This window comes from Rutidosis leptorrhynchoides, chromosome 1 (genome assembly GCF_046630445.1).
Source record: "Rutidosis leptorrhynchoides isolate AG116_Rl617_1_P2 chromosome 1, CSIRO_AGI_Rlap_v1, whole genome shotgun sequence".
NCBI classification, from domain to species: Eukaryota; Viridiplantae; Streptophyta; class Magnoliopsida; order Asterales; family Asteraceae; genus Rutidosis; species Rutidosis leptorrhynchoides.
Window position 1 is genome coordinate 559729968 of NC_092333.1, and position 72089 is coordinate 559802056.

The 72089-nt window shown below is 31.9% G+C and overlaps 1 protein-coding gene and 1 pseudogene across 1 annotated transcript; both read right to left on the minus strand.

Moving 5' to 3' along the window:
* Positions 1-10896: 10896 nt before the first annotated feature.
* On the minus strand, positions 10897-31672 carry LOC139880886 (protein root UVB sensitive 2, chloroplastic-like; annotated as a pseudogene).
* A 1048-nt stretch (positions 31673-32720) lies between these two features.
* Positions 32721-35567, minus strand: LOC139880902 (uncharacterized). The gene is made up of 6 exons (XM_071865508.1): positions 35483-35567; positions 35287-35381; positions 34173-34273; positions 33853-33922; positions 33294-33337; positions 32721-33184 (listed from the first exon to the last, which is right to left on the minus strand). The coding sequence occupies exons 1-6, from the start codon at positions 35493-35495 to the stop codon at positions 33082-33084; spliced, it is 426 nt and encodes a 141-aa protein (XP_071721609.1). The 5' UTR covers positions 35496-35567; the 3' UTR covers positions 32721-33081.
* Positions 35568-72089: the final 36522 nt, after the last annotated feature.

A 72089-nucleotide genomic window follows, 5' to 3' on the forward strand; every position in this document is an offset into this window, starting at 1 on the left:
TCACCGTTTTACATGACGTCCTACATCAATTATTTTCGTCCTTCATGGCGATTATGTAATCTCTAATGTTTTAGAGATTATATATTCTTGTTCTAACGGTAAATCAAATGAGTCTAATACCATATTGACTCAATAAATCCATAATTACATCTGAAGAAAATATATATATGTATATATATTTTCATAAAGTTTGTGATTAAAAATCCTTTCGTACAAACTGTTAATGATGAAAATATTTTAACGGGTAGGTAATACTCGAGGAATATTTAAGATTTTACATTAATGAGTTACACTGTACATTCTTCGAAGCTGATTCAACAGTCGTTTACTATCCTACTTACATCCACCGATATACAAATCCGTTCACCACAGAATAACCATTTTCATCCAATTTCATATTTGGATTTTGATCTATCAGAATCCAACAAGTGGCATAATGAAGAAAACACTGGACAAAATAAAACTTATTAGAAACAAACAAATTAATTACGAGAAAAATGTTGTTAAGAATCCACACTAACTGTTCCTAGCTAATTGTTCCTAGCTAACTGATTACATTTTATTTATCGCAATTTAATTATCGCAATTTACATTATCGTAATTTTATTTATCGTCATTTAATTTCTGTTATTTACTTTACGCACTTTATTTATCGTCATTTAATTTATGTTATTTATTTTACGCACTTTAAATATCGGGACACGTATACAAGGTTTTGACATATCATATCGACGCATCTATATATATTATTTGGAATAACCATAGACACTCTATATGCAGTAATGATCGAGTTCTCTATACAGGGTTGAGGTTGATTCTATAATAATATATATATATTGAGTTGTGATCGAGTCTGAGACATGTACACGGGTCACGATACGTATTAATTAATTCGAATATTATATATTAAACTATATATGAATGATTGGACTGTTAATTGTGGACTATCGACTGTGGACAAATTATATTGGACAATTAAAATGAATTAAAATATTGATTATAACATATGAAACTAAATAATTCTTCATGTTGCCACTTGATTTCATCTTAAATCTCATTCGTATCTTGATGATTACAATCTGCGATTCAAACCTTTCATGATTCTTGAAAACACCTCAATGGAGAGGATGAACCAACCGTACTTCATCTACGGAAGAAAATATTTTGCATATAGTTATGCTCCTGAAAAACTCTCGGAAACTGAGTAAACGTTTAACCCGTATCTGTACTAGCTCCTTTGGCATTGTTATTATCGAAAATAACTTTGGAATTCCTCTCAAAATAGTCAATTTTGTCACAGCTCTAGCGAGTTAACTTCGACTTCTCAGTAAGACTAATCTTATTATAACCTCGATACATATACGTTGTCCTCTCGCCGTCGTTACCGGAAAGCCTTTTATATTCCACGACATCATCAGCAAATGTACCAGCAGTTCGTCATCTCTTTGGCGGAATCAACAATCGGTATTTTGAAATCTCGCAGCGTTTTATTTCAGCAGTTATATATATATACAACGTCTATCCCTAAGAATTATATACTTCGAATGTGAAGTTTCTGAAAAACACCCTGAACTGCGAACTAGTTCTCAAAATGCTGATGAAGCAGCAAAAACTGTAAACGACTTTAACAGTCAAAAGTTTGATAATAAAGAATGGTATGGGGGTAAAGCTGAGAAAAAGAGAAGGTTTGGAACTGGAAAAGCGGATTATGCGAAACTATGAAGGAAGCTGTGAACAAAACACAAAGAATAAGTTTGACGTCAAAGAATCCAAATAATTCACTGCCTGCTGAAGTCTTTAGCGAATATCTTGCTCCTTACTTTAAACCCTTGCGGACAATAGTCTTCAACATCCTCTGATCTTAGATATTCAAAGATATTATCGTATCTTTCATTATAAATATCCCTGATATTTTTGAAGATATTTTCATAAGTATTCTTATCTAAGATCATTTATTTCTCCGTAATATCTGCGTTACAACGTAAAAGAAACTGTGTTAGTTTCTAAATTCTGAAATCTCCGAGTTTAAAATATGAATGTTTTGAAGTAGTGTTGGGAACTGAAGCATGAGTTAGTATAATATAATGACACTTGATCAACGTCATTATATTATAGTAGGTCATGTTGAGTTTCTAATGGAATGTGATGATTCACAGTACCATCATCATGTGCCATGTTACACGACTCTTACATTCTATTTAATTTCTAAAAATATCAAGAAAATATCTCTTGATGATTCGGTCTTTTCCAGGATATTCAGGTAATTTGACAAATCAAAATCGTTCCATTACCACTTCTTTCTTAGAGCATTAGCTATGTTCATTCCGAATTTCAACGAAAGAATGAAGCTCTAAAATAGAAATTGGAGTATAAATCGCAGCAAATAGAAGGGAGCATTAAATATGGATGATAATGATTATAGAAGACAAAAGCAGGGACATCGAAGTATAAGGGAAGATATAAAACCCAACAACCACCCAGAAATTTCAAACCGTGTATATCAATACGTATTGCAACGTAAAGACACGGGAAAATTAAAAACATTATAATTTCAAGGAAATGATAGAAGTGAATAGATTCTTCTGGCGGTAGATGAAATAGAAGAATGAAAGATATGAAGGTTAGAAGTATAACAAGAATTAGAACGGGATGGAGCATTTTGAAGAATACTTTAAGGTATGAAATCAGAACAGATTATTGCATTTAATCAAAGAAGATCCTAATTTCCTTAATCGCCGAAGAACCAAATCTTATTACGAAGATTTTCTCTAAATCCCTTGAATTCCGGAATTCAACCATGACTAATCAAAGGTTATGATGAAACTTGTCTCTTTCATTTCACTATTTAGTGATAACTTCATTCGTACTCTTCGAGTAATCAAATTGATTTATTTATATTAATCAAAATGATAAAACTCTATTCATCAACTCATATTCGTCATGAAAACCTTCTTATCTCTATCCATAACGACCTCTATCAAATTTCAACCTTCTTATCTCTATCCATAACGACCTCTATCAAATTTCGGGGACGAAATTTCTTTAACGGGTAGGTACTGTAATGACCCGGAAATTTCCGACCAAATTTAAACTTTAATCTTTATATGTATCTGACACGATAAGCAAAGTTTGTAATGTTGAGTCTCGAAAATTTTAAATTGTGTTCATGTAATCAATTACCCTTTTGTCTATGCCGACGATTCACGAACATTTGTTTGTAAATAAATACGAATATATATATATATATATATATACATATATATATATATATATATATATATATATATATATATATATATATATATATATAAGGGTATATATATATATATATATATATATATATATATATATATATATATATATATATATATATATATATATTGAGTTAATATACTTTTATCAATTGGAATGATAAAATGTTAAATGAATAAATAAAATAATTATATATATATGAATTATATTATTAATTAATCATACAAAATATATATATAAACATTAAATGAATTTTATCATATCATATAAGTGTAAAATTAATTAAAGGTCTAACAATAATTATTATTACATTTATTATTATTATTAATATCAATATTAGTATTAATATTTATAATATAAAATTTGATACATTGGATTTGTTATATATATTGTTATTATTATCAAGTATTATTATAATTATTATTAATATGTTATTATTAGTATTATTATTAATATAATTAGTATTAATATCTATTAAAATTAATATTTTAAGTATTGTTATTATTATTATCATTAATAATTTTACTAATAAATATTGTCATTCTTAATATTATTCTTATTTATAGATAATATTATTATTATTATTATTATTATACTTATATAGTAATTATTAGGATTTATTGTATGTATATATATATATATATATATATATATATATATATATATATATATATATATATATATATATATAATAAAGAAACTGGTACGATTGTATATCCATCAACTATAACCAAATTTTGTTTCTGTCTTTAAAACAAACTACATATCGAATATAATCTTAAGAACACTCCAAATTTAGGTAGCAGTTGCTTTCTTTTTTTTAAAAAAATAATATGTCGACTCCAAAAATTTCTATAAAGCTTGGACTAAATTCAGTGGAATGGGATAAGAAACAACCTCACGTTATCATTTATCAATCACAAAAATCCTTTACAATTTTTACTAAATCAAATTAAACAGAAAAACTCGAAGAATTTCCCGTTTGTCCCTGTTCTTGGTTCCAATTTCCAAAAAGCTCGATTTTTAAAGATTTTCAAAAAGTAGAAATGCAGAGTTGCTGTAAATTATATGTTTAAACTATCTGAAAAGTTTCATAACTCAATTCAATCTATTAAGTTCTAATTTGGAGGTCAAAGTTTTGTTTCAAAAGTCAACATATCTGTTCATCGAGAAATTAAGAATCGTTTTGAGGTTTCTGTTGAAATTAATGATCCACAAAGTTTCTATGAAGGATTTACAATCTATTTCGTGTTGGAAACTTTTTCTAAAACATTATAAAAATCGAGTTCAAGTATTGAGTTTAATATTATTATTTTTCACGCGATAGTCTACAGCTTCTCCTATCTGTTTTAATTTTTTTTATTTATGTCTGTTAATCACAATTATGAGTCATTTCTATTTATATTACAAATATAAATCAAACTATAAATTGAAGTTGGGATTGGTCTCTGGTCTACTAACTCAGTGATGAAGAAGAAGCTTAAGGAGGTTCACAGAAACGATTTAAAAAAATAATTCGCTGCATATAAATTACTGAAAGATAGAATTGGTCTGTTGGCTAAGGAGGTTGTCGTGGTAGCTGTTGGTTGTGGGTTCGAGCCTATACTTAGGCTGTTATTTTTTTTTTGAAACTCAATAAGGTAGTTTACTTATTTATTATTTAGTTATAATTATTATTATTATTTTTATTATTATTAATTATGATACTATTATTATGTTAATTATCGTTATCACTAAAATTAACATTATGAGTGTTATTATCATTGTTATTTTAGGTAAAATCAATTGAAATTTATTAATATTATCATTATTAATATTATTATTATCATTATTATTTTTATTAGTATTATCATTATTAATATTATAAGTATCGTTACTAATGATATTATTCCTATTATTAATACTATAACAAATAACTATTAAATATATTAAAATATATTTAATACATAAACATAACTATATTAGTATTTTGATAATAAATAATAATTATCTATCTAAAAGTATATAAAGTAAATATATCTAACTAAATTATTAAGGAAACCTATAAATTATTAAATTTAATAATTATATCACTAAGAATCATACACAAATTTGTGCGATTCCAATTATATGTGTTAATGTATATATAAATGATATAGGTTCGTGAATCCGAGGCCAACCCTACACTTTCTCAATGATGTTATATGTATTTTTACTACAAAATACAATATGGTGAGTATATAGTCCCCTTTTAAACTCTAAATATTTTGGGATGAGAATACATGCATTTTATGATTTACGTTATGGACACAAGTGATCAAAAATAAATTCTACGTTGAGTTGTACCATGGCATATTTCTTTATACTTGGTAGCTAATATTTACATGAGGAATGTAAACGCGAATCCTGTTGATAGATCTATCGGGCCTGACAACCCCAACCGGGATGGACGACCAGTTTTCAACGGTTGCACAGTACTTCGTTTCTGTATACTACACTTGGTACGGTGTAGTGATTATTTAAGAATATGCTGCGATGATTTAAATGTTAAGTATGGTTACCAAGTGCTCAACTACTTTTACATACACTTGCGAGTGTATTATGTTTAATTATATGAAATCTTGTGGTCCATAGTTATAACACTGCTAGCATCAAACCTATATCTCACCAACTTTATGTTGACGTTTTAAAGCATGTTATTCTCAGGTACGAATTAAGTCTTCCGCTGTGCATTAGCTCGTATTAAGGACATCACTTGGAGTCAATCATCGCAATGGGACCAAATGTTGAAGATTTCGTCCGGATGGATAAGGACGGGTCCTTTCAAGACTGCCTTAACAGTCAAAAGTTTAATGATAAAGAATGGAGTGTTGGAAACACTCAATGGAAAATTTGTACTAGAAAAATGGATTGAGCAAACTATGAAGGAGACTCTGAACAAATCACAAGGACTAAACTTGTACATAAAGAATCCTGATGATTCTGATTCTGAAGAAATCTTTAGCGAATATCTTGCTCCTTAATCGCTCTAAATCATCGTGAATGAATTTCTTCATCACAATTTGATTCTAAAATCCTAAGATATTATCGTATCTTTCATTATGAATATCCTCAATATTTCTGAAGATATCTTCATAAATATTCTCGTCCGATATTAATTATCTCTCCGCACTATCTGTGTTATCTCATAAAAGGAAACTGTTTTAGTTTCTATATTCTGTAAACCTTTGAATTTAAATTATGAATGTTTTTGAAGTAGTGTTGGGAATTGATGCATGAGTTAGTATAATATAATGACACTTGATCAACGTGATTATATTACAGTAAGTCATGCTGAATTTCTAATGAAACATGATGATTCACAGACTATAACGTCATCATGTGCCGTGTTACACGACTCTTACATTCTATCTAATCTATAGACATATCAAGAACATATTCTCTTGATAGTTCTATCTTTTCTCTTGAATTCTGGTAATTTAATCAATCAAAATCGCGCTATTACAATCTCTCCCTTTGAACATTAGTCATGTTCATTCGAAACTTCATACATACGAATTCTAGACCATTACTCGTTTGACTTAAAGTCGGGAAGAGAAGACAAAAGTATGGAACTCCAAAATATAAAAGAAATGAAGAGGGTGGATTTATAATAAAATATCCGACAGAGCAATCGAAACAGATTATCACATTTAACCAAAAAGGATCCTAATTTCCTTAATTATCGGAGAATCAAATCTTATTACGAAATTTTTTTCCAAATCCCTTGAACTCTGGAAATCAATCCTATCTATGTCACAAGATATGACAAACCTTCATTTACTCATTTCACTATTTTGTGAAAGTTTCACTTGTACGTTTCGAGTAATTGAATTGTTTCATTCATATTACTTAATGATGATAAAACTCTATTTATCAACTCATATTCGTCATAAAAACATTTTTATTGTTAGCCATGACCACCTCACTCAAATTTCGGGACGAAATTTCTTTAACGGGTAGGTACTGTGATGACCCGGAAATTTCCGATCAAATTTAAACTTAATCTTTATATGATTTCGACACGATAAGCAAAGTCTGTAATATTGAATCTCAAAATATTGGAACTATATTCATATAATCAATTACCCTTTGACTATGCTCGACGATTCACGAACAATTGTTTAAAAATAAATATATAAATATACTACTTTTTCTAATAAAATGCTTTTTGTTCATTTACGTTTTAATATAACTCGAATTTACTAAAAAATGTTATCATATTAAAAATTATGAGTATTTAAAAATATTAATACTAAGTACTTATCCAAAATATTTTAATAAAGTATATAATAGATTATTATGATAATTAATTAGAATATATATAAAATAAATATATTTAAGTAATTATTAACATTAAATTTAATATCACAAGAATATTACTAATATCAAAATATATATTTGAATATTATTATATGTGTTAATATACCTACTTGATATAGGTTCGTGAATCCGAGACCAACCTTGTACTTGTTCAATGTTGTCATATGTATTTTTACTACAAAATACAGTATGGTGAGTTCATTTGATTCCCTTTTACTCTTTACATTTTTGGGACTGAGAATGCATGCGCTACTTTTACAACTACTTTATTAAATGCTTTTGAAATACATTTTGAACTACGAATACATGAAATGCTTTTATAAATATTTGACGAGATAGACACAAGCAAAACATTCCTCGAATGAATTATGTGGACGTGATAACTGCCACCATTGAATTATGTGGACGTGATAATTGCCACAATTGATATGAATATTTTTTCCCTGATTATTATTGCTTGGTAACCTAAGAATTAGGGAACATCACTAATTTTGAGAATTAGTGCACGCCTAATTGACGCGAATCCTAAAGGTAGCTACCGGGTTTAACACCCCCACCCAGAATGTTCACTAGACGGAAGGGCTAGTGGGTGTGGTGTTTAGTACTTCGAAGTTTATATGATTATTATACAGACGAGATGTTCTGTTTTAGGGATATTATTATGCGCATTATATGTTAAGGTCGGTTACCAAGCCAAGCTATGAAAGCAATGAAAAGTGAATGTTATGTATCGAGAGAATGATTTTATACACAGGTTATGTGTATGTTATTTTTGTGCACAAGATATGTGTACGGTTACTAAGATTTATGAAAGATGATTTCGTACACGAGAAAGGTGTACCGTATTTAAAAGATATCGCATGTACATTACAGGTGGGTATAGAATTCGGGCCCATTTGTACCATGCAGCATTTAAATCTTGTGGTCTATCAAAATTACAGAATTTTATTGTTTTATGATAAACTTATGAACTCACCAACCTTTTGGTTGACACTTTAAAGCATGTTTATTCTCAGGTATGAAAGAAATCTTCCGCTGTTCATTTGCTCATATTAGAGATATTACATGGAGTCGTTCATGGCATATTTTAAAAAGACGTTGCATTCGAGTCGTCGAGTTCATCAAGATTATTACTAAGTCGATTTTAGTTGGATATATTATGAAATGGTATGCATGTCGTCAACTTTCGATGTAATGAAAGTTTGTCTTAAAAAAAAATGCAATGTTTGTAAAATGTATCATATAGAGGTCAAGTACCTCGCAATGTAATCAACTATTGTGAATCGTTTATATTGTATATGAACGGGGCATGTCAGTAATCATCATCCCGAATGGTAATAGTGCATTTAAGTTTTCCCTAGCTTCTTGCATCCGATTAACCATGATGTATCCGACATCGAAAGATATACCATTTGTGATCCAGTAAATCATAAGAGCTTCAATTAGAAGCACACTATTAGAGTAATCGTCCACCGCACAAATGGGACGACCAGTTATGTTGCTACGGATGATAGTATATATTTTCAGTTTATTAGCTCTAAGAAAACCAAAAAACATCTTTTTTATTTCTAAACAAATGTTAAAACGGTGATCTTCAAAACATGTGTTGACAACATCAAGTATAGAAGTGTCGGCAACAACATGTGTCTCAAGAATATCGCCATCAATTTGAGTGGTAGAATTGTAAAATTGCAATCCTCCAGTTGGGAGTCCCAAAGCATTGTTGAAGGTATCCATATCCCAACAATATGGTATATCTTTCAACATAAACCTAACATTCTTGTCTTCTTCAGAAAAAGAAAAATGATGATAGAACTCACGTACACAATCAGGGTATACAGGGAAAATTTCAGTTATCATACACAACACTGACAATTCTTCAAACTGCTCGTATGATAGTTCATGATCTTCTCTAGACTCAGTTCCTCTTAAAAAACAAACCCCATCGAGGATTGTCCTGTGAGATATTGGAATTTGACGACGACGATCCATAGTTAGAAAAACGAGATGTGAAAAGTTATAGTTTGAAATAATACTGGATTTTGACGATAACGATCGATAATAATGTCCGTTTAAATAGAACTAAAAAAAAATTAATAGTATCATGCAAACCGACGTTTCATTAATCGGTTTGTCAGTACAAGGAGACAAACTGTCATTTCAAATGTCGATTTGGGTGTGTTTAGGGTAGTCAAAACCCTAAAACTAGTACCGGGTACGGATCAAACCGGCATTTGAAATGCCGGTTTGGGTTGAAAAGTGACAAACCTACAATCGAAATTCCGATTTACCTATGTTTATAAATTCTAGATTTGAAAAATCATTTCTGTAAAACCCTGCCAAATATTACTATTTAAAAAAATCGAATGAGATATCAAGTCTCTAAGTTGCTAGTTTGATAATTAACTTGAAAAAATAAGTAATGAAGTGGAAGTTGTCTCACATCGGAAGTGGGAACATACTTAAGGCCTTAGTCTCCGCTATAAATAGGCTTTGTTGAAAGATACACCAAGTGTTCAAGTTCGGCAGTACGCTGCTTCGGACCGGTATACTTTGGGAACAAACGAAGTTTTCATATGGGTTGAACGGCTCAATTGTTAGAACACCCTGATTCTCGAATTCATGAATTGTATAATACATAAACATCTATGTTCATGACTCCACATTTTAATTGTCTATATAGGAGTTGTCACTTTTGTCTTATCACAATAAGAATTTCGTGTAACCTTAAAGCAATGTACATGACAATGTATATGGTTGAGATACTATATTGCGAAAGTGATTACACGATTCAACTGTTTATTCAGATATTCTCTTTACCCTATATCCAACACCACCTTCGATTTTTGCAATTTTTATACATCCTCAAAACACTTGTTTCAAATAAAAGTCAAGCTAAATTATACATTGCAACTTTCATGTGAGTAGTTACCTCTTTATTGTGTAAAAAAGGAAATTTTTTTAATATGAAGTATCTAGATATTTTGTAATCAAAATGGTAAAGCCATCGAAAAAGCATGTGTATATACTGGAAAATGTCAATTATTGCCCACGCCCACATTCCAAAATTTTTTTCAAAAATAGTGGTGTGATTACACATCAAAACAAATAATGAGGGACCCCCTAAAAAGTTTTCCTGATTCGTACATGTGTTTGCTCACATTTTTTGCCAGTGTAGCATGATTCCCTTTGTTATCATTATTGATGCTTTTTCTTCATTTTATTGAATAAAATAGTACTCCGTAAATAGCAAGTATAATGACATAATTTTATTAAAATAGTAATCCACATTTTAAACGATGACATAAGTTATAAACAACTAAACATTGAAGTGACCAAGGTATGATGCTGACAACTTTTAGATGGCTCAACTCATTTTTAGCATATAACTAATTTGTATAACCGAACTGATACGTATACAATCAGTTTATACAATTGATCGATACGAAACTAACCAACCAAACTAACTGTCGGTATTTCAGACCATCTGAGTTCAACTGATAAGCCGAACGATAGGATTATGAAAAAACGGTGAACACACTTCAAGTTTTCAACTAATTTATGTCGATAATCGACAAATTTGATTTATAAAACACTACAAACTAAAACGTACACCATTTCCATCAAGAAAACGGTCAGTATGCCATCCTTTAGCTTGTAATTCAGGAAGCAACGTAGTCATCGCTGACTTCATCTTCTCATACGCCTCTTGTAAAACACGCAAATTCTGTTCAGACTCAGATTTTTTCATTTCTAAAGCGTATGCCGCCACTAACCACCCTCTTAACGCATCTTCACCGCTAGCATTGTGTTCCAGCACCATATCAGTCGATCTGTTTCGACAACTCAATAAAAATTTCTCATTAGTGAAGATTTGTTTGAGTTCCTTAAGTCTTGAGGGCTTGATTGCCTTGCGCAGATCTCGACAAACTAAGATTTCCAGCATCTTTTATGAGTCTCCCTGGAAACATAAGATCTTCTTTGTACCTTAGATCTACAGGGCCCGATACCTTTCCTGTCTATGTCATAAAAACTCACTACCATCGCATAAATAAAACAATAAATAAACAAACAAAAATTTAACGATTGTACTATTCTTACATAACATATTCCTTGAGGGTCTCGTCTTTGTTTTTCAAGATGGAACCCAGTCGATCTTGCATACCACATAATATAGGTAGCGAAATGGGTGGGTTGGGTAACAGGTCATTAAACTTTTAGTAATTGCTATGTTTTAACTTTTATAAAAAACGTAATAACTAATCTTGTAAGTTAACCAGGTCTCAAAAAGCGTTGTCAGCATTACTTCAAAACAAAGTCAACATTACCAATGCGTCAGCTAAGACGTCATTTTGATAACCAGACAGGGTAATCAGGTCAGAAGCCAAATTACCTACAACAATTCTATGTTTTTTTTTTACAAACCATTTTTGAACAGCCTAGTGGTTAGTGTCGTGATATCCTCGTTAAAAAACCTCACTAACATCACATCTTGGTGTGACCAGGGCAAGGGTCAGAAACAGTCACGAGATAACCCAGTTAGGTAGCGCATAACTAAATATACTTGATCTCCCCGTGTACTTGAACAGGAAAACCTCATCTGTTTAATTATATTTTTTTTAGAATTTAGGTCAACTGTTGAAAAGTTTGCTGGTTTTGATCATTTTAATACAAAACTTGTAACCTAAATAAATATTGGCTGAAACTAAGTAGCCTTTTCTGAGTTTCTGTACAATTTCCCTTTAATATGTCCAGTAAGAATACATCCAAATCTATTACTCATTATATGAATAGGTGAGTTGGGATGTAAGCATTTTTTGATGCTATCTTCCCAAAATACCCTCAAATAAATTCTAACATAAGACTTATGTAAAACATCATTTAAGGGCACTTTAGTAAACTTAGGTGGATGTATCAAAAATGAATTTGGAAATACCGGTTATGGATCTAAAGGAATAGTGCCAATTACAAAAGCTACATCAGACCAGTTTAGCTTTTAGTTATTAACCTTTAGGAACTCTTCAACGATCATTGCAGTTCTTTGCGCATTTCTTCACATACACCATAAATATGTATAATCGAAAGGAGGGGCCCCACAACCATCTGCACAGAAAATGAGCGGTGTAAGAAGAACCAGAAACATAGAAATAATACTCGACTTGATTGCCACATGGAAACAGCAGATGATCTGTAAACCACACAAATTACTTTGCACTCCACAGGCACTATGGTGTCTTGCTGTACAGACTGCTATTGATATTGTACCTTGTGGTGTACAGAGTAGTGAATCGATGGAAAGTTACCTAAGTGACCTTACCTTCCCTTGCATCGATGAACAAACAGTAGAGACCAACTGAATCCCGGCACCTAATCCAAGCACATTAAACACGGTTGAGATTGCTTCTCCTTTAGCAAATAAATCACTAAGATTACCCTCTTTAGCAAATGAAGAATATATTGGTAATCTTGTTGCTCTTGCAGCAACCACAGCCATTCCCTGTTGAAAAAAAATAAAATGATTAATTCGGGTAACATTTTATTTCACACGAGCCCAATGGGTAAACTTGTAAGTCAACAGGTAAGTGGACCAAATCAGCTTGTCACCAGATTTCACAATTACTTAAAATGGATCATCAATAAACTTCATGACATGTTGCTGTATTGGTTGTAACCTAACTTCCCATAAGAGAACCTCATGAGCTGCAACATATTTCACTTAAGGTTACCCGCCCCATGAGCTGCAAAATACTTCCCTTGAGGTTAACCGCTCATATCAAGGGCCTCGGAGGTCTTGGACTATTGAAATTAGGAATTACTATTAGTTTTCTATTTAAATTCTGTTTTCCATGTTTATCTCCTAAACTTGTTGCTCAAGTATAGGATCTTTATGTATTGTGTATAAATACACAACATTTGTTAATGAAACAGTTAATTCGATCCATATTATTTTCTATATGGTATCAAGAGCAGGTTTAACTAAAAAAAAATCACAAAACTTCCGTCGTCAACAAAAGAAGAGATTGAAAGTTGTAAAAAAAAGTATTCTCTTTTTGGTTTGCACGTACACAACAAAAGTCCAAACAAATTTGTTTGTTTTGATTTGCATGTTCAAAGTAATTTTATTCACCACCACAAAGTTACAAAAAGAAAAAATCAGAGAACGATGTCGATCTCCGTCTACAAAACAATTTAGTTTGTTTGATTTTTAATTGGCCGGTGGTATGTATACATCAATTGCAAGAATCAAAGAATTAAATCTATATTGTGTTTTCAATTGGCACGTGTACACTTGTTTACAAGAATCAAACAAACTTAATTTTGATTCTTGAAATCGATTTGTTGTTTAAATCAGGCAAACAAATCAGCAAGTATGGTAGGTAATGTTGAAAGTGATTGGGTAATCAATTCAGGATCAACAGAACACATCACTTATGATGAAGATATCCTTGAAAATAAAACTAAAGGGCACTTTGAAGCACTCGTTATAATTCCTAATGGGATGACATCCCTATAAATGGGAAAGGAGAATGTCTCTTGCCGGGAGGAACTACAATAAGAGGAGTTTTACATATTCCTAAGTTAATTGCAATCTTTTGTCTGTTAGTAGACTAAGCAAAGATCTTCAATCCGCTATAACCTTTTTCCCAAATTTTTGCGTGATGCAGAAACTCTACACGATGAGATTGATTGGTGCGGGTAATTGCAGGAATCGTCTATACTGAATGGGGATGATTGGAAAGAAGAAAGCTTTGATGACGACTATAGGTACTTGGCACAAAAGATTAGGACACGCTTCTGGTAAGAAACTCATTCAAATAGACTTTCTTAGTAAGAGTACTTTTGATCAAGTGTGTGACTCTTGTTCTAAGGCACACTAGACTTCCTTTTCAAGTTGGTAGCATTAAACCTAACGATTGCTTCGAGTTAGTACATTGTGATATTTGGGAAAGTATCGTGTTCCATCTCTATCTGGTGCTAATTACTTTTTAACCATAGTCGACGATTTCAATAGATCCGTGTGGGTTTACCTTTTAAAATTCAAATGTGAAGCTAAGCGGTTGTTTGATGAACTTTCATAATATGGTAAAAACTCAATTCGGTAAGACCATTAAAAGGATCCGTAGTGACAATGGAGATGAGTTCAAGTCTAATGACATGAGATGTTTTTACAATGAGAATGGAATATTACTTGAAACCTCGTGTCCACATACTCCACAACAAAATGGAGTCATGGAAAGAAAGCATAGGCACATACTTGAGACTGCCAGGGCATTAATGTATGAGGCTGGGTTACCTAAAAGGTTTTGGGGAGAGTGTGTGTTAACCGCCACATTCATTATTAATCGCCTACCATCTAAAGTTATCATGAACAAAACCCCTTACGAAGTTGTCCTCAATCAAAAACCTGATTACAACTTAATGAAAGTTTTTGGTTGTCTTGTATATTACAAGAACACCATGACCAACAGAGATAAGTTCGAAGTAAGGGGGAGACCAGGTAGTTTTTTAGGATATCTTGGAGGAACAAAAGGTTACAAGATATATGACCTCAAGGATATGAAAATGATTGTCTCAAGGGATGTTAGGTTAGTAGAAAACGAGTTTCCATTCAAAGTTTCATCTACACAGATGAGAGTCACACAAAATCAGTGTGATAATTTAAATGACCTATTTGTTTGTGATACACCACCTGAACGGATCATTGATCAAAATGAAGAGCTTTATAATATTAGAAGTAATAATGAAGGATTAAGCCAAGAACTCATTCCTGATGGAGAAAATAATAGTGAAAACTTGAGCCGAGAACCCATTTCTGATAGGTCGAGCCCTATAATTGATAACTCAGTCCATGACTTGTGGGATCCGACTGAACAACATAACAGACCGAAGCGACACAAGATCAACCGCGGTATTTGAATGACTTTTTGTTACAACTTCCCCCTTCGATCGACAATGCACATACTGAACCACATCAAGACTCCTCCACGGTACATCTTATCTCTAATTTCTTCATATGAATGTTTTTCAAAATCTCACAAGGCTTTCTTAGCTGCCATCGACTCCAACGATGAGCCAAAGTCCTTTCACCGGGCTATTAAAAACAAATATTGGAAAGAGGCCATGCAAAGGGAAATTAAAGCTCTTGAACAGAATGGCACGTGGAGCCTTGAAAAACTCCTGTTTGGCAAACGAGCCATTGACTCCAAGTGGGTGTACAAGGTTAAATATAAGCTGAATGGAGAGGTAGAGAGATACAAAGCACGTCTTGTTGCCAAGGGTTTCACACAGATGGAAGGTGTCGACTATCATGATACATTTGCCCCGGTTGCTAAGTTAGTCATGGTTCAAGTATTACTCACAGTGGCATTCAAAAATAATTGGCACATCCAACAATTAGATGTAAACAATGCATTTTTGCATGGTGGCTTAGATGAAGAAATTTATATGAAGATACCGCAAGGTTTTGCTAAAGAAGGAGAAACACGTGTGTGTCAACTAAAGAAGTCAATTTACGGGTTGAAACAAGCTTCACGGAACTGGTATCATAAGTTCACCCATGCTCTTATTACTCTTGGTTATTATCAATCCAAAGCTGATCATTCACTGTTCATCTATCAAAGTGAATATATTTGTGGCCGCTCTTATCTATGTCGACAACGTCATCATAGTAGGGAATAATACTGAAAAAATTGAACAAACAAAAGTTCATTTGGATAAAAAGTTCAGTATCAAAGATCTTGGAAACCTTAAATACTTCCTTGGAATTGAAGTAGCTAAGACGTCCGAAGGATTGGTTTTGAGTCAACGGAAATACACTTTGGACATCCTTGCTGATTTCAATTATGATGGTTGCAGACCTAGTGTTTTTCCTATTAAACAAAATCATAAGTTAGATTAGTGTGAGGATGCACCAAAAATTGATGCTACATGTTATCGTCGTTTGGTTGGTCGACTACTTTATTAGCAAGCTACACGACCTGACATTGCGTATTCAGTTATCATTCTCTCAAAGTTTGTGGCTGATCCAAGACAGCCTCACATGGATGTTGTAAATCAGGTCCTTCGTTATTTAAAAAATACCGTAGGACATGGTGTTCTACTACCTCGAAATGGTGGTTTTAATCTATCTGCCTATTGTGATCAGATTGGCTTGGTTGCCCTTCCACTCGTAGGTCGCGAACCGGGTACATACTACTTCTTGGTGGTGCTACGTGTGATGACCCGGGAATTTCCGACCAAATTTAAACATAATCTTATATGATTCGACTCGATAAGCAAAGTCTATTAAACCGAGTCTCATTATGTTTGAACTATTTCATGATAACATTTGACCTTTAACTATTTCCGACGATTCACGAACCTTTAATTGTAACTAAGAATGTAAATATAAATAATTATATATAAAACTAATTATATTAGTATTAATGAACTATTAAGTAATTTTGTTATTATAAAAGATAACATTTAATAACTAAAGATTTTCATTTTGAATATATATAGTATATTGTATATAAATGATTCAAACATATTTTACCAACGTTATCAAAATATTAAATGTACAATGTTATACTTTGTAGTTAATTGTTTAATATACATAATTAATCATCTACTCAACATTTAAAACATGATTTTATATATATGGTAGTATACATATATACATAAATATAACTATATATATATATATATATGATTTTATACATAATTATTATATTATGTATATGTAGAAATTTATATTTATAATATATCTATGATGAAATAATGTACTATTTTAATAAATATATATAATACTTACATATATAAAACATTTATATTTTTCATAATTACATACATAAGTATAATATAATTAGTATGTAAATAAATATTATAATATATTTATATTAAAATGCATAAATATATAATATTCAGTATATGTTACAATACATATTACATAATTATTAAATATTACATAATAATAGATGATATTAATAAATTAAATTTAAATACAAATATAGTTGTTGTAGTAATGTTATTTGTATCGTCAAATATCAATATTTGTATTCATAATATCACTTTATATCATATAAAGATGAAATTGGATGTATAAATTAGATTATTATTACTAATATTATTATTATCGATAAAATATTAATATTATCATAATTAGTATGGTATTATTATTATTATTATTATTATTATTATTATTATTATTATTATTATTATCATTTTTACAATTATTATTATCATTAATATTATATTTATCATTATTATTAATTTTATTAATATTATTAGATATTAATAGTATTGTTATTATATATTATTATTATTAATTAAAAAAAAGCAGTAAGGATCTATATTATACGCTTGACCTCTGTATCCTTTATCTCTATTATTATTATTTTTTTTGTTTCTTTCCTGCTCCCAACTCGTGAACCTGTGTTGACATTTTCTCCATTTTTTATCAACCGATCTCTATTATTACAACATGATTATGTATAATTGCAAATCAAATAAAAAGGAAATCCAATGGGATTAAAGAGCACAGCGATATTTTTGTTTTCTTCTTCTCTGCACGCTCCAATTTTTTTTTCTCTTAATTCAATTTCGAATAAAGTTTCAAAATCTAAAAATGCAGAAAGGTTAGAAATCTTTCTTTGAATCTATCTGCAAAATCTCAACTCTCAAATCTTTATATCGATCTTGAATTTTGAAGTCAAAGTTTAGTTTAAAAAAAGTCAACAATTGTTCTTGAGACAAATTCGCGTTCGTGTATATGTTTCTGATCAAATTGACGATTCCAGTAGTTTTTATACATGTTTAGAAAACTATTTCGTGTTATAAACATTATCTATAATGTTATCTATTACGAAATCAATTTTTTTTGTTTTGTTCCAAGAACCGACGCTGCAGTAGGCCTTAGTGTTTTTTTTTTATTTTAGAACCCAAATTATTTTTTTTTCTGTAATGTTTTGAAGCTTTAAAGGGAACCCCGATTTTTTATTTTTTTTTGGTTATTGATGTTTTGTTGAATCCATGAGACTTGTGGAGAAGAAGAGGAATAGAAGAAAAACAGTTTATATATAAAATTTAAATTCGATATTAGTACAGAGAATCAGAATTGGTGGGATGGTCGAGAGTGTTTGCGTGTGAGCATGTGGTCACGAGATCGAGTCCAGAGGACGGTAGTTTCTTTTTTTTTTTGAAACTCTTTTCATGTGAGGTAGTTTTCTTTTCTAATTTTTTTATTGTTATTATATATTAATTATTATTAGTATTATTATTATTATTGTGATTGTTTTGATTGTTATTGTTATTGTTATTATTAGTATCATACTTGTTATCATATTTGAAAGTATTATAGACATTACTATTATTATTATGATAGGTATTAATAATATTATTATTAGTAATAAACTTATCATTTTAGTATTTTATCATCATTAGGATTATGATTATGATTATCATTATTATTATTATGAAGGAAATAAAAATATATTATTATCATCAATATTAGAATTTGTACCGGTTTATAAATAATAGTATCATCAGTACATTTACAATTAATAATATCATATTTATCAGTATCATCATTAATATTTACTAGTATTATTATGATTATCATTTATCATTTTATAAATATTAGAACCCTTATTATTAACATAAGTATGGTATTAGTATTAATATTATTTTAGAGTTATTATTATTAGTATCATTAACAGTTATCATTTTCATTTTTTTTGCTATTAGTATTATCATTATTAATAAAATTATTATTATTATTAGTAAATCATTATTATCTAAATTATTATTTTAACAAATAAATCTTTTGTACACTATATATATACTTATGGTATATACTAGGATTGTATTAATAATTCACATAACAAACTAATAAAATTTCATAAATACAATACTAACCACAAATATATGTATATAAATATATTAATGTCACTATTTATATAAACGTAAATCATTATAGATATATACATAAAATCGATATATATATAAAATATAACTTAAAATATAATATAAGTATACGTTTTAAAATAAAGGTTAGAATAAATTCTACAAAACTATAATATATAAATAATACATATTAATAAATGAAATTTTGTAACTTACATTATACGTATTAATATATACACAATTGATATAGGTTCGTGAATCCGAGGCCAACCCTGCATTGTTCAATGACGTCATATGTATTTTTACTACAAAATACAGTATCGTGAGTTTCATTTGCCTTTTTACCCTTTATATTTTTGGGCTGAGAATACATGCGCAACTTTTATAACTGTTTTACGAAATTGACACAAGTACGTGAAACTACATTCTATGGTTGGATTATCGAAGTCGAATATGCCCCTTTTTATTAAGTCTGGTAATCTAAGAATTAGGGAACAGACACCCTAATTGACGCGAATCCTAAAGATAGATCTATCGGGCCCAACAAGCCCCATTCAAAGTACCGGATGTTTTAGTACTTCGAAATTTATATCATGTCCGAAGGAGGATCCCGGAATGATGGGGATATTCTTATATATGCATATTGTTAATGTCGGTTACCAGGTGTTCAATCCATATGAATGATATTTTTGTCTCTATGCATGGGACGTATGTTTATGAGAAATGGAAATCTGAAATCTTGTGGTCTATTAAAATGATGAAAACGATTGTTTAAGTTAAACTAATGAACTCACCAACCTTTTGGTTGACACTTTAAAGCATGTTTATTCTCAGGTACGAAAGAAATCTTCCGCTGTGTATTTGCTCATTTTATAGATATTACTTGGAGTCATTCATGGCATATTTCAAAAGACGTTGCATTCGAGTCGTCGAGTTCATCAAGATTATTATCAAGTCAATTATAGTTGGATATATTATGAAATGGTATGCATGCCTGTCAACTTTCGATGTAATGAAAGTTTGTCTTTTCAAAAACGAATGCAATGTTTGTAAAATGTATCATATAGAGGTCAAGTACCTCGCGATGTAATCAACTGTTGTGAATCGTTTATAATCGATATGGACTTCGTCCGGATGGATTAGGACGGGTCTTCACAGTTGGTATCAGAGCGGTGGTCTTAGCGAATCAGGTCTTGCATTAGTGAGTCTAACTGATAGTCGTTAGAATGCATTAATGAGTCTGGACTTCGACCGTGTTTGCATGTCAAAAGTTTTGCTTATCATTTAGTGTCGAAAAATTATTTGCTTATCATCCTTAAAGTCTAAGACACGTCTTACTGCCTTTATTGCATAGACAGTGTATAGTTAAATTCATATCTTAGCGTATCTGTTATTGTTACCTTTGCCTGACAGCTTCCGTAGATTCCTCCATAGCTTATGGGATTTTAGTATTATATATGCATATGTAAATTATGTATTGCAGGGTACTAATCTACATCCTATAATCTATTTCTTATCGAAAATCCTTCATCTGATCGTACGAGATGAATCCCTCAACCAGTTCGAGTCCATCAGATTTCGATAGCTATTTCGATAGTTATTCCGACAGCTATTTCGATATGGATTTCCACTCGAGCTCCGAAAGCAGAGTAACCGGAATGAATCGATCAATTAGCCATCATCTATTCTGAATGAATTGGAGATGGGTTCGTAGTCGACTTAATCAATGGAAACGCGAAGAAGGCGATCATTTCCACTAACCAAATTCACCTCTTGACAATGAACCTAAAACGTTTACCGGCGAACCTGTTCGAGACACCATTTTCTCTCTCATTTCCAAAGTATCTCATCACGATCATATACTATCTCAGATTCTAAACCTCATTCATCCGCTCGTCCGAACCGACAATCATCCCGGTGTAATAGAAGAAGTTAACGAACTTCGCGCATAAGTTGTAGTCTTGGAAAATATGGTGCAAAACGTACCAGCTTCATCCAAATCACCGGCACCAACAGTACCACCAACAACCCAAATTTCAATATCACATGCCTCAACATCTCAATCTATACCTCGAGTATAATCATCATTCTACATGACATTCTACATCAGTTATCTTCGTTCGACATGGTGATTATGTAATCTCTAATGTTTTAGAGATTATTTATTCTAGTTCCAACTGAAAACTAAATGAGTTTAATATCATGTTAACTCATTAAATTCATGATTACATCTGAAGAAAATATATATGTATATATGTTTTCATAAAGATTGTAATTAAAAATTCTTTTGTACAAACTGTTAATAATAAAAATATTTTAACGGGTAGGTAATACCCGAGGAATATTTAAATTTCACATTAATAAGTTACACTGTATATTCTTCGAATCTGATTCAACAGTTATTCACTATCCTATTTACAACCACCGGGATACTTATCCGTTCACCAAAGAATAACTATTTTTATTCAAATTCAATTTCATATTTGAATTTTGACCTATCAGAATCCAACAAGTGGCATAATGAAGAAATAATGGACACAATAAAAATTGATTAGAAACAGACTAATTAACAATATTAAATTTTATTAAGAAACCACGCTAACAAAATCCTAGCTAACTGTTCCTAGCTAACTGTTAATTCCGTATTACATTTTATTTATCGCAATTTATTTATCGCAATTTATTTATCGCAATTTATTTTATCGCAATTTATATTCTCGCAATTTTATTTATTGTCATTTAATTTCTGTTATTTACTTTACGCACTTTATTTATCGTCATTTAATTTCTGTTATTTATTTTACGCACTTTAAATATCGGGACACGTATACAAGGTTTTGACATATCATATCGACACATCTATATATATTATTTGGAATCACCATAGACACTCTATATGCAGTAATGATCGAGTTCTCTATACAGGGTTGAGGTTGATTCTATAATAATATATATACTTTGAGTTGTGATCGAGTCTGAGACATGTACACGGGTCACGATACGTATTAATTAATTCAAATATTATATATTAAACTATATATGAATGATTGCACTGTCAACTGTGGACTATCGACTGTGGACTAATAACATTGGACAATTAAAATGAATTAAAATATTGAATATAACATATGAAACTAAACAATTCTTCAAGTTTGCCACTTGATTTCGTCTTAAACCTCATTTGTATCTTCACGATTACATTCTGCGTTCAAACCTTTCATGATTCTTGAAAACACCTCAATCGATAGGATGAATCAACCGCACTTTATCTACGGAAGGAAAGATTTATGCATATAGTTATGCACCTGAGAAACTCTCGGCAATTGTGTAAAAGTTCAACACGTAGCCGCGTCAGATCCTTTGGCATTTATTAACAAAAACAACTTTGCGATCCCTTTTCAAAATTAGCCAATTTTGTCACAGCTCCAACAAGTCAACTTCGACTTTTCGTACGAAACAACCTTATTATAACGTTTATATATACGCGTGCTCTTTTATTGTTACCAGGTAACCTTTCATATTCCATCATATTACCATCAGCGTTTAATCATCTAAAAACACAATTCTCCTGAAACCACCTCGGATTAATAACCGATGATTCAGATATCATAGCATTAAATGCAGAGGAAACAGAAAAATGGTAGATGGTCTAAACGGACAAAAGTTTGATGATAAAGAAAGGAGTGTTAGGAACGCTCGATAGAAAATTGGGTATTGAAAAACATATTGAGTTACCCATGAAGGAGACCAAGGACAAATACAAGGACCAAATCCTATATTCAAAGGATTCAGGTAATTCTGGATCCGTTGAAATCTTTAGAGAATATCTTGCTCCGAAGTCATGTTAAAATCTTGCGGAAAATCTTTCTCCATCAACCGTCGAACTTAGAAATTCCAAAATATCATCATCAATATCTTTGATATTTCTGAGGATATTTTCATAAATATTCTCGTCCGAAATTATATACCTCTTCGTGCTTCCTGTGTATCAATATATTGGAAACATTCAATAGAAAATATAGTACCGAAAAGCAGATTATGCGAAACTATGAAGAAAGCCGTGGATAAATCACAAAGAATAAGTTTGACTTCAAAGAATCCAAATAATTCAATGTCTGCTAAAGTCTATAGTGAATAACTTGCTCCTTACTCTAAACCCTTGCAGACAATAGTTTCTATCATCCTATGATCTTAGATATTCTGAGATATTATCGTACCTTTCATTATAAATATCCTCCATATTTCTGGAGATATTTTTATAACTATTCTTATCTGAAATCATTAATCTTTTCGTGCTATCAGTATTACATCATATAGAAACTGTTAGTTTCTATATTCTGTAAATTTTCAAGCTTAAAATATGAATGTTATTGTAGTAATGATGGGAACTAATGCATGAGTTAGTATAATATAATGACACTTGATCAACGTGATTATATTACAGTAAGTCATGCTGAGTTTCTAAATGAAACGTGATGATTCACAGATCATAACGTCATCATGTGCCATGTTACATAACTCTTTCATCCTACTTAACTCCGTAACAAATCAAGAAAATGTATTCTTGATGGTTCTATCTTCCGTGATGTTGATAAATTTGAAAATCAAATCGTGCTATCACGTTCCTTCATGCTTAGAACATTATAATCATTCGAAACTCTATATCTATAAATTCTGGACCATTATTCGCTTGACTTGAAGTCGGGAAGAGAAAACAAAAGCATAGAGCTTTGAAATATAAGGGAGAATATAAAGTCCGATAACAACACATAAATTACAAACCGTGTATATCAATGTTTATCGCAACATAAAGACACGGGAGAATTAAAAACATTATAATCCCGAGGGCGAAGTAGAAGAAAGCAGATTCCTCTGGTGGAAGTTGGAAAAGGAGAATGATTGTTGCGATAGTAAGGATGAGGACAAGGATCAGAACTGGATTAATCATTTTCAGAATCTTTTGGATGTATGAACTAAGAAAGAAAGTATAAGAATGGTGAGAATAATGGAAAGGAAGAGCTTAATTTATACTGGAAATATCAGACGTAGTAATCGGGACAGATCACCGTATTTAATTAAAGATATCTTAATTTCCATAAATCCCGAAGAATCAGATTTTATAGATCTTCAAGATTTTCTTTAAATCCCTTAAATTCCGGAATTCAACCAAGGCAATGTCAAAAGTTAAGACGCGCCTTATTTTCTAAATTCAAACCTGACTACGTCAAAAGTTAAAAACAAATCTTTGTTTCTCATTTCATCCTTTTGTGAATAGCTTCATTCGCACTCTTCGAATAATCGAATTATTTTTATCCATATTACTCAATGATGATAAAACTCAAGTTATCAACTCATATTCGTCAGGAAAACATATTTATTGTTAGCTATGACGACCTCACTCAAATTTCGGGACGAAATTTCTTTAACGGGTAGGTACTGTGATGACCCGGGAATTTCCGACCAAATTTAAACATAATCTTATATGATTCGACTCGATAAGCAAAGTCTATTAAACCGAGTCTCATTATGTTTGAACTATTTCATGATAACATTTGACCTTTAACTATTTCCGACGATTCACGAACCTTTAATTGTAACTAAGAATGTAAATATAAATAATTATATATAAAACTAATTATATTAGTATTAATGAACTATTAAGTAATTTTGTTATTATAAAAGATAACATTTAATAACTAAAGATTTTCATTTTGAATATATATAGTATATTGTATATAAATGATTCAAACATATTTTACCAACGTTATCAAAATATTAAATGTACAATGTTATACTTTGTAGTTAATTGTTTAATATACATAATTAATCATCTACTCAACATTTAAAACATGATTTTATATATATGGTAGTATACATATATACATAAATATAACTATATATATATATATATATGATTTTATACATAATTATTATATTATGTATATGTAGAAATTTATATTTATAATATATCTATGATGAAATAATGTACTATTTTAATAAATATATATAATACTTACATATATAAAACATTTATATTTTTCATAATTACATACATAAGTATAATATAATTAGTATGTAAATAAATATTATAATATATTTATATTAAAATGCATAAATATATAATATTCAGTATATGTTACAATACATATTACATAATTATTAAATATTACATAATAATAGATGATATTAATAAATTAAATTTAAATACAAATATAGTTGTTGTAGTAATGTTATTTGTATCGTCAAATATCAATATTTGTATTCATAATATCACTTTATATCATATAAAGATGAAATTGGATGTATAAATTAGATTATTATTACTAATATTATTATTATCGATAAAATATTAATATTATCATAATTAGTATGGTATTATTATTATTATTATTATTATTATTATTATTATTATTATTATTATTATCATTTTTACAATTATTATTATCATTAATATTATATTTATCATTATTATTAATTTTATTAATATTATTAGATATTAATAGTATTGTTATTATATATTATTATTATTAATTAAAAAAAAGCAGTAAGGATCTATATTATACGCTTGACCTCTGTATCCTTTATCTCTATTATTATTATTTTTTTTGTTTCTTTCCTGCTCCCAACTCGTGAACCTGTGTTGACATTTTCTCCATTTTTTATCAACCGATCTCTATTATTACAACATGATTATGTATAATTGCAAATCAAATAAAAAGGAAATCCAATGGGATTAAAGAGCACAGCGATATTTTTGTTTTCTTCTTCTCTGCACGCTCCAATTTTTTTTTCTCTTAATTCAATTTCGAATAAAGTTTCAAAATCTAAAAATGCAGAAAGGTTAGAAATCTTTCTTTGAATCTATCTGCAAAATCTCAACTCTCAAATCTTTATATCGATCTTGAATTTTGAAGTCAAAGTTTAGTTTAAAAAAAGTCAACAATTGTTCTTGAGACAAATTCGCGTTCGTGTATATGTTTCTGATCAAATTGACGATTCCAGTAGTTTTTATACATGTTTAGAAAACTATTTCGTGTTATAAACATTATCTATAATGTTATCTATTACGAAATCAATTTTTTTTGTTTTGTTCCAAGAACCGACGCTGCAGTAGGCCTTAGTGTTTTTTTTTTATTTTAGAACCCAAATTATTTTTTTTTCTGTAATGTTTTGAAGCTTTAAAGGGAACCCCGATTTTTTATTTTTTTTTGGTTATTGATGTTTTGTTGAATCCATGAGACTTGTGGAGAAGAAGAGGAATAGAAGAAAAACAGTTTATATATAAAATTTAAATTCGATATTAGTACAGAGAATCAGAATTGGTGGGATGGTCGAGAGTGTTTGCGTGTGAGCATGTGGTCACGAGATCGAGTCCAGAGGACGGTAGTTTCTTTTTTTTTTTGAAACTCTTTTCATGTGAGGTAGTTTTCTTTTCTAATTTTTTTATTGTTATTATATATTAATTATTATTAGTATTATTATTATTATTGTGATTGTTTTGATTGTTATTGTTATTGTTATTATTAGTATCATACTTGTTATCATATTTGAAAGTATTATAGACATTACTATTATTATTATGATAGGTATTAATAATATTATTATTAGTAATAAACTTATCATTTTAGTATTTTATCATCATTAGGATTATGATTATGATTATCATTATTATTATTATGAAGGAAATAAAAATATATTATTATCATCAATATTAGAATTTGTACCGGTTTATAAATAATAGTATCATCAGTACATTTACAATTAATAATATCATATTTATCAGTATCATCATTAATATTTACTAGTATTATTATGATTATCATTTATCATTTTATAAATATTAGAACCCTTATTATTAACATAAGTATGGTATTAGTATTAATATTATTTTAGAGTTATTATTATTAGTATCATTAACAGTTATCATTTTCATTTTTTTTGCTATTAGTATTATCATTATTAATAAAATTATTATTATTATTAGTAAATCATTATTATCTAAATTATTATTTTAACAAATAAATCTTTTGTACACTATATATATACTTATGGTATATACTAGGATTGTATTAATAATTCACATAACAAACTAATAAAATTTCATAAATACAATACTAACCACAAATATATGTATATAAATATATTAATGTCACTATTTATATAAACGTAAATCATTATAGATATATACATAAAATCGATATATATATAAAATATAACTTAAAATATAATATAAGTATACGTTTTAAAATAAAGGTTAGAATAAATTCTACAAAACTATAATATATAAATAATACATATTAATAAATGAAATTTTGTAACTTACATTATACGTATTAATATATACACAATTGATATAGGTTCGTGAATCCGAGGCCAACCCTGCATTGTTCAATGACGTCATATGTATTTTTACTACAAAATACAGTATCGTGAGTTTCATTTGCCTTTTTACCCTTTATATTTTTGGGCTGAGAATACATGCGCAACTTTTATAACTGTTTTACGAAATTGACACAAGTACGTGAAACTACATTCTATGGTTGGATTATCGAAGTCGAATATGCCCCTTTTTATTAAGTCTGGTAATCTAAGAATTAGGGAACAGACACCCTAATTGACGCGAATCCTAAAGATAGATCTATCGGGCCCAACAAGCCCCATTCAAAGTACCGGATGTTTTAGTACTTCGAAATTTATATCATGTCCGAAGGAGGATCCCGGAATGATGGGGATATTCTTATATATGCATATTGTTAATGTCGGTTACCAGGTGTTCAATCCATATGAATGATATTTTTGTCTCTATGCATGGGACGTATGTTTATGAGAAATGGAAATCTGAAATCTTGTGGTCTATTAAAATGATGAAAACGATTGTTTAAGTTAAACTAATGAACTCACCAACCTTTTGGTTGACACTTTAAAGCATGTTTATTCTCAGGTACGAAAGAAATCTTCCGCTGTGTATTTGCTCATTTTATAGATATTACTTGGAGTCATTCATGGCATATTTCAAAAGACGTTGCATTCGAGTCGTCGAGTTCATCAAGATTATTATCAAGTCAATTATAGTTGGATATATTATGAAATGGTATGCATGCCTGTCAACTTTCGATGTAATGAAAGTTTGTCTTTTCAAAAACGAATGCAATGTTTGTAAAATGTATCATATAGAGGTCAAGTACCTCGCGATGTAATCAACTGTTGTGAATCGTTTATAATCGATATGGACTTCGTCCGGATGGATTAGGACGGGTCTTCACACTACGATCTCTTAGAAATCCAAGAAAAAATCAGTTGTGTCTCGATCTTCAGCAGAAGCAGAATACCGCCCCATGGTTTCCACAGTTAATGAGGTTATATGGGTGCGTTGGCTTCTCAAGGATTTCAATATTAATTATGTTAAGCCAACTCCGTTATTTTGTGATAACAAAGTCGCGCGTCATATTGCTAACAATCCAGTTTTCCATGAGCATGTTGAAATGCATTGCTATTTTGTACGAGAACGAGTTGAATCAAAGAAAATTTCTTCCTTTCCCTATTGACACAAAGATGCAAGTTGTTGATCTTCTTACAAATTGGGTTGGGTGCTAAACAGCTTCGCTTTCTACTTGACAAGTTGGGTACTCGAAATCTCCATGCTCCAACTTGAGGGGGAGTATTGAAATTAGGAATTAGTATTAGTTTCCTATTAAAATATTATTTCCATGTTTATCTCCTAAACTTGTTGCTCAAGTTTGGGATCTTTATGTATTGTGTATAAATACACAACATTTGTTAATGAAAGAGTTAATTCGATCCATATTATTTTCTATACGGACTTATTGCGTTCGACCCTCACCCGAGGGGGTTTTACCACACGCGATGCCCGTACGGATTCGTTGTTGGGGTTTCCTCAGGAGGGGCGGTAGACAGGAGTGAAAATCAGAAGGGACATAAGGGGGTACCTGCCCCCAGTGGATTTGCAATTTTTAGTGCAAAAAGTTTGAATTTTTCAATTTTGCCCCCAGTGGATTTTTTTGGCCCCAAAGGCTCCATATTTTGTCCCAAATGCTCCATATTTTGCCCCAAAACCTTCGTATTTTGCCCAAAACCCTCCATATTTTGCCAAAAAAAATTTGCTACGCTTTTAAATTTTTTTCCCCCGGTGAAAAAAATCCTGCTTCCGCCACTGGCGGTAGGACTGTAATGGTTTGTCTCAGAAAATGATCGGCTGGGTGGGTTCCGAAAGCGCGTTCGTACCCCGTCAGTGACTCTAACCGCCGGCCATATAAAAAAAAACTTCATGACCAAAACAAAACAAAACCTATTTTGACCCATTACAAATACTTACTTATATAAACCCGAGACTAAACTCGTCTGACTTGCTCATTTTGACACCTATAGTGACGAATGTAGTGAAAGATTAACAAACAACTTACCTTCGCAAAATTCCCAAGGCCTGCTATTTGAAGAAACAATGGTGGGCGCAATGGTGCCAAAATTTCTAGGCCAGTGCCCATGTCATATAAAACATCAGCTACAATTTTAAAAATAAACTTCATCAAAGTTAGAAGTTTCATATCTAAGTAGAACAAAGAACAAGAACAGCAGTACAAACCTAAAATTCTCCACCGTTTGGGCTCTGAATCCATCCGTGCGCCTAAATTACTACATATCAGCTTCCCCATGTGTTCCATTCCGTCTTTTAGTACCTGGATAACAACGATTTAATCAAACCTTTTTGTAGCATTGCAAGCATGTTCTAAGAATTAAGTTAATGTTTGTTTCTCACCCAACTAACTACAGTTGCTTGTGCAGGCGTAGGTCTCAAGCCTGCGGCATATAACAACGACTGCAAAGGTATAAGTTTACATATGATAATATAGAATTTATGTTACTTTAGGTATCAGAAGAGGACCTGAGTTGATAATACAGATAGGGCTGCGCTTGAGAAATGTTGTAATGCCCGAAACTGTGTGTATCTAAGGTATCCTTCATTGACACTGAAGTGAACAGATTTAGAGAGGATTTATTATTTGTTTATTTAACCTTAGTAAGGATCATACTTTAGAACTAGCAATTGTAAATCAAAATTCCAATTAAGTTCACAAACATGAAACTATCAATGTGTGTTAATTTCAAAATTTAAACAAAAAATTTATTTTCCACAATCACATGATAGCTAAATTTTTGAAGTTTTCAATACACTAAACTCTTTCAATTTTCTTCAACCGAATTTGCAAAGGCAGAACTTGAACCCGGGTACAGATATAATAAATTTTTCATTGTCAGCAGAAGCAAATGCGAATAAAAACCTTAATTTTTACTTATTTTTTTTTTAGTGTAAATTTTATTTTTATCTGGCTAGGGCGGATGCCCCTACCTGCCCACACTATACCCCGCCCCTGAGAATTTGGAAGATCACACATATATGTTGAATTAGAATATATTTATCAAATTGAATTCGATTTTTGGGTATAATCGAATTCAAAAAAAATTAAAACCGAATAGTGAATTCGGTTTCAGTTTTAGTCTATAAGAAAACTACCTTTCAAATACTGTTTGGTTTCAACCGATTTTAATACGGTTCAGTATTCTGATTAAACAGTTTCAACCCGATCACACCTAGGTAGGATGCAAATACGAGTTGGTACTAAATTATCAGATAAAGTTGAATTAATTAAATACATCTAATAAAGAGGAGGTAATATTAAATGAAATTTAAGTTTAAGTTTCATAAAATGTCTCACCTATATGGAAAACCAGAAGGAAAGAATTGGTTGACGAATGATTCCGCCATTTTATGAGCAATGGGCCGTGAATCGTCAAGCACCTTAACCTAAAATATCGATACATAATATTCAATTGTCGCAATATTACTTATACACAAAAAGATACTACGTTTTTATAGTTATACAACGTCTGTTATCATGAAAAAATTCGTTACATATAGTAATAATTAATTAACTGTATAGAGGTTGGGGGAAATGGAAAATGATATACTGACGGAGAATTGACCGTTGGGATGGAAGTGGAAGTGACGGGAGACCGTGTCCGAGGTTTCGGTCCACGATACGGACACTGCCGTGTCTTCCGCTGATTGATTTTTGGCTTCCATTTTCTGCAATTTATTATTTTTTTTTTTTTTGTTTTAACTTTTGCTGCAACAAAAATTTCATCGGAAGTTGATCGGGAGGATATTACGAGGCATTAGTTTCTGTAACCAACCTACTGGCGGCTGGCGGCTGCCCCTGTAAAACAAATTAAAATTGTTTTGAGTGTGTGACACTCTGATTTTTTTCCCTAATTACAGCACTTTAAATTTTAAAAGTTAAATTTATGCATCAATACATTTAGTTTGTTAAGTGTATTTTTTTTTTTTCCAAGAAAGAATGTGTTTATTGACAATGTATAGACAAACGATACGTGTTCATGTTCGAATTTCTTAAAACCAACCTTTATTATGGTAACTAAAATTTTTTTTTTTTTTTTTTTTTTTTAAATAATGTAACTGAAAAGCGAGATTAGTGTCGATGTTCAGTTCAGTACAATATTTAATTCAGTGTTCAAAATTAATATGGAGTATAATGATACATTAACGAATAAAAATTAACGCTCATTGCTTGACCGTGAAGTCAAACAGCGGTCAAAGTGGGATGTAAACGCCGGCCACGAATGGATCAAATGTCGGAAGTTGGCGTCTCCGGAACTAAATGCAAACGCCGGGCAACATCTACACTCGTACATCCCTGGGCGTCTTCTAATTCATTTGACAAACCAACCCCTTGCTGCCTTGCAAATTCGATGTGTAACACCATAGAGGAATAAAAGAGCTATTTTCGTTGTTAATTAATTGTTCTATTTATTTGAGCGTGTGTTTTTGTAACGCGTAGCATTACTCGTTTTATAATATTACTACTAGTGGTAAAATTTTGTTAACGATCTAGGCTTTTCACATTCAGATTATCAGTGTGTTAAGAGGTTTTTCACCATTTAGGTTGGTGCTCGAATATACGAAGCAACCAGTTGGCTAAAACTTTTAATCCATTACTGCGTAACAATTTAGGTATCAACATACTCTTTCCAAAAACAAAGGCCGAGATATCATAGCCAGAGCTAAGTACAGTTCACGGACCATGTGAATTCTGTTGACATCAATCATGGGTCAAGATCAAAACAGATAATGGACCAATTTCTAGCCATGAAACATTTTAACCCACCGATTACATGCATGTTGACAAGAAGCGCATGATACGCTATAATCAGAATCAGCACAGGTCCTAACAATGTGAATTACTGATCATAATATTAATGGATTTTGGGACAACAATGGTCAACAAAACACCAAAACTATGTGATTAGTCGAGGCATAGGCTCATCAGCTCGCTACAAACATAGGCTAGCCTATGAATGATTCATGGTCTAATGCAAACCAAATCCATAAAGTCATCAATGGGATGGATATACATTCAGAAACATGAATCTTTTTCCACCATTTACGTTATTCCAGCTAACCCAACATCACTACAATTATACTTGCAAAACCAAGCTATTTTTTATATATATATTTTACCTTTATCGGCAGCAAAACATACTCTAGGACATGATTATAAAAAAGGTATTTCATATCAGATCTGGATCATCTTCATAGTCAAAGTCGGGTTCACTGTATTGCCTGATCCTTCTCACGTCCCTTGGTCCTGGTCGGCCCTTCTTCGGTTTACCCCTAAAAAGTTAACAAAAATCAGCAACTGTGTGAGTATATATGTATAGAACAGTTCAAAAAAATTGAAAACCATAAAAATCGGGTTAGTAAGGCGATAGTAAGTGCTTACGGCCCCATCGTGGATACGGTTCCCATAGCAGCATGCTCTTCAGTCTGAGAATCGACACATAGTCAAAAAAGGTCTATAATGAGGCAACACAAAACTGAGAACTGTGTGTGGCAATATGGGCGTGTCAGACGGGTTGAGTAAAGACTCAAAAGACAGTACAGGTTATGCTTTAGAACAGTTCAAAATGGGTTGGATTGACCCAGTCGTCACATTTTTTACATAAGAAAAAAACTTTGAAAGTTATTATATCAAATATGATTACATAAGTTGTTTTAATCGAAGTAATGAGTCAATTTAATATAATAAAGCATTTTTGAACGTTCTAAAGAGTTTGAAGAAACATTATAATGATTCGACAAGTTTGACAATTTGCAGTTTTACTTTTCTTGGATACTTTGTGACCATTTAAACAGTTATCAATAACATATAATACAAGTAACTGGTTTCCGCATTAATTGGGATAAAATTGATCCATATACTTGATCTAAGAGTGATAACATTCAGCATACAAATACTAGTACGCCACAAATAAAGATATATAAATACGTAATAACCGTACCGCTGGTGACGTGACTGAAGATAGTGAAAAGAGCCTATCTTCTGGCTGAAATTTCCTACTTCGCTTGTACCTGCATGCGTAACACTATATCAGAAAATCGCGACATCCATTTATTCTTTTTTTACTTAGCAAAGAACCCAACTTTAAAAATCTATCACCAGTACCATAACCATTAGATACATTATAAGTATTGGCATAGGCCAACAATACTCCATCAATGTCTGTATAATACTTATGGGATAGGGTATTAAGCATACATGGTAAAAATACACAGATTACAGATACATCATAAAAACTTTAGGGCGAGATTTATGGATTACAGTGAAGTGCTCTTGGATGCTGACAGGAACCCTTCATAACCTTTTAGCACATTTCCACATTGGCTTGGATCTTGTAAATAAGCTGTCTCCATGTCATAAAGCTGCAACAAAACTAAACGTTCATGAGTGATAAACCAAAATTTGAATTTAAGTATCATAATAAATACGTAACAACATAGCTAAATGCAGTAACCACCTAATCACAACTCTGGTTTCCTATCAACGTAAAGACCAATAACTTCATAACTTAAGAATAAGATTCAGTCATCAATGAGAGTAGCTAGAACCAACCACTCAAATTGCATTACAAACGAATATGAAACTGCAAATGAGACAACTTACTACTTTGAGATGATAAATATATGTTTCCTCCATCTCATAGTAGATATCACATTAAGAGAACACCGTTTAAAAAGAATATCATGTAATTCAATCATGAAATACTCTAATACGTTCCAAAGCAATAATAAAAAAAAGAAAAACTTATCACGGCCTAAGAATATAAATTCGTAGAGAATTAAAGTCATGTTGTGGGCATTTAACAATCAAATTCAACATACATTCTCTTGTTTACTAACTATCGGCTAACCTACACCGATGACGCTAATATACACTATTCAGTATTCAACCAAACCCTAAACAATGGGTGAACCCAGATCATAGAAGCCACAACCATCTTCATATTTGACATTAGTGTCTTCTTACCTAATTTTTAGGTAACCCCCATCAAAGATCATTGAAGGTACCAAATCGAAAACCTAATGAAAATACAGACCCACAAATGATACAGTAAATCCTTTTCCAGCAACCATTGATACATAAATCTTGAAACTTTACTTATCAAGAATGATAGTGACCACACCCCAAATGTGAAATTGTGAAATCCCTTTTGCAAGTCCTTTAATAAATTCAATTTCTTGAAAGTTTCTTTTTTTAGAAAGTTAGGGCAGTCAAAAGACCTCAAAACTTTATCTCGTTCCCATCAAATTTCATCAAACCCAAATCAGTAAATCATAATAAAAGATTTAGAGAGACAATAAAAATATATACAAGCTCACATAAAAAGAACAACAACAAACGACCGAATAAATTTATTAAAGAGAGTGAATCAAACCTGTTTTTCAATGTTTCGAAGATCTTCATGATGTTTAGCTCTTTTGGATATAAGAGCAGCGATCAGGGTTGATGGATTGGGAGGGTTTTGTTGCCCTGTACATGAAATTGAAATTGAAATTGAAATTGAAATATTCAAGAAAAAGAAATACAAATTAGAAATTTTTTTAATGAGAAAAAAATAGAACCAGGGATACCTTCAGATTCCATGTTAAAATTTTTTACTGTTACAGTTTGTGATTCACAATGGATTTGTAATCTTGTAGGAAAAACGAACCCTTTTATGGCTTCCCTTGGAAACTGAATATGCTTAACCAAAAAATGGCAATTTTATTCCCTTCACTTTTTTATTTTTTATTTTCAATTTTCATTAAATTAAATTAAGTAGGGTTATCTAGTTTAACTTAACAAATCGAACGTGTTTGTATTTTAGGCAATGTTAATTTGTATTTTAGGTCGTTTCCATTGTTGTGTCAAATCGATCGTGAATTAATCAATTAGATGTTGTCGGGTTTAAGTCAATGTTATATCGCATTTATATTTTTTCGATCTACTTTAATTTAAATTATGTTTATTCGAGGAAAAAAACTTATCGAATGTAGTAGTGCGGGCTCTGTTTCGAATTTGAGTTCGAGAAGGTTTCATATATTATTTTGATTTCATATTTGTATATTAGTGTTTCAACGTCATTCATTGATATTAAGTTATTGACTGATGTAGGTAATATGGTGATGATTGGTGGGATAAAATAGTTGTTACGGTTAATGTGCTTATTGTGAGTTGTATTAATATTTTTGTAAGTTCTATAAAAGTTGTTGGGGTAGGAATTGATGTTAACCAAAATGATCGATATCAGAACTTATGGTGCGAAACTCTTGTGACTTGAAGATGAATCACTTGGTTGATTTGGTTGATTTGCAGAATGCGAATTAACTGGTGAATTACTAATGTGAGTATTGAGTAGTTGTTGGAATAAGTCATTCGGTGGTTATTGAGAAGTGTTTTTGTAATGTTGACAGTCTTTATCGCGCGTGCTCAAACAGGTTTTCGAACCAGCACACCGGCAACACACCATGAGCGCGACGTGATAGGCGTTTGTGATGGTGGCGTGTTGGCAGAGGTTTTTGGATGCGTGTTGGCTACGTGTTTAATTTTGATTGGTACACAAATTTAATGACCGTTTATTTTGAATTTCAACGGATATGTTCAAATTTTAAGTTTATATCATAATAATAAATTTATACAATTACAACTATAAATACACTTCACTCAAACACGATTTTATACACCTCGACTATCTTTTCTTTCATTTTATCTAAATTTTAAACTTCTCACACCATCAATTGCTCCGATGAGGGTTCCGTTCGACATACATTATGGAGGTACATCATCGGTTATTTGGAAGTCATTCATTGACGGTGTAATAGTATCATTTGACGACTTCGAAATTAGTGACTTTGATATATCAAAGTTAAAGGAATTCCTTGAAAAATAAATACCGTTCGTATTTTCGAATATTGTTTATCAAGATGAAGACAAGACATAATTGTTGCACCTGTTTCAAGATGAAGTATGGAAAGAAAAAAAAACAGTAGTCGAATTCAATTGTATCTTTTACAATTAGGTTGATGGACTGTTAATCCGGTCCCTTTCGATTCCAAGAGTAGTCCCGAATCAAGAGCGTCGTTTCAGGAGAATTGTATTAGGCCTTTATAATTATTGTATTCCCTATTTTTTTTTAATAAATAGTATTTGTGTTAGGACTTTTTAATAATGTAATTTTTTATTTTTGGGAATTTTAATTTTTTATTTTGAACGACATATTTTATTAAGATAAAAGGACTAACAAGAAGCTAGTCAAACAAAAAACGATTAAAAAAAATTACATGGGACGAATAAGCCAAGTTGTCCAAATTGGTACAAACTTGCTCATAGACCTTAACTAATAAAAAGCAATAAGTCTAATAGCATCAGTGATCAAGCATAGAATAATCGGGTCGGTTTCGATCTATGCATAACATCAAAGAGAGGGGATTTAAGGGTCAATTGAGTTTAACTCTCCAGTCCGGAGTACCGTGAATAACCCCTTACGAGATGAGGATCTCAGCAGGGATGGTTAAACATAGACCCACCATCGACGGGTTGTCCGGTTAATGATGGCTTGCCTTGGGTTGTAGGGTTTATGTTCATAGAACGTTACCTGTATATCAAGAGTGTTTAGTAAAATGCTATATCTCCGGTAGTGCGGGTAGAGAGGCGCTACGTAGTAGGCGCTTACTGTTAATGATATGGTATGTGTGTGTGTGAGTGGAGTGAATCCTCCTTTATGTTGTGGATTGAATCCGTTATTTATAGGGTGATCCTTTTTGTCTTCTATTTCCACATAATAAGGCTAAATAGGGATCGTGGCCTGCGAATAGTACATCCTTGAGTGAGCTGAGCCGACAAAAGTAAAAAATGTTTTGTCGAATCTGACTCTTGTCTGCCAGATGCCTTCTGCCAGCTACAGCATTGCCTGACATGTATACGTCACCTTGGCGCTTGCGCAGGATCTGCGCGGATTAGTGACTTGAGCGCTCCTTCTTTCAGCGTGCGTCATGCATGGCTCACTTGGTGATGCTGTTTGATGCGCTACATGAGTTGATCGAGTATGCGTATCATTAATCAGAAGATTAACTAATCTAATACTAGAAGACCCCAAAAGAAAATCGTTCATGAAACGCCAGATCCACCAAAGAGTAGCCGCAACAATGCAATAAATCTGATTAAAGCGAGCTCGATTACCATAGTGCGTGTCAACCCAAACAAATAAGTCTTCCAGTGAATCAAAATGTGGCGAATTGATCCCCGTCCAGGCTTTTAGTTGTTGCCATAGCCTCGATACAGAATTGAAATCTAAGAACAAGTGATCACGTGACTCAACCCCTACACTACATGTTGGGAAAATGATAGCCTCGTCCAGGCTTTTAAAATTATTGTAATCGTTTGCGTAATTTTAATTTTAATGTGTTTTATTAATTTAAGTTGTTTTATAATTAAAAAATAATAGTTTAACTAATTAAACAAAATGAAATATTAAATATTAAATACATTATAAAAATTGAAAAAAAAAAGAAATTAAAAATACTCACCCCTACTTTCAACACGTCACTCAGTACACTACCTCATTATTTTTCAATTAACAGCACGCCTGTCACGTTAGTGACAATCACCCCACCCCTCATCACGCCACATTTTTTCATCTCCACCATTAAAGATGGTGTTACGCATTGTTGGAAGGAAGTTGGTGAACAAATTGTAAGTTTGATGGAATATGTTTGTAGTAAAAGAGAGGAGATTTTTAAGTAAAATAAGGTTATGATATATGTGTATTTATAAGGTGTTTTAGATGAATTTTTTTTATATTTTTTAAAAAATCACCTTAAACTGTGTTTTAGACATTTTAAATATTTATAATCTAACGGACCATTGCAAAAGAAAGAAAAAGATAATAAAAATTACAATAGGCTTCACTCAGTTTCTCCTTTGCCGCCACAACTACCACAAGACAAACATGGTGAACTCATGGAGAATCCGTGCATATAACGTTGTACTTTTGGCGATTGGTAGCAAGCTAAGAAAAAAGGTTTAACGACCCGTCAAAGTACACTTGACGACCATCGTTTTCTTGGTCCCACAGCCTGATCATAACTCTATATGAATTTTATAAATAACCTTGCATTCTTTATTTAAAAATGACTTCCTATAAAGGAAACCTACCAAAATATGTAAGTTTAGAAAAACCATACATAAATTCTTAATCAAAAGTTGACCAAAACAAAGTCAACAAACACCCAAAATTTAATGTATCAAAATAGAATGCAAGTTAATGTTTAACAAACGCTGCCATCATAAATATGCAGACTCTCTAAGCACAACAGAAGCAATCAATCATGAACCTGAGAATAAAACATGCGAGTAAACTATCAACAAAAATGTTGATTGAATTATAGGTTTAATATTGTAAACAATATTTAATTTAAACCATAAAAATTTATGTTTGAAAATATAAAGACCCATTTTGGACCACAAATTTATATGCTCGAAAACATATAAAAATATTATTCCATTAATCCGTGAGCCACCTGGTAATAACTTAACAACTTCATACCCTTAACAAAACCAATATAAAAATATACACTGAACAGGTGTATCTTCCAAAATACGAAGTACTAATACATTCCATCTGTAACTGCTAGCGCGACTAGCACGAAATGGGGCTGTCAGGCCCGATAGATCTATCCATAGGATTCGCGTTCACCAGTAGAAACCAGTGATTAAAATTACCAGATTAGGGAATATTTTCGTTCGACTCACAATGAATAATTTAAACCAAATTTCACTTGTGTCCAATATGTAAAATAAATTGCATGCATTCTCATCCCAAAAGATTTAAAATAGAAAAATGGGACTATAACTCACCTTAACGTAAACGAAGTAACCACACGAAAACGTGAACTGCAAATGATAAAGTGATCAAGAATGATCACAACGCCGACCTATAAATAAATCAGGTCGATATAAATAACTAACTTAGGTCAAGTCTTAGTATGATAGCTATAGTACTTGTTGCAAATAAGCATAGAACAACACTCAGTATGCTTCGATTTAATCAGGACATCGTTAAAACACATACTTTCTATTTTTAGCAGGTTTCCATTTTTAGAAAGTTTCTATTTTTGGAAAGTTTCTATTTTTGAAAAGTTTCCTTAATTAGAAAAGTCAACAAAAGTCAACTGAAAGTCAAAGTAAACCGAAAGTCAACTCAAAAGTCAACCTTGGTCAAACTTAGTCAACATTGAAATTTAAGTGTAAATTATATTAATAATATAAGTTATAATGTTATTTAAAGTCATATATGTATAATCATGTCATATCATAAGTTTAATTAAGTTAAATTGAATTATAAAGTTAACATAAGTTTTAATGATATAATTGATGTAACATAAGTATATAATAATTAAATTATAATTAAATAATAACTAAGTCTTATAATAAATAAATGATTAATTAATCTTTATTATAAGTTTTGATATAATAATCCCATAACATAAGTTTAATACTTATCATAAGTATATTCATTAATAATAAAATGTATTATTAATCATAAGTAATTATTAAATGATATAATAATTATATATCATAAGTCTTAATTAAATTTAATTACTTTTATATCATAAGTAATTTAATTATAATGTTATACATTATTTATAACATAAGATTAAATTTTATAACCATAAGTTTAATTAAACGTTCGCCGGGTCATAACTTGAGGCTCGGGTGTCGGTTTTCGACGAATTTTATATATATCTTCGTCTAACCAACCATCCGCACATTAGTTCACTCAAGAACACCCTAAGTTTAGTTCACAAGTCGTGATGAACAGCCATGAACCAACCTAGAACTTCAATCCGTTCAAAATCATGTTTTAGTCATACCGGGTGATCCGTGGCTCGAATTTTGATGACCCGAACATGAATGTTCATCCAATCATCAATATTAACACACTAGTACACCCTAGAGACTCCAAAAATGGTCACAAAGTTGGACCAAAACTGAATACGTTCGTTTTTATATTTTAATTCCATGAAAACACCAAATTAATCATAACTTAAGATCCGGGACTCGAAATAACATGAATCCAGAGTCTAAAATCAATGTCTTGATGAGAGGAATACATATAAACACTTTAATTTATCAAAAACATCAGTTAAATGTACAGAAATGATCAAATAGTACGCTGTCCAAATTTTATCAAACCGAAAACATACACAATCGAGTATTTCTACGCATCAATTCAACAATACAACGTCATACAATTACTATAACATCAAAATAAGATCATAATCAGTAAAAATAAGTAGAAATGAAAAATCTAGGGTTTATGTTTGATGTTTCGCGAGGTGTATATAAAATAGCTATTAATTTTAGCAGGAAATACTATTAAATACGATACAATTTTACACAAGATATTTATTTATTTATAGAATGGATATACTTAAACCTTGCTACAACACTTATAGGCAGTGCACCTAATCGTACAGTAGTGTAGTTTTTAGTAAGTCCGGTTCGTTCCACAGGGAATCTTTTTTAAACAAAGCTTAACGCTATATTAGTTTACTTTTATAAAAATACAAATATATATACAAGTAATATTATTATTATAAAGGGGGGTTTTTACCGTTTAATGACCGGTTTGTCGATTTTAAAACTTTAGTCGCAGTTAAAACCAAATGTAAAATATTAAAAATAAATACAAGACTTAAATTAAAGCGTAAAGTAAACAACGATAATGAAATTGCGAATAATAAAAGTGCGATAAAATAAACTTGCGATAATTAAAAAGTACGATAATTAAAAGTGCAATTAAATACAATAACAATAAATAAAAATGCGATAATTAGAAGTGCAATTAAATATAAAATAAAGGAAATTAAATATGAAATAAAAGAATTATGCTTATTTAAACTTCCGTAATTATGATGTTTGACGTGTTGATTTTAGTTTTATGCCCATGGGTTCATTGTCCTTTGTCCTGGATTATTTAATATGTCCGTCTGGTTTTTGTCCATAACAGTCCATCAGTCATAAATATAAAGTGCGAGTGTCCTCGTCAAATTATCCTTATACCCGAAGTTAAATATTCCAACTAATTGGGGACTTAAACTGTAACAAGATTTTAATACTTTGTTTAATAATTACACCAGGATGTCGACTGAGTGTAACCCAAGGTTTTAATATTTTGTTATCAATTATACCAAGTGTCCTTGTACATAATTTCACCCCTGTTTTAATTATTCTAGTGGCTATTAATCCATTCCCGTGTCCGGTTAAATGAACGATTATTCGTACATATAAATACCCCGCCCATCGTGTCCGACCGAGTGTATATGGTAATTTATAGGGACGCCCAATTGTAAATCTTTATATTAACATTAACAAACTATCATTTAGTTAAACAAATATAAAGCCCATTAATAGCCCATAGTCTAATTTCCACAAGTGTCGTTCTTTTGTCCAAACCCCAATTATGGTACAAAGCCCAATTACCCAATTTTAGTAATTAGCCCAACACCATGATTACTTCGGATTAAATAAGCATAATAATAACTTAGCTACGAGACATTAAATTAAAAGGGTTGAACATAACTTACAATGATTAAAAATAGCGTAGCGTTACACGGACAGAATTTCAACTTACACCCTTACAACATTCGCTAACATACCCTTATTATTAGGATTTAAAATTAAAATTAAAATTAAAATATAAATTATATATATATATATATATATATATATATATATATATATATATATATATATATATATATATATATATATATATATATATTTACGTATATATTGAGAGAGATGGATATATGTTTTGAAAAATGATCAGAATTCGGTTGGCTTTATAGGGAGTTTCAGACTTTGGGGCTCCGCGACTCGCGGCATTTTTTGCCTTCAAACTCTGCGAGTCGCGGAGTTTGAGAATACAGCTCACACAATTTGGAGTCTTTCTTGCCGACGGTTTTTATTTATTTATATAATATATAAATAATTATAAGAATTATTTAAATATTATATTATATTTATGTGCATAGTTGACTTGTAATTTTTAGTCCGTTGCGTCGAGCGTTGAGAGTTGACTCTGGTCCCGGTTCCGGATTTTCGAACGTCCTTGGTACAATTTAATATCTTGTACTTTGCGTTTTGAATCTTGTACTCTTGTAATTTCAAGACGTTTCTTATCAATAATTGGAACCTCTTTGATTGTATTTTGTACTTTTGAGCTTTTTGGTCGTTTGCGTCTTCAATTCGTCGAATCTGTCTTTTGTCTTCACCTTTTATTATTTAAACGAATATCACTTGTAAATAGAACAATTGCAACTAAAAGCTTGTCTTTCTTAAGGAATAATGCTATGAAATATATGTTCGTTTTTAGCATTATCAAATATTCCCACACTTGAGCGTTGCTTGTCCTCAAGCAATATCGTCTTGAAATACTAGAATCACTTCTTTATTCTTCACACTTTGTACATCAGTGATTTCTATACGGCGGTATAAACAATGGTAGTAACGATATGGTTTACAGTCCCACATGACTATAAAAATTTAGATCCATTAAGGAAATTGGATTTTTATGAAAACATTTGATCTTTTGAAAATTAAATCTAGTTTTTACCCTAGATAAGTTTTCCGGAATAACCCTTTACCGGTGTTTGCAAAATATTTTTGTGGGTTTGGTGGGTTTCAGATTTGAAAATTTTAGCTCAAAACTTATGGTTTTGTGTCACCCACTTGCTAACCTTGTATTTGGAAAGCAACACGTCCAGTTTACTTGTCCCGTATATTACCTTTCGGTAAACTACCGTCCAGTTGTAAAGGAAAGCGTTGAACAAGCAACTGTTAAGGCAATCTCCCCTGACATGCTTTTAATTATGGTCTATAACGTGTCGGACGCAATTACTATCCTTGGTAGGAGCAATAGTAAAGCTCACCCTTATGATTTTTCGGTCTGGCACAAGGTCCTGTCTTTGACCACTATGCAACCACCGTTCTTACGGTTGACACCCGATTTGGTTCAGGTGACCTAATGAATTCCAGGTGAATTCCTAGGATTTTACGTTCAATGGTAATGAACGCATTGAAAATAGGGTTTTCAGAAAACAAATCGGTTTGTAATTTTGATCAAAATATTTTCTCGTTCAAGCTCGAGTTTAGATATCATTGAATTCCATGAGTTTGTAATTCTCAATCTTTAACGTCAATCTCAAGGATTGAGTAATATCGGTCTTAAAAGCTGATTTTTGATCTTTAAGGAGATTATCCTTTCTGGGGATCTGATTCATTAGTCTTATCAAGCTAATTTGCATGGTGCCCCCCATTGTACGAGATAAATCCTTCTCATGGTTAGGATAAATCTGACCACTTGGCGACCCTGTTTAATGATGAGGTCCGTGGATTTCCTGCTGATTTTAGTGATGACTTTTCTAGATTTTTCGTCAACCTACAGCTGGTCTGGACGACAACTTCTTGACCTAAGTCAAGAAGCGCGTTTCTTTTTCGGAATACTTTACTTCTTTTTCATGATGGAATTGATTCATCGTGTAGATCCATCTTTCTTACAGTAAATCGGGTAAAACTTTTTAGTTTAGTCCAAAGCAAAAGTATTTTCAGTTATTTGTACAAAAATATGTGATATATTTTGAATAACTTGGAGAATTTTCCCACACTTGGCTTTTATTTTCCTTTTTATTGTCCTCTATTCCATTTTAAATGAATTTTAACATTTTGGTTTGTTTCTCAATTTATGTCCTTTCTGAGGTAACAATAATTTCGGTGTTAACACCTAGTTTTATCGTTCATAAATATGTATAAACATGATTTTGAGTTCATTTAATTGAAAATTTTGAAAAATTTTACTAGAATTGGGTAGTCAGTATATAAGACTAGGGCTGTTCTTTATTATCAGAGAGCACTAGATTCTAATACAACTACTGCTTTACTAGTATTTTTAATGGTAACCAAGTGTTTAAGATAAAAATTATAAAATTCGAAAGAATTTAACCCCTTCCCACACTTAAGATCTTGCAATGCCCTCATTTGCAAGAAATCAGTAACAATTTAAATTATTGAGGGTGATTTGTGTGAAAATGATTAAATTTTTACCAAAGTTTCCAAATATATTGGCGTTTGAATGATAAATAGTGCACATCATTTGTTCATTCCGTCTTGTTGTTATTTCACATATATTTTGCATCTTGTCGTCAAAATTAGTTGCTTTTGCTGAACTTAATGCCAGTCTTTGAAAATGCGTTGTTTTACCCTGTTGTGTACATAAGATAAACTGCAAACGTATATACATATTTTTGAAGTTTGGTATATTACCCCACATTCAAAAATTATTAAAATCTAAGAATAAAAGTTAGAAAATTATAAAAACTATTACAATATTAACATAAGTATTAAACGTATCAACATTACAAATTACAAAATAAATATAACTAAGTAGACTAGGGATGATACTGATACCAATAGGGGTTCCAAGCATAACCATAGGTGCTATAGAATGCTTCGGCAGGGTTATACGTAGGATACGGTGGTTGCATCTCTATAGACCAGGGAGGGAATATGGGTTTTGGTGTAGGAATATAGTTTCTACCTATATGTTGGCAATGAGCTATGATTTGGTTTTGATGAACTTGCCAATCTTCAAATGCTCTCTGTCTAGCATTTTCGTACTCCTGTGAAGCTATAAACCTTTGCATTTCTTGCATTTCATTTCCACCTCCTACATTACCTTGCTGTTGGTTTCTCTCAACCTGTGGATGTCTACCATGGTATTGTACTGCGGCGTTATTTCGCCTCTTCAAAACTTTCGCACCATGGTATACATTTAAACCTATAGTATCGCGGGGTTCTGGTTCTTCGACTAATAATCCCCCCCGACTTATATCCACACCGAGATATTCAGCAATCAAAGTAATAAAAATACCACCTCCTATTATGCTATGCGGTCTCATCCCCCTAACCATAGCTGATAAATAATAACCCACACAATAAGGTATACTTACAGCGCTTTGTGGGTCTCGAATACACATATGGTAAAACAAATCCTGTTCATTTACCTTTTCCTTGTTCTTACCTCTTTGTGTAATCGAATTAGCTAAAAACCTATGAATCACTCTTAATTCAGCTCTATCTATATCCAAATAAGAGTAATTTCCCCCTTTGAAACGGTGATGGCTTGTCATTTGACTCCATACACCATGTGTATCAAAATTTTCATCTATCTTTCTACCATTTAGTATCAACCCTCTACAATCGACAGATGCTAACTCCTCAGGCGTATATATACGTAAAGCCTGAGCCATGTCTAGTAAAGACATGTGGCGCATCGAACCTCCTAACAAAAATCTAATAAAAGATCGATCGGTTAAACTAGCTACTCGATCATTTAATTCTATACTACACAACAATTCTTCACACCATACTTTATATACAGGTTTACGCATGGTGAATAAACGTACACAGTCATTAAAAGTAGAATTACCATACCTCTGTGCAAGTAATTCCCTAATTGGCCCGGCCAATTCTACAGCTTCTAAGGGTCCCCATTCTATGACCCTAGGTACCTCAACAACTTTGGAATGAAGAGTATGCAAACCCCTTTGATATTTTGGATAATCTATCCAAAGTCTGTCAAATCTCAGGTTCGGGTGCAAATCTTCCAAGTGCATATCAGAAAATGTCATGACTGGATGAGGTATATCTTGCTTGTAGTAGTTATCCACCTCCTGTTGTTCCGCATTCTCAGCAGGAGCATTGCGAGGTTGGGATGAAGATTCACCCCTTTCAGTCTGCAAAACACATCAAACACAATTTTTGTGCATCCAAATATGCATTAGTGTCAGCAAAATCATCAATCAAAATAATTACAATGACATGATCAATTTATATCAAACTTAAGCTCATTTTCACATTTTTATCAAATCTACACTTTTTCAAATAAGCATATACGAAAATGTTCGCCAAGTTCATAAGCATTCAACTCAAATAACATGTGAAAATAATTATTACTAGCAATTAAACAAGTTTCAAATGGCATTATCTCTCAAAAATCAAGTTCATGAATTTTAGACTTGAAAAAGTCCACTTTAATTCTCAAAATCATGTTTAGGCTCAAAGTTTGGATCATTTAACTACCTAAACATGTTACACTACTTAATTTAGCAATAATTCATGACAAAAATCGGCCATAACCTGTTTATATCAAAAAGCCCCAAATTTGCTCAAGAACACAAACCCTAGATTACTCAAAATTTGAAGTTTAAGGCTTCTAATCATGTTAAATAGCATCAATCTAGGTTATACAAGCATAATACATAAACAATTTAAGCATAATTACACTAAAAAGCATCAAAATCAAATTGGGGAAAAAATTGCTCAAGAACACTAATTTTCGGATTAAATGGTGTTTAGGTGTAGAAATTTACCGTTTTTCTTGAGTAATTCCTTGATAGCATCCTTCTCAACATGATTTTAGTAAAAGATTTGATGATTAACGGTTAAAAATTGTGATTTTGGGGGTGTTTTTCGTGTTTTTTCGCGCAGGTTTTTCGCAGTTTTTTTTTCTGTGTTGGGACTGATCAGTTCGACCAGTATATATTTTTTTTCTGGTTTTTTCATCCTCCGCGAGTCGCGGTGGATTTACCTTTCAAACTCCGCGACTCGCGGAGTTTGTAATTTTTTTTTTTATATCTTATATTAATTAAAACAATTAAGTAATTAATTTTAAAATTTTGTTTCCCTTGTTATTTAGGACGAGGTTATTTCGGATCGATGTCCTAGTCCGTCCTTCGACAAAATTTTAAAATTTGTCTTTTTGTAGCGATTGTTTTAAAAGCTAAGATTTTTGGGTTTTTTTAATGTTTTTGGCATACTTTAATTCAATAAGATTAAAAATAATGATAATAAAAGTTCTCGTCCCTCCCTTGGGTAAAGCAATTTCGGTTCAAAGACCTAGTCTTCAACTTACGACGAATTTTAAAAATCATATTTTTAACTTAATGAGATAAAGTAAATTTTTGTTTTTAAATTCACACAATTTAAATATAAAATTCAAAATTAATATTAAAAATTTACACCAAACTTAAAATTTGAAATGCATAAAATTAAAAATTCATATTTTAAAAATAAAAAATTCACACCAAACTTATATAAAATTTTCAAATATTTACAATTTTAAATATATTGTTTTTACAAAGTTTACAATATTAATTTAAGATTTATATATTAATTTTAAAAACATGGTAAAAATAAAATTAAAAATCTTTTTGGCTTTTTATCCCACTTTTATCAATCAAATATTATCAAAAATATGCGCCCCTCTTTTCGGTAAAGTAATTTCGGTTCCAAGACCTAATTTAACTCATGACGAATTTTTGAAATATTTTGGGTTGATTGATTAAAGATATTTATACCTTAAGAATAAACGTTAAATTTCGCAGTGATGTAATAAATTTTTGAATGATATCAATAATTTCGGTCGCCAAACCTAATTTTATTCAATACCAATTTAATACTTTATAGCGAACAAATTAGCGTTTATTATCAAAAGGTTAAAAATAAAAATAAAAATAAAGACTGTACAGACTTACCTGTGAGATAGTATTCTTAGTTATATGATCTATCCCATTCATAAGATAGTCGGTTTAATTGGTTTTCCATAGCTACATAGGCGTAACCTCGAGCATTCAGTGTCTTTTCTTCTAAACATATGAACGGTCCGTCTCTGCATAAAGTAACAAATTCGGTATTTGAATAGGTTTGATTATTTGAACATTTACCTCCATGTGACCATTTTCCGCATTTGTGACATCTTTATAGGTGCCGTGCTCTTCTTTTTGCTGCGGATTTTGATTTTCCTTTACCAAATTGTAACTTATTATCTTCACATCTGGATTCTTTTCTAACTCCGTCCATTCTTTCTCTGATTACTGAAACTATTTCACTCGGAAGTGTGTCATTATTACGTTTAGTGATCAAAGCGTGTAGCATTAGACCATGGTTTAGTTCACAGGCAGTCTTCATTTCCTAAAAAAAATAAAAATTCAGAATGGGGGGAGAAGACTAGTTCTTTAGGGTCTGCTAGGGAAAGACCATTCGGGTTCCATTTTTGAGAACTACGCGAAAACAGACAATCTAACTCTAACAGAAATACATATTATCCTTTAAAGACTTGATTCTCCCCACACTTAGTTAGCTGTGGTGTCGAAATTGTGATTAACTTCGTTGTCGACTTCCATCGGACTATCTATGTAGTGTTTAACTCTGTGACCGTTAACTTTAAATTCAATCCCATTTGAATTTATCAATTCTACTGTTCCGTATGGAAAAACTCTTTTAACTATGAATGGTCCAGACCATCTTGATTTCAATTTTTCAGGAAATAGCTTGAATCGTGAATTGAAAAGAAGAACTCTGTCTCCTTCTTTAAATTCTTTTGAACTTCTGATTCTTTTATCATGCCATTTCTTCGTTCTTTCCTTATAGATTAACGAATTTTCGTATGCTTCATGTCTTAATTCTTCTAATTCGTTTAGTTGACTTAATCGTAGACGTCCAGCTTCATGTATATCAAGATTACATGTCTTCAAAGCCCAAAATGCTTTGTGTTCAATTTCTACTAGAAGATGACATGCTTTTCCATAAACAAGTCTAAAAGGTGTGGTTCCAATTGGAGTTTTGTAGGCTGTTCTAAAAGCCCAGAGTGCATCCTCCAATTTAATGGACCATTCCTTCGGATTTGATCCTATGGTTTTCTCTAGAATACGTTTTAAAGCTCGGTTGGTATTTTCAACTTGTCCACTTGTTTGTAGATGATATGCGGTGGAGATTTTATGAGTTACTCCATATCTTTTAAGAACTTTCTCAAGTTGATTATTACAGAAATAAGTTCCCCGATCACTTATTAAAGCTTTCGGTGTTCCAAACCTTGCAAAAAGACGTTTTAAAAAGTTGACTACAACTCGTGCATCATTAGTTGGGAGATCTTGTGCTTCCGCCCATTTAGATACATAATCAATGGGTACGAGAATATAGAGATTATTATGAGATTTTGGAAATGAACCCATAAAGTCAATACCCCAAATGTCAAATACTTCACATACTTGGATGACATTTTGTGGCATTTCATCACGTTGACTTATTTTTCCGGCCCTTTGATAAGCATCACAGGATTTGCAAAGAAGGTGTGTGTCTTTGTAAATTGTAGGCCAATAGAATCCAGCATCATAAACTTTTCTTGCTGTTAGTTGAGGCCCATAATGCCCTCCTGTTGGTCCTGTGTGACAATGGTTTAATATTTTACTAGCTTCATCCCCAAATACACATCGGCGTATTATTCCATCGGGACAACTTTTAAACAGATGTGGATCTTCCCAAAAATAGTGTTTTATATCACTGAAGAATTTCTTTCGTCTTTGGTACGATAATCCTTTTTCAAGGAATCCACAAACTAAGTAGTTTGCATAGTCTGCAAACCATGGAATTTCTTTATAATCTATCTTCAATAGATATTCATCAGGAAAGTTGTCTTGTATGGCCGATTCATTTAGAACTTCTAACTCAGGATTTTCAAGACGAGAAAGATGATCAGCGGCGAGATTTTCTGCTCCTCTTTTATCTCGAATTTCAATATCAAACTCTTGTAAGAGTAAGATCTAACGGATTAATCTTGGTTTAGCATCTTGTTTTGAAAATAGGTATCTAAGAGCAGAATGGTCGGTATAGACCACCGTTTTTGCTAGAACGAGATATGATCGAAATTTGTCAAAAGCAAAGACAATAGCAAGGAGTTCTTTTTCAGTAGTTGTATAGTTCGTTTGTGTTCCTTGTAACGTCTTACTAGCATAATATATAGGTTGAAATCGTTTTTCAATCCTTTGTCCTAAAACGGCTCCCATTGCAAAATCACTTGCATCGCACATTAGTTCAAATGGTAGATTCCAATTTGGTGTTATCATGATCGGCGCATTAGTGAGTTTCTCTTTAAGAATATTAAAAGATTTGATACACTCATCTGAAAAGATGAATGGAGCATTCTTTTCTAGGAGTTTATTCATAGGAGTGGCAATTTTAGAAAAATCTTTTATGAAACGTCGGTAAAAACTGGCATGCCCTTGAAAACTCCTAACTCCTCTAATATTGGTGGGATGTGGAAGTTTAGCAATTACATCTACTTTAGCTCTATCCACTTCAATTCCTTCTTTTGAAATTTTATGTCCAAGAACGATGCCTTCTTTAACCATGAAATGGCATTTCTCCCAATTAAGTACTAGATTTGATTATTCGCATCTAATAAGCATTCGTTCCAGATTAACTAGACATGATTCAAATGTATCACCGAAGACTGAAAAGTCATCCATGAAAACTTCCATGCATTCTTCTATCATGTCATGAAAAATCGCCATCATGCACCTTTGAAAGGTTGCAGGGGCGTTGCAAAGTCCAAATGGCATGCGTTTGTAAGCAAAAGTACCATAAGGGCACGTGAATGTGGTTTTCTCTTGATCTTCGGGTGCTATTGGAATTTGAAAATATCCGGAAAATCCATCAAGAAAACAATAGCAACTGTTTCCGACTAATCTTTCTAACATTTGATCAATGAAAGGTAAGGGAAAGTGATCTTTTCTGGTGGCGTCATTTAATTTTCTATAATCAATACACACACGCCATCCTGTTACAGTCCTAGTAGGAATAAGCTCATTTTTCTCATTTGTAATGACAGTCATGCCACCCTTCTTAGGCACGCATTGAACTGGGCTTACCCATGGACTATCAGAGATTGGATAAATTAGACCTGCATCTAGCAGTTTAATAATCTCTTTCTTAACTACATCTTGCATATTAGGATTTAGTCTTCGTTGGCGTTGCACATACGTTTTATGACCTTCTTCCATAAGGATTTTATGTGTGCAATACGAAGGACTTATTCCTTTAATATCATGAATCTTCCATGCAATGGCTGGTTTATGAGCTTTCAACACAGAAATGAGTTGTGATTTCTCATTTTCAGTAAGAGAAGACGATATTATTACAGGTAATTCAGATTCACCATGTAAATAAGTGTATTCCAAATGGTTTGGAAGTGGCTTTAACTCTAATTTTGGAGGTTCTTCTATCGATGATTTGTATCGATATCTGTCTTCTTCTTTTAGCATTTGAATTTCTTCTGTTGTTGGTTCATATCCATTAGCTATAAGTGTAGCTAACATTTCAGCTTCATCAATTGGTTCATTACCTTCTCCTAAAGAACATTCTCCTGTTCCTTGTAATTCTGAAAATTCTTCTAATAATTCTGCATGTGCATCTATAGTTTGAATATAATAACATGTATCATCTGCAGATTGTGGTTGTTGCATTGCTCTATCAACTGAAAAGGTAACACTCTCATCCTCTATACTTAGGGTCAGTTTCTTACCGAACACGTCTATCATTGCTTTAGCCGTATTTAAGAATGGTCTTCCTAATATGAGAGGAACTTGAGAATCTTCTTCCATGTCCAAAACAACAAAATCTACTAGAAATACTAAAGTACCAACTTTAACTAGCATGTTCTCCATTATCCCTCTAGGATATTTTATTGATCTATCGGCTAGTTGTATGCTTATTCTGGTTGGTTTCAATTCTCCAAGGTCTAGTTTAGCGTATAGTGAATACGGCATTAGATTTATACTAGCACCTAAGTCTGCCAATGCTTCTATTGAACTAAGACTACCCAGAAAATATGGAATTGTGAAACTTCCTGGATCAGATAGTTTTTCTGGTATCTTATTCAACAGCACTGCTGAACAATTAGCATTCATAGTAACAGCCGAGAGTTCTTCCATTTTCTTTCTATTTGAGATTAGATCTTTCAAGAATTTAGCATATCTAGGCATTCCTAAAATCACATCAATGAAAGGAAGATTTACATTTATCTGTTTAAACATATCCAAGAATTTGGATTGCTCGGCTTCAAGTTTCTCTTTCTTCATTTTACTCGGGTAAGGAAGTGGTGGTTGGTATGGTTTAACATAAGGTTAGCCTTAACTTTGTTATCTTCATTAACCTTTTCAACTACCGGTTCTTTTTCCTTATCTTGATTAGGTTGTGGTTCTTGTGGAGTAGGAATAGCTTCATCAGAAGTTACAGGTATTTCAGGTGGTTTAAGTGTTGTACCACTTCTTGTGGTAATGGCTTTAGCTGTTTCATTCCGGGGGTTAGCATTTGTATCACTAGGTAGACTTCCCGGTTTTCTTTCACCTATTAACCTTGCTAGGTTACTTACTTCTTGTTCCAGATTTTGAATAGAAGCTTGTTGATTTCTAAATGCTTGAGCATTTTGTTCATTGGTTTGTTTCTGAGATGTGAAAAACTGCGTTTGAGTTTCAACTAGCTTCGTCATCATATCTTCTAAATTCGGCTTTTTATCATCGGTTTGTTGTGGTGGTTTGTTTTGAAAATTAGGTCTTTGCTGATTGTAAGTATTATTGGATACTTGTTGATTGCTAGGACCTTGTTGGTTGTTGTATGGAATATTTCGGTTATAATTCTGGTTTTGATTGTAAATCGGTCTTGGCGGTTGATAATTATTCTGATAATTATTTCCAGGCCTTTGGTTTATGTATGAAATATTCTCTCTTTGTTCCATTGTTAATTCAATACTGAGACAATCTTTTGTCAAATGTGGTCCTCCACACTGCTCACAACTAATTCGAATTGAGTGAATATCTTTAGTCATCTTTTCCATTCGTCTCTCCACAGCATCTATCTTTGCGGAAATGGAATCTAAGTCATGGCTAGAATCGGCTCTAGCTGCTTTAGATGATCTAATGATATCTTTTTCTTGGTGCCACTCATGTGAGTGGGAAGCAGTGTTATCAATAATTTTGTAAGCATCAGTTTCGGTTTTCTTCATAATAGAACCACCAGCTGCTATATCTATGTCTTTCCTTGTAGTGATGTCGCATCCTTGGTAGAATATTTGTACTATTTGACAGGTGTCTAAACCATGTTGCGGACATCCTCTTAATAACTTTCCAAATCTTGTCCACGCCTCATATAGAGTTTCATTTGGCTTCTGTGTAAACGTAACAATTTCTGCTTGAAGTCTTACGGCTTTAGATGCCGGAAAGAATTGTTTAAGAAAATTTTCAACTAAAACGTCCCATGTATCGATCGCCCCTTCAGGTAACGATTCCAACCAATCTTTGGCTTCTCCCTTTAAAGTCCAGGGAAATAACATGAGATATATCTGTTCATCCTCCACTTCTCGGATTTTAAATAGTGTGCAGATCCTATTAAAGGTACGTAGATGTTCATTTGGATCTTCCTTCGGCGCACCACTAAATTGGCATTGATTAGTCACCATGTGTAGAATTTGTCTTTTGATTTCATAATCTGGCGCATTAATGTCTGGATGAGTAATTGCGTGACCTTGGCCAGTGCGTTTAGCTCTCATTCGGTCTTCCATACTTAAAGGTTCCAGATTCTCCATAATTGAATTTGTTGAATCGGAATCACTAGAGGATTCTGATTTAATGGTTCGTTCCTCAACAATCTCTGTTTGAATGATTGGTGGTTCTGGAGGAAAGTTTAGTGGTTCAGGATCTACGAATCGTTCCTGAATATTCTCCGGATTCTCAATTGTGAGGTCAGGTTCAAAAAATGGATTATCGGAAATTTGAACTGAAGTACTTGGTCGACTGGATGACGATTCTAAAGAGAAATCAACGGCAGTAATATTTGCTAAATGTCTTGATCTAGTTACAGGTGGTGAACGTTCAAAAGGTGGTGAACGTTCAAAAGGTGGTGAACGTCTTGCTCGGTGCATTCACTGAATATCCTATTAGTTTTAAAAAGGAAAGAAAAATTATAATAAGTTATCCAATCAATAGACTTTTCTGATTTTGCCCACGTTTTGAATAGCCAAAAGATGCAGCAGAGGGGCAGGATTCGTTTGGTCTCAATATAATTGAGTACTGTTTGGCTCCAATAACCCGGTCCACGTACAAATCCAACTATTACTACGAACTAGAAAATTTTGATGTCTATCAATTTAACCACTTAAAATAAATTTTCGTAATTTTAAGAAATTTAGATAAGAAGTAGAATAAAAATCTATGTCCTAAAACTAGAATAGCGAGAAATAAGAAAGAAAAAGAGCGTGTCGGAAAAAGGTCGAAAAAGAAAAATGGTTGAAAAATAAAAGGTGACGGAAAAATAAAAGAAACTTATAAAACTTAAAAATACTTGACTAACCTAACCTTATTACTACAACTAACTTAAAATTATAATCGCAAATTGAGATTACTAATTGGAATGATAATTGATACATAGGTAAAAGTCGTCTAAAAATATTAAAGCTTACAGGAAAAACTAAATCCCAAATGGAAATAACTTAAAAAGAAACTAAAACTTAAAAAGGCGTCGCAAAATTCTAAAGTACCTAAATCATAGTCTAAAGAAAAAGCACTTAAGGAATTTTACGGCAAAGCCTAAAAATCTAGAAGTAAAAATAACTATGGCAAAAACTATGAGTTAAAAATAAATACGAGCGAAAAATACAAAAATTACGCTAAAACTATTAAAAAGGGACAAAATATAAAAATATACAAAAAGTTGTAAAAAGTACAATTTTTATAAAAATATTATTTTTATATTATTTATTTATTAAAACTATTAATTTTACAATTTAATTAAACTAATTAAACAAAATATTAATAAAAGCTAAAATAAATATTTAATTAAAACCTAATTAGGGTTTTATAATAATAATTATAATAATTACTCGTAATTAATGCCTGATTAGGGTTCTGTTGGTGTGTCAGGTTAGCTCCACGAGTTGCGGTATTCCAAGAAGAAAACTCCGCGAGTCGCGGGGATCCAGAATTCAACTCAGGTACAGTTTGAAATTCGACGTTTTTTATTTTATTTTATATTTTTTGTTTTTATATTTTTTATTTTAAAATCTAATTATTTTTATATAATAAAAACTTATATTTTTATAAAATGAAAATAAAGAAACTTTATAAAACTTAAATATTTAACAAAATCTTAAAAATACTTATTTTTTTGTTTTTCTTTTTATATTTTTGAATGTTTAAAACGTATTTTTATAAAAACGAATTTTAATAAAAGTAAACTAAAAATAAAAATCTGTTTTTTTTTAAATATTAGCGTTGCTTCCGGCTTTTAAGCTAGATTGTTCCCCGGCAGCGGCGCCAAAAATAACTTGATGTTTCGTGAGGTGTATATAAAATAGCTATTAATTTTAGCAGGAAATACTATTAAATACGATACAATTTTACACAAGATATTTATTTATTTATTTATAGAATGGATATACTTAAACCTTGCTACAACTCTTATAGGCAGTGTACCTAATCGTACAGTAGTGTAGTTTTTAGTAAGTCCGGTTCGTTCCACAGGGAATCTTTTTTAAACAAAGCTTAACGCTATATTAGTTTACTTTTATAAAAATATAAATATATATACAAGTAATATTATTATTATAAAGGGGGGGTTTTTACCGTTTAATGACCGGTTTGTCGATTTTAAAACTTTAGTCGCAGTTAAAACCAAATGTAAAATATTAAAAATAAATACAAGACTTAAATTAAAGCGTAAAGTAAACAACGATAATGAAATTGCGAATAATAAAAGTGCGATAAAATAAACTTGCGATAATTAAAAAGTACGATAATTAAAAGTGCAATTAAATACAATAACAATAAATAAAAATGCGATAATTAGAAGTGCAATTAAATATAAAATAAAGGAAATTAAATATGAAATAAAAGAATTATGCTTATTTAAACTTCCGTAATCATGATGTTTGACGTGTTGATTTTAGTTTTATGTCCATGGGTTAATTGTCCTTTGTCCTGGATTATTTAATATGTCCGTCTGGTTTTTGTCCATAACAGTCCATCAGTCATAAATATAAAGTGCGAGTGTCCTCGTCAAATTATCCTTATACCCGAAGTTAAATATTCCAACTAATTGGGGACTTAAACTGTAACAAGATTTTAATACTTTGTTTAATAATTACACCAGGATGTCGACTGAGTGTAACCCAAGGTTTTAATATTTTGTTATCAATTATACTAAGTGTCCTTGTACATAATTTCACCCCTGTTTTAATTATTCTAGTGGCTATTAATCCATTCCCGTGTCCGGTTAAATGAACGATTATTCGTACATATAAATACCCCGCCCATCGTGTCCGATCGAGTGTATATGGTAATTTATAGGGACGCCCAATTGTAAATCTTTATATTAACATTAACAAACTATCATTTAGTTAAACAAATATAAAGCCCATTAATAGCCCATAGTCTAATTTCCACAAGTGTCGTTCTTTTGTTCAAACCCCAATTATGGTACAAAGCCCAATTACCCAATTTTAGTAATTAGCCCAACATCATGATTACTTCGGATTAAATAAGCATAATAATAACTTAGCTACGAGACATTAAATTAAAAAGGTTGAACATAACTTACAATGATTAAAAATAGCGTAGCGTTACACGGACAGAATTTCGACTTACACCCTTACAACATTCGCTAACATACCCTTATTATTAGGATTTAAAATTAAAATTAAAATTAAAATATAAATTATATATATATATATATATTTACGTATATATTGAGAGAGATGGATATATGTTTTGAAAAATGATCAGAATTCGGTTGGCTTTATAGGGAGTTTCAGACTTTGGGGCTCCGCGACTCGCGGCATTTTTTGCCTTCAAACTCCGCGAGTCGCGGAGTTTGAGAATACAGCTCACACAATTTGGAGTCTTTCTTGCCGACGGTTTTTATTTATTTATATAATATATAAATAATTATAAGAATTATTTAAATATTATATTATATTTATGTGCATAGTTGACTTGTAATTTTTAGTCCGTTGCGTCGAGCGTTGAGAGTTGACTCTGGTCCCGGTTCCGGATTTTCGAACGTCCTTGCGTACAATTTAATATCTTGTACTTTGCGTTTTGAATCTTGTACTCTTGTAATTTCGAGACGTTTCTTATCAATAATTGGAACCTCTTTGATTGTATTTTGTACTTTTGAGCTTTTTGGTCGTTTGCGTCTTCAATTCGTCGAATCTGTCTTTTGTCTTCACCTTTTATTATTTAAACGAATATCACTTGTAAATAGAACAATTGCAACTAAAAGCTTGTCTTTCTTAAGGAATAATGCTATGAAATATATGTTTGTTTTTAGCATTATCAATGTTCATACCCAAATCGAAAAACAAGAAGAAGGGTGTTAAAGATCATGAAATGGAGAACCCGATTATGTAGATAATCTTGAAAAATGATGAAAAATTGTATGTAATTGATGTTGGCCGTTTTTTGGGCGATGGGGGCTGAGAGTGGTCGTTCCAAATGAAGAGAGAAATAAGAGAGAAACATGTGCTAGGGTTCGTAAAATGAAAGGGCCAAATGAGAGTGAAATCTTGTGTCTAAGTGCAAAATTATCAAATAGAATGGGCCATGTGGGGTGGGCGGCCGAACCAAGGGTGGGAGTGGGATCCCTTTAGCCCATTTTTGATTAATGCTCAATATCTTATGGCCCGAAACCCCGAACGAAGCCCGATTCGCGAAAACACTGTTACGCGATTAATTTTTCGGAAAGAACACGCACACGCAGGAAAATAAAATATAGAAATATTTTATAACTTCACATGATATAGAAATATCATAGATAAAATAATTTGGATTTGAAAATCATGAAAGTCTGATCGTTGGTTTAAAAACCGAAAAGATTCGCCGGATAGAAATCCACGACACGTAGAAACGTACAATTTAAATATGAATACAAATATTCACATGAAACATAATAATTTATATATTATTACTAAAATAATAATATAGATCATAGAAATGACGTGGCACGAATAACGATCAACAAACGTTAAACGGTAAAAGATAACAGAAAAAGTAGGGTCGTTACAGTACCTTCCCGTTACGGAAATTTTGTCCCGAAATTTAAGCAGGTGTAGGGGTTGACTCGTCATTTGGGAAAAAATGCGGGTACTTCTGCCTCGTCTGATCTTCTCGTTCCCAAGTGAACTCGGGTCCACGTCTGGCTTTCCATCTCACTCGGACGATAGGAATTCTACTTTGCTTGAGGGTCTTAACCTCTCGATCCATAATGTCGACAGGTTCCTCAATATAATGGAGTCGTTTATCAACATGAAGCTCCTCGAGAGGAATGGTTTCATCGGCCTCGGCCAAGAACTTCTTCAAATTCGATACATGAAAAACGTCATGAACAACACTGAGTTCTTGTGGCAATTTCAAACGATAAGCCACGGGTCCAAATCTTTCGATAATCTCAAACGGTCCAACAAAGTGAGGATTCAACTTTCTCCTCTTACCAAAGCGTACCACACCTTTCCAAGGTGATACCTTCAACATGACACGATCACCAACTTGAAATTCTAAATCTTTCCTTCTAATATCGGCATAACTCTTTTGCCGACTCCTGGCGGTTCTCTACCTTTCTTTAATCTGCACTATCTTCTCGGTCGTCTCATGAATAATTTATGGGCTTGTGAGTTGAGCATCCCCAACCTTATTTCAACAAATAGGAGACCTACACTTTCTACCATACAGTGCCTCAAACGGTGCGGCTTTAATACTTGCATGATAACTGTTATTATAAGAAAATTCAGCCAATGGCAAGTATCTATCCCAACCATTACCAAAATCAATAACGCACGCTCGCAACATGTCTTCTAATGTTTAAATGGTCCTTTCACTCTGACCATCAATCTGTGGATGATAAGCGGTGTTCATATCCAATTTTGTTCCCAAAGCTTCCTGTAAGAATTGCCAAAACCTCAATCTAAATCGACTGTCTCGGTCTGAAATAATAGATACAGGAACACCATGCCTCGAAACCATTTCCTTCAAATATAAACGGGTAAGCTTCTCCATCGAATCAGTTTCTTTAATCGACAAGAAATGAGCTGACTTTGTGAGTCAATCAACAATCACCCAAATGGTATCATAACCACCCACAACTCTCGGTAACTCCATAATAAAGTCCATTGTAATACCTTCCCACTTCCACTCGGGAATCTCAGGTTGCACCGAAAGTCCGGACAGTTTTTGATGTTCAGCTTTAACCTTAGCACAGGTTAAACACTTAGCCACATAAGTAGCCACATTAGCTTTCAAATTAGGCCACCAATATAGCTCCTTAAGATCATGATACATCTTTCCTGAACCAGGATGAATAGAGTACCTAGACTTATGAGCTTCATCTAGAACAAGTTTTCGCAAATCACCAAACTTCAGAACCCAAAGACGTCCTGCAAAGTACCTAGTACCATCGGTTCGTACCTCAAACTTCTTACCCATGCCTCTGAACTTCTCGTTCGCAAAATTCTCCTCCTTCAAGGCTTCTTGTTGAGCCGCAAGAATCTGCCTTGCGAGGTTTGTTCGAATGGTCATATTCAAGGCCCTAAACCTGCGAGGTTCAACTCTCTATTTTCAACTCAAAGCATCAGCCACGACATTGGCTTTTTCTCGGAATGGCTAAAGGAGTTCACAATCATAATCGTTCAACAACTCAACCCATCTTCGCTACCTCAATTCCACTGTCTTTGATCAAAGATATGTTGAAGACTTTTGTGAGCAGTGTACACTGTACATCTGACCCCATATAAGTAATGTCTCCAATTCTTGAGTGCGAACACAACAGCTCCCAAATCTAAATCATGGGTTGTATAATTCTGTTCATGAATCTTCAACTGACGTGACGCGTAAGCAATGACTTTCTTTCGCTGCATCAAAACACAACCAAAGCCTTGACATGAAGCATCACATTAGATAACAAAATCATCATTACCCTCAGGTAGTGATAATATTGGTACAGAAGTTAACTTCTTCTTCAGAGTTTGGAAAGCAGACTCTTGTTCACTCTTCCACTCGTACTTCTTCCCCTTATGCGTTAAAGCAGTCAGAGGTTTCGCTATACGAGAGAAATCTTGAATGAACCTTCTATAGTAGCCTGCCAACCCGAGAAATTGACGAATCTGAGTAGGAGTCTTTGGAATTTCCCACTTCTCAATTGCCTCAATCTTGGCAGGATCAACTTGAATTCCCTGTTTACTAACAACGTGCCCAAGGAATTGAACTTCTTTCAACCAGAACGCACACTTAAAAAAATTTTAGCATTTAGCTCTTCTTTTCTTAACAAATCAAGCACTAATCTCAAATGCTCTTCGCGTTCTTGATCACTCTTGGAATATATAAGAATATCATCGATGAAAACAATAACAAATTTGTCCAGATAAGGTCTACACACACGGTTCATAAGGTCCATGAACACAGCAGGTGCGTTAGTCAATCCGAACGGCATAATAAGAAATTCGTAGTGACCATAACGGGTACGGAAAGCGGTTTTTGGAATATCAGTTTCTTTAACCCGCAGTTGGTGATAACCGGGACGAAGATCAATCTTAGAATAAACTGAAGAATCTTGAAGTTGATCGAACAGATCATCAATTCTCGAAAGAGGGTAACGGTTCTTAACTGTAAGCTTGTTCAACTCGCGATAATCAATACACTATGGAACGGACCACCTATCTTCTTAACAAACAAAACAGGAGCTCCCCAAGGGGACGAATTAGGATGAATGAGATATAGTTGCAACCAATGAATGAAGAAATACAGAGTATCCATATCAGTGGTATAGGTGTTAAAGGCAATTCCTTCAAAGGGGATAACAAGGATCATAGTCTTCAAAGTAAAATTCATTACATTTCTGAAAGGAGAACGTACGAAAGGTGTGATCTTTCAACAGGAGTGAACTTCCTCGCACAATGAGCGAGCCAATCTAGGATTCAAACTTATTCTTAAATTTATGTGCGGATGAAAAGAACCGTGAATCATGGGTTATAAAGAATAGTCGACTCCAGGTGAGATGAATCTACAAAAATGATTTCGTGCACCTCAAATTATTGAATCATAGGATTGATGTTTACGAGGGTGTTGTGGTTAGCCGTGAATATCTAGAGTAGAAACTTCTCATATGGTCTAGTGTAATATCTATCTGTGGTAACAATTATAACAACAGTTTGGGTAGAAACCCACCCAGTGCCTTTCCTGAGAACGGGGTAGCCACTGAACGTACCTCAGAAAACTGATTTATCGGTTCGCGTGTCAGCCATGTCCAAACACAAGAGGGAAAATTTTATGAGCGCAAAGACTTCCCAACAACTTTATAAAACCGCCATCCAAAGTGGTGTAAGAGTTTTTATCAATGAACTTAATGGTAAGTTTCATCCTTAAACGGAGGATGAGAAGAACTGTGATCCAACCACACTGTAGAGTAATGCGAAAATTTTAATAAAATCAATCAAAGAAGTTTTTGAAAAAGCTTTAAGCGTCTGATGTGACCCCATAAACGAAACGAAGTTCTTAGTAAATTTAGAATTATGTACCACGTGTACCATTTCATGTAAAACAATTTGACTTAATTAAACAACTCAATAAAGGAGTGGTTTCAAAATACTTTGAAGGTATAATTTAGTATGTACTAACCAAAATAGATAAGGGTAAATTTATTCATTTGAATTTATACGTACATATATGATTTTATAATTTGCATACGTGACAGAATATTTTATTACTTCTATTCGCCCATAAATCTCGGGAGGACCGCACAAATAAACAAATGTGTAAAAATTCCGATAAACAAAGTATTCGTATTTCAGAGGTTACGAATTGAAGTAAGAGCGTAGAAGATCGAGTGGAGGACTTGGATCGTCGTGCGATATTGACCAACAAATGTTACGTGGTCATGAAAACCAATGAATTAGAAGTCTTTTTGACTATTATCAGGACATAAGTCCTTGGACCAAAACTATTCACGTGCGAAGTTGTTGATAACAAGCGAGGTATGAAGGATAAAGCACGAGATAGGTAGTTTGGTTAAAACGAGCTTCTCGTATTTCAACAAATAAGATAATGAGTATTTTCCTTACTCATGTAATAACATTGAAATTTTCTGAATGAGTGGTATAAAAATTTCCTTTGACTCGCTTTCTATTCCTCATGTCACAATATTGGAATTTCTATATGAATTAACGTAATATAATCACGTTGGCCTGACGTCATTATATTATACTAATTCATAGTTCCATTCCAATAGCACTACATGAGGTCAGGACACGCGATCAACCTCGAATTTCCACACAATTTCTCTAAAACGATTTCTTAAACAGTGTGCTAAGGATAGCACCAAGAGACAAAAACATCAAAAGTAATGAATAAGAGTAACGATGACATAAAAATGTCTTTGAAGTATCAAGAATCTTAAATGTTAAGAATTACGTTTCCGGTTCGCAACCCAAAGCACAAAGGCACGTAATATAACAAGAATGTCATATACCTAAACATAATAGCTGACATTGAAATGCCGAGCATTTAGAAGTCAAGAATGACATCTCGCGTAATATAATTCAAACGTTATATACATAACCATAATAGATGACATAGAAATGTTGAGAGTTTCAGAAGTCAAGAACGACATCCCTCGGTTTCACTATCCGAGGTGTTCTCATAATGATAAACTCGCAAGAGTCGGAGAATACGTTTAAATCAGAAATGAGAGTTCCTCCCGGATTCAGAACATAACAGAGATGTATGTATGATAACAAAATACATACCATAGAATACAAATAATCACATATAATAATATGCTATAGGTCAGGCTGTAGACTAGACTCACTAATGCACCCTTTTGACTCGGGTAACGACATCAATGCAGCCTAATTCCCTACAACCTAGCTCTGATACCAACTTTAACGACCCATCAAAGTACACTTGACGACCATCGTTATCTTAGTCCCACAGATTGATCATAACTCTATATGAATTTTATAAATAACCTTGCATTCTTTATTTAAAAATGACTTCCTATAAAGGAAACCTACCAAAATATGTAAGTTTAGAAAAACCATACATAAATTCTTAATCAAAAGTTGACCAAAACAAAGTCAACAAACACTCACAATTTAATGTATCAAAATAGAATGCAAGTTAATGTTTATCAAACGCTGCCATCATAAATATGCAGACTCTCTAAGCACAGCAGAAGCAATCAATCATGAACCTGAGAATAAAACATGTTAGTAAACTGTCAACAAAAATGTTGAGTGAATTATAGGTTTAATATTGCAAACAATATTTAATTTAAACCATAAAAATTTATGTTTGAAAACATAAAGACCCATTTTGGACCACAAAATTATATGCTCGAAAACATATAAAAATATTATTCCATTAACCCGTGTGCCACCTGGTAATAACTTAACAACTTCATACCCTTAACAAAACCAATATAAAAATATACACTGAACAGGTGTATCTTCCAAAATACGAAGTACTAATACATTCCATCTGTAACTGCTAGCGCGACTTGCACGAAATGGGGCTGTCAGGCCCGATAGATCTATCCATAGGATTTGCGTTCACCAGTAGAAACCAGTGATTAAAATTACCAGATTAGGGAATATTTTCGTTCGACTCACAATGAATAATTTAAACCAAATTCCACTTGTGTCCAATATGTAAAATAAATTGCATGCATTCTCATCCCAAAAGATTTAAAATAGAAAAATGGGACTATAACTCACCTTAACATAAACGAAGTAACCACACGAAAACGTGAATCGCAAATGATAAAGTGATCAAGAATGATCACAACGCCGACCTATGAATAAAGCAGGTCGATATAAATAACTTAGGTCAAGTCTTAGTATGATAGCTATAGTACTTGTTGCAAATAAGCATAGAACAACACTCAGTATGCTTCAATTTTTTAATGACCCGTCCTAATCCATCTGGACGAATACATTACATTTGGTTACATTGCGAGGTACTTGACCTCTATATGATACATTTTACAAACATTGCATTCGTTTTTAAAAGACAAACTTTCATTACATCTAAAGTTGACGGCATGCATACCATTTCATAATATATCCATCTATAATTGACTTAGTAATAATCTTGATGAACTCAACGACTCGAATGCAACGTCTTATGAAATATGCCATGAATGATTCCAAGTAATATCTCTAAAATGAGCAAATGTACAGCGGAAGATTTTTTTCATACCTGAGAATAAACATGCTTTCAAGTGTCAACCAAAAGGTTGATGAGTTCATTAGTTTATCATAAACAATCATTTTCATCAATTTAATAGACCACAAGATTTCCAGATATTTAGTTGTACAAGTAAACCGTGTACAAAATAATACGCGTAACCCGCGAATTAAAAATCATTCATATGGTGAACGCTTGATAACCGAACTAACAGGATGCATATAGAATATCCCCATCATTCCGGGACTCTCATCGGACATGATAATCGAAGTACTAAAGCATTCGTAACCCGAATGGGACGTGTCGAGGTCCATAGATCTATCTTTAGGATTCGCGTCAATTGGTGGCAATTATCATAAACACCAATTCTTAGGCTACCAAGCTAAAAAGGGGCATATTCGATTTCGATAATCCAACCATAGAATGTAGTTTCGATTACTTGTGTGTATTTCGTAAAACATTTATAAAAGCAGTGCATGTATTCTCAGTCCCAAAAATATATATTGCAAAAGCATTTAAAAAGGGAGCAAATGAAACTCACAATACAATATTTTGTAGTAAAAATATTCATACGACGAAACAGAACAATGCAGGATTGGCCTCGGATTCACGAACCTATATCATTCATATATATATATATATATATATATATATATATATATATATATATATATATATATATATATATATATATTAAAACATATACTTGTAATTAAACAAATATATATATTATTATTATTGATATGATTTTTATATCACTAACTTATATATTTTATTATTTAATTAAATCACTCCATTTTATATATGAAAATATTAATATAGTTAAGTTATATATGTTAAATATCTTTTTATATGAAGATCATTTGTTTGTGAAATTAATAATTTTGATAATACTAATATTAGTAATAATAATGATACTATATAATAATAATGATAAAAGTAATAATAATATTAATAAGGATAATGATATTAATAATGTTAATGATACTTAGTTGTATTATAATAACTATGATAACGATAATTATAATAATTTTAATGATTCCTTTGACTTAAAATTTTAATCATTTTCATAATAACATCAAAATTTCTCTATTTGTAATCTTAGTTGTATTACTAAAATTTTTTATATTCATATTCATAGTAATCAAAATCATCGCGTTTAATTTCTAGACTTATAACTGTAGTTTCTAAAATTTTACCATAGCAACATTTATTGTTAATATCATAATTCAATTGTTATTAATATGTTTGTAATCGTAATAATTAATAATAACAATAACAATACTGTGACGACCCGGATATTTTCAACCAAATTTAAACTTAATCTTTATATGGTTTCGACACGATAAGCAAAGTCTGTGATATTGAGTCTTAGAATTTGTGAACTGTTTACATGAATTCATTTAACCTTTGACTATTCCCGACGACTCACGATTCAATTGCTTGTAAATGGATGTGTATTTATTTAAATATATATATATATATATATATATATATATATATATATATATATATATATATATTTGTATATAATAATATGAAATTATATATATTGTAATTGTTATAATTAATTTTGTAAAAATAATAATAATATATAAAAAGTATCTATATATAAATAAAGTACATATAATATATATATTTTGTAATTTCGAAGTTATTTAGTAAGCAAAGGTACGCTCAATTTTCATTCGATTGATAGTAAACGAGTTAAAAAGGAACTTAAGTGGTTTTAAAATAAACGGTGATCCAAAAATGAGTTTTATAAATTATAGGCTTATTAATAATACATTTAGATGTTATTTGATAAATTTTAAAACTTTTTATATTTTTCTTGGGGTTGGGAGTGAATAATTAATGTAATATTTATTTAATAGTTAATGACCAAATTTTATACCATAATGACCAAAATAAATAAATATAGTTAATTTAAAAATTTAGAATTTTTTCGGAGACTTTTATCCGCCACTGATTTATCACGGAGTACAGTATAGCAGTCCGTGAAAAAGTGTTGGCAGACTAATAGTAATATATCCGTGATATTTGGGTTCAATCATCAAATATATGTTGTTTGTTATATTTATATTATAAATGCATGATATCTTCTCTTTTATTATATACATACACACGCACACATATGTATTAGGAGAACAAGCTAACAACTTTGCAATTCCTTCTGATTAATCGACCTACATGATCCATCACTAGACAACTACCACTCTATCACCACCTTCGGCCTCTAACACCACCATGACCCGTCCTAATCCATCTGGATGAATACATTACATTTGGTTACATCGCGAGGTACTTGACCTCTATATGATACATTTTACAAACATTGCATTCATTTTTAAAAGACAAACTTTCATCCTATCAAAAGTTGACAACATGCATACCATTTCATAATATATCCAACTATAAATGACTTAATAATATTCTTGATGAACTCAACGACTCGAATGCAACGTCCTTTGAAATATGTCGTGAATGACTCTAAGTAATATCTCTAAAATGAGCAAATGCACAGCGAAAGATTTCTTTCAAACCTGAGAATAAACATGCTTTAAAGTGTCAACCAAAAGGTTGGTGAGTTCATTAGTTTATCATAATCGATCATTTCCATAATTTTAATAGACCACAAGATTTCGTATATTGGCACGCATAACTCGCGAATTAAAATTCATTCATATGGATTGAACACCTAGTAACCGACCTTAACAGGATGCATATAGAATATCCCCATCATTCCGAGACTCACATCGGACATGATAAATCGAAGTACTAAAGCAGTTCAAATTCTCTGACTGGGGCTTGTCAAGGCCCATAGATCTATCTTTAGGATTCACGTCAATTGGTGGCAATTATAATAAACACCAATTCTTAGGCTACCAAGTTCAACAAGGGGCATATTCGGTTCGATAATCCAACCATAGAATGTAGTTTCGATTACTTGTGTTTATTTCGTAAAGCATTTATAAAAGCAGTGCATGTATTCTCAGTCCCAAAAATATATATTGCAAAAGCATTTAAAAAGGGAGCAAATGAAACTCACTATAATGTATTTTGTAGTAAAAATACATATGACGACATTGAACAATGCAGGGTTTGCCTCGGATTCACGAACCCCTTTGATAGCTTTTTCTTAAAAAAATGCCCTGAACGGGACTCGAACCCGTGACCTCCCGTTCACCAGACACACCCCTTAACCATCTAAGCTGTTTCATTTTTCTGTTTTAATTAATAACCGATATCTATATAATCCTTATATTTCTGCCTTCATCTTCTTCGACTTACAGCAACAGAAAACGCGAATAAGGAATAGCTGCTAGATTCGCTTAATGGACCAAGCATAGTAACTGCCCAACATGAATTCCTAAGTCCATTTAAAATAAGGATGGCCCTAAATGTTTTCGCAGCCCAATTAGAAGAGCTGGCTCAATCTCGGCCCAATTAACACATAAAAATTCACGGCCCAATGTCCCCAACGAGAATCACAGTTCAAAAGTTCTGTAGGCCAAAAGTAAATCGATTGTGGTAGGGTTTTATTGTTAGGCAATTACGAAACAAAAGCGAGATAGAATTTGTGGGATTAAAGGGTTTGAAAACAATATCATAATCATCTTCATCATCTTTATAATTATAACAGTCATCGAGCGGTTTCATCGTCATCATCACAATCAACATCATCATCGTCATTATCATTCACCGTCACCATCATTAACGTACATCTATCATCATCGTCCCACTATTCATCATCATCATTCTTATCTTTTAATCATCCCATCATATTCAATTTATTCAACAGGCAACTAGTCATCATCTTATCTTCTAGCCATCGAATATAGTATAATAATTCGTTTAATAAAAGGAATGGAGCCCAACAATAACTTTAACAGCTCATGCGTGTGTGTTTGATATGATTTAAATTGAAGAAATTTGTGTATGTGAGAATTAGAATCCAAGGGATATGTCTCCATCGTGACCCCTCCACTCTTTATTTTATTTATCGAAAACAACTATCAACCAGTTCATCATCATATCGTGTCATCATTCTTCTTTACTGTTTTAACATTGATCATTATGTTTCTCTGGTAACGGAATGAAAAGAAATAAACTTTCGATGGGTTGCACCTAGATTAGAATTAATGGTAGCAGCGGTAAAACAGCTATTAACGATGGATTTTTGGGTTTTGAACCAAGATGAAACAGAAAATCATAGCAGCAAGATTAGTGTTTTCATGACTTTATGTTGGGGTTTTATCAATGGTGTGGATCATCAATAGTGGTGGTGATTGGGTTAACTGATCAGTGGTGGTGGGTTTTGGGTTTAACTTTGAACACAATAAGCAGGTTGTGGTGGTAGCGGTATGGAGGTGAAGTGGTGATGTAGGGTTTAGTGTGTGGGTATATTCGGATATAAACAGATATTGTTAGTAAAGGAGTTGAGTTTGATTTCGATAACAAGGAAAACATGGCAGTTTTGTGGTTTGCACGAAAACAGAAAAGAATTTCTTCAGTTCAAAATAGAATTGGTTACAGTAGCTTACTTGATAAAATAACATACGGCATAGCAATAACGTGGAATTGTAGTTCATAGGTTGTTCTTGCTCGATCAGAAACATATACATTGAACAAAAGCAGTTTATTTAGTGATAGTTGTTATAGTGTTGGTGTTAGTACACAGTTGTAGTGACCCAAACTTTTCCATATTTATATATATATTAAATGAAATTGTTATTTACATGATTAAGTGTTTCCAACATGTTAAGCAATCAAACTTGTTAAGACTTGATTAATTGAAATATGTTTCATATAGACAATTGACCACCCAAGTTGACCGGCGATTCACGAACGTTAAAACTTGTAAAAACTATATGATGACATATATATGGATATATATATATATATAGTTAACATGATATTATGATAAGTAAACATATCATTAAGTATATTAGCAATGAACTATATATGTAAAAACAAGACTACTAAATGATTTTGAAACGAGACATATATGTAACGATTATCGTTGTAACGACATTTAATGTATATATCATATTAAGATATATTAATACATCATGATATCATGATAATGTAATAATTTAACATCTCATTTCATTTAATAAACAATGGGTTAACAACATTTAACAAGATCGTTAACCTAAAGGTTTCAAAACAACACTTACATGTAACGACAAACGATGACTTAACGACTCAGTTAAAATGTATATACATGTAGTGTTTTAATATGTATTCATACACTTTTGAAAGACTTCAAGACACTTATCAAAATACTTCTACTTAACAAAAATGCTTACAATTACATCCTCGTTCAGTTTCATCAACAATTCTACTCGTATGCACCCATATTCGTACTCGTACAATACACAGCTTTTAGATTTATGTACTATTGGTATATACACTCCAATGATTAGCTCTTAGCAGCCCATGTGAGTCACCTAACACATGTGGGAACCATCATTTGGCAACTAGCATGAAATATCTCATAAAATTACAAAAATATGAGTAATCATTCATGACTTATTTACATGAAAACAAAATTACATATCCTTTATATCTAATCCATACACCAACGACCAAAAACACCTACAAACACTTTCATTCTTCAATTTTCATCATCTAACTGATCTCTCTCAAGTTCTATCTTCAAGTTCTAAGTGTTCTTCATAAATTCTACAAGTTCTAGTTTCATAAAATCAAGAATACTTCCAAGTTTGCTAGCTTACTTCCAATCTTGTAGAGTGATCATCCAACCTCAAGAAATCTTTTTTATTTACAGTAAGATATCTTTATAATACAAGGTAATACTCATATTCAAACTTTGATTCAATTTCTATAACTATAACAATCTTATTTCGAGTGAAAATCTTACTTGAACTTGTTTTCGTGTCATGATTCTGCTTCAGAAACTTTCAAGCCATCCAAGGATCCTTTGAAGCTAGATCCATTTTTCTCATTTCCAGTAGCTTTATCCAGAAAACTTGAGGTAGTAATGATGTTCATAACATCATTCTATTCATACATATAAAGTTATCTTATTCGAAGGTTTAAACTTGTAATCACTAGAACATAGTTTAGTTAATTCTAAACTTGTTCGCAAACAAAAGTTAATCCTTCTAACTTGACTTTTAAAATCAACTAAACACATGTTCTATATCTATATGATATGCTAACTTAATGATTTAAAACCTGGAAACACGAAGAACACTGTAAAACCGGACATACGCCGTCGTAGTAACACCGCGGGCTGTTTTGGGTTAGTTAATTAAAAACTATGATAAACTTTGATTTAAAAGTTGTTCTTCTGGGAAAATGATTTTTCTTATGAACATGAAACTATATCCAAAAATCATGATTAAACTCAAAGTGGAAGTATGTTTTCTAAAATGGTCATCTAGACGTCGTTCTTTCGACTGAAATGACTACCTTTACAAAAACGACTTGTAACTTATATTTCCGACTATAAACCTATACTTTTTCTGTTTAGATTCATAAAATAGAGTTCAATATGAAACCATAGCAATTTGATTCACTCAAAACGGATTTAAAATGAAGAAGTTATGGGTAAAACAAGATTGGATAATTTTTCTTGTTGTAGCAACGTAAAAATTGGTAACAAATCTATATTAATCATATGCTAGCTAACTTATATTGTATTATACATGTATTCTAATATATTATGTAATCTTGGGATACCATAGACACGTATGCAAATGTTTTGACATATCATATCGACCCATGTGTATATATTATTTGGAACAACCATAGACACTCTATATGCAGTAATGTGGGAGTTAGCTATACAGGGTTGAGGTTGATTCCAAAAATATATATACTTTGAGTTGTGATCTAGCCTGAGACGTGTATACACTGGGTCGTAGATTGATTCAAGATAATATATATCAATTTTTTCTGTACATCTAACGTTGGACAACTAGTTGTAGGTTACTAACGAGGACAACAGACTTAATAAACTTAAAACATCAAAATGTATTAAAAGTGTTGTAAATATATTTTGAATATACTTTGATATATATGTTCATATTTGTTATAGGTTCGTGAA

What these genes read in the sequence shown, in the direction of transcription:
- LOC139880902 (XM_071865508.1), bottom strand. An exon ending in GCATCCAAGAGCACTTCACT is followed by an intron (nt 33,923 to 34,172) that starts GTAATCCATAAA and finishes TTACGCATGCAG; the next exon opens with GTACAAGCGAAGTAGGAAAT. An exon ending in ACCGTATCCACGATGGGGCC is followed by an intron (nt 33,185 to 33,293) that starts GTAAGCACTTAC and finishes TTAACTTTTTAG; the next exon opens with GGGTAAACCGAAGAAGGGCC.